The sequence below is a fragment of the Quercus lobata genome, chromosome 7 (genome assembly GCF_001633185.2).
Source record: "Quercus lobata isolate SW786 chromosome 7, ValleyOak3.0 Primary Assembly, whole genome shotgun sequence".
Taxonomy (NCBI): Eukaryota; Viridiplantae; Streptophyta; class Magnoliopsida; order Fagales; family Fagaceae; genus Quercus; species Quercus lobata.
Window position 1 is genome coordinate 1,721,275 of NC_044910.1, and position 56,406 is coordinate 1,777,680.

At 32.6% G+C, this 56,406-nt stretch overlaps 1 protein-coding gene and 1 long non-coding RNA gene across 4 annotated transcripts; one reads left to right on the forward strand and one right to left on the reverse strand.

Annotated features, from left to right (window-relative positions):
• The first annotated feature begins 23,923 nt into the window (after nt 1-23,923).
• On the forward strand, nt 23,924-31,983 carry LOC115953706. Of its 2 annotated transcripts, none has more exons than XR_004083775.1 (5): nt 23,924-24,085; nt 25,681-25,862; nt 26,049-26,106; nt 26,264-26,338; nt 31,896-31,983. It is a non-coding gene; the product is annotated as an uncharacterized LOC115953706 (long non-coding RNA). The 2 variants fall into 2 exon arrangements; XR_004083774.1 differs by having other exon boundaries at nt 23,925-24,085; nt 25,681-25,911.
• On the reverse strand, nt 31,753-37,718 carry LOC115953703 (serine carboxypeptidase-like 42). 2 transcript variants are annotated; one of them, XM_031071465.1, is made up of 8 exons: nt 37,620-37,718; nt 37,148-37,453; nt 36,190-36,297; nt 35,954-36,046; nt 35,685-35,777; nt 33,393-33,478; nt 32,937-33,215; nt 31,753-32,343 (listed from the first exon to the last, which is right to left on the reverse strand). In XM_031071465.1, exons 2-8 carry the CDS (start codon nt 37,434-37,436, stop codon nt 31,876-31,878), a joined length of 1,416 nt encoding a protein of 471 aa, XP_030927325.1. In that variant the 5' UTR covers nt 37,437-37,453; nt 37,620-37,718; the 3' UTR covers nt 31,753-31,875. The 2 variants fall into 2 exon arrangements, with proteins under 2 accessions (XP_030927325.1, XP_030927326.1); XM_031071466.1 differs by lacking the exon at nt 37,620-37,718 and adding an exon at nt 37,582-37,601.
• Between the last annotated feature and the right edge of the window lie 18,688 nt (nt 37,719-56,406).

Sequence of the window (56,406 nt, forward strand, 5' to 3'; positions counted from 1 at the left end):
AAGAAACATCCAAACTGAAACATAAAACCTTGACTCCTATTGATACAACTATTCTTAATTAAATTCAAAAAAATCATTATTTGCTTTGCCTTTATATGTTTGTATCATTTTTGTTTATGAAGTTATTCAAAATTAGGTTACAACTAATTTTGTAATTAAACTTTATCTCATATTTAATAGTTTTCCCGTGCATCGCACGGGTTGGCGACTAGTTATTATTATTACTGTAGGGATAAGGGTCTAAAATCATATATTGGGCCTTGAGTTTTGTCCAAGGATGTTGAATGGTTCGAGAAGTGACAAATAGTTATGAAGGGTTCCAATTTAAAGTCTCATGAGTAAGGAATAAATGGAAGGTGGTCCAAGAAGGAACTTCTACTCGGATATGATGAATGCAGCTCAAGTATATATTCCAGCAATTAAAGTAACCCTCCAAGAAGCTCCAGTGATAGGAACGTGCCTCATAAACATACGAGAAGAAAGAAAACCCAAAAATAACTAAGGGAAAGCTGTTACCATCGCATTTAATGCACGACAGCTCCTTTTCTGGCCGTATTTATATGGAGAAGACTCCTGAACAGTGCTATATTGGCTATCACAACTCACAGAAAGCCAAAGAGGGTATTTGATGGGACAGACACTCAAGTAAGGACTCAAATGATCAACAAGAGTAGGATCAAGATGGTCCAAAGGGAGTTATATAATGTGAGAGACCCTCCATGAGATAAGGATGAGAAAAATAAAGAAAGAATACTGTAGCAATCAAAATTATACTTGTACCTAAATGTTATTGATTTGTATGGAAAAATACTTCCTCGAACAGTGAATTCATTCAGCTTTATTTTCTTTGTTATTCCTTGATTATCTTTTAAATCCATACTAGCCGTTGTCAAATTTATTAGAGCCTAGTTCTTCAACCCACTTTTTACAAATTTATTATACTGGGTTCATTGGGTCAAGATCTCATACATCTTAGACTTGGGCTGCAAACCGTGTCCCTACAACTACTACTACTACTATTATTAAGTGTTTTTAATGGCTATAATTCAAAATAGAGTTTTAGAAAAAATCCTAATAGAGTGATTGGATTAATTATTAAGAAAAAGCAAGTTTGGCTATTCCGTAAATAAAGATATATGTTGGGGGCATTTATAAACGACGAACCGTCCAAGAAATTTCCAATTGGTCATGTTTGGTTTAATGTGAATTTCTATGGCAACCTTTTTCTATGCTGAGAATTGAGAAAATATAAGACATTTTAATGAAAACATCTTCAATTTGTTTGCTCCACCTATAGCTCTACTCAGCACCGATTATAGTCACAGACTCACAATCCGATCTACTTTAGAAGGTACTGAAAATAAAAGTGTTGAAATAAAAATTTCTACTTTTTGCAAGTGAGTATTTGGAAAAATCTAATTCACCATCTAAGAATATATATATATATATATATATACATATATATAAATTTCGCTCTAGTCTAATCTAAGTGTGTGTATATATATATATATGTATATAAATCTCCCACAAAAAACCAAAAGAAGAAAGAAGAACCGTGCCTGATATTTGATCTCTGGTGTCAAATTGAATGTAACCTTGTTTGTCTGGAAACACAACAGAAGAATGAAAAATAATAATTAGTCCCCATGCATGAAACCACAAGCAAAATGTAACCTGCAAAGGAAAATACCATTAACTCTTGGCAATAAAGAAAATGCAATAATCGTAACACACCAATGTATGGAATAAATTTGTCTAGATCTATAAGATCTTCGCATTGTAACGCAAGCACACACATTCACGCCCAAGTGCCATCACAAACATTAGAGAGAGACAGAGAGAGAGAGATCCGATGTACCTGGCCATCGCAGGTTTGATGTCTAGAATATATCATTGAACTTTTAAAACCGATCCGTTGTTTGGACTTTATGCCACGTCTCCATCAAGCAACTTCTGTATTTTTTTTTTTGCTGAGCAACTTCTGTATTAAACGCTTTTAATTCAAACTCTTCCATTGAATGTTACGAATTCCAACAAATAGTCAAATACTGGCTGTACCTGATACTTATGTTGCATTGGACTGCTTTCCCTTACCACCCTGCGTGAAATACTGGCTGTACCTGGTACATTTGTTGCATTGGACTGCTTTCCCTTACCACCCTGTGTGAATGTTACAAATTCTTTTCAACAACTAATCAACAGGTTCTAATAAAGATCTTCCACTGGAAATTTAGTAAATTACAGAAAGGTCTAATCCAATTGAGCTCAAAGTTCAAATATTAAACATAAAGCAAAAGGCAGCATAATTAAATTTAAATACATACTCAAAAAGAAAACTTACCTTCTTTGCAGCCCAGAACTCAGATTCTGTCAAGATATTACCAAGCACAGATTTCTTATAAAGGTTCTGCAGCTCACTGTGAAAGTTAAAAGATTAGGGACATCAAACAATAACTAAGAATCTGAAAGTAAGAAAACTATAAGGTGTAGGAAAATCACCACATTTAACAGCAAGCATCCTGTAAAGAACAATACCGATTTATAGAATTATTCCTAAAACATGTAAATCAAACTTTCTTAGGAACAAAAATTAACCAATGCTTATCATACACCTTGTTTCTTGAGCATCATATTTATCATAAACCAATGAAACCCGGCCCTTGCTTCTCGTTTGGAATGACTATCGCGCTAAGAGTGGGCGGTAAAAATGGAGAATAAATGCTTCACCTAGCATATTCTCATAGATTGATATTAAAAAATACTCCTAAAAAAATGCGGATTGATATACATTTTGAATTTAAGACCCTCCTCGATTCACAAAATCAAAACCCTAAAAATAACAAGAATCACTAAAAACGTGAAAAAAAAAAAAAAAAAAAAAAATCCTCTGATTAGATCATTATACGACTACATTATTGACTTTGTTATATGTATACTCTTAACATAATAATATTTTTGTTATTAGTGATAGTTGTTCCATTTTTCTCAATCCCATCTCTTCCATATGAAATTATCCCTAACAACTGTTGTCTTTTTACTACAATTTCTTTTTCATTTTTTTTTTTCAATATTATTGTAGAAATCCAAATTTAGATGGGAGGCCAATGAGAGATATCTCTCATTGGCCTCCCATCTAAATTTGGATTTCTACAATAATTGTAAGGCGTAATTGTGAGATTTAAAAGTTTGAGAGGTTAAAAAAATAAAGACGAAGTAAGAGGTTGAAAGTTTAACAAGTTTTCTAATTCAAAAATTGAAATTGAAAATCAATTTTTAACTTTGGGTAGCACCATATCCGCATTTATTATTTCCTACTAATAAATAATAGTATTACTATAGAATTTTTTTAGATACTATGCACTGAAATTCAAACCTCAAGCGAGCCACATTAGTAAAATTTGCGGGCTTCAATTCAGCTGGCCTAACCCTTGTCTTTCGTACACAAAACGACTAAACGAGATATTCTCTTGTAGCAAAAATACCGCATCATTTACTCAATAGAAAATGAGCAAATATGTCTACCACCGGAAGTTTCTCCTCCCTTTTTTCTCCTCGTGGCCATAAATTAACACTTCTTAGCATGCATCCTTCAGATGTTTGACCTTTATGTCCCGAGTCATCATGATATGTTTGAGGTATATATATTCTTTTAATTTTTTTTTAGAAAGTTTCAACCTATGGCGTTCGCTCTTCTTAATGATAGCTTTTTATCATCAGACTAAGGCATCAATCAGTTTTTTATGTAGGTGTGGTGTGGAGTGAACCCCAGATCTCTTATACAATCTTCAAAGATTTTACCAATTGAACTAACTAAAATTAATATCACAAGATATAGGAGTTAGTTAAAGAGTCACCATCTTTTTTTTTTTTTTTATCACGTCTATTTTAGAGTTTTACCAAGGTGATAATTAGAAATGCTTGGGTCTTCCTTTGTTTCCAGGCCAGGAAAGAGATGGAGTATTTATTATGTGCTCTTTTATATTATGTTGATTTTTATCTTATTCGGAAAAGATGCCACTATCTCTGTGGTTTAGAAATATTCGTAGTCATCATTTGCGTCATTAATAAAATTTGAAAGATTTTAGTTATAAATGATATTTGAAATTTTGTACACTATTTTTATACTATCATTTTACCTCACATGATTTTTACATGATAAAGTTTACAATAAATCTTATCGTGTACCAATTTTCTGTGTTAATCTATTTGAAAATGGTTGGACTTGAGGATTTGGTGGGATGTATCATATTATAGGTACCTAACTAGTAAGTAGTAACTAGTCCACCCCATTTGTGGCACCAAAGAGAGTAAAATACTAAAATAATAAAATGACAAAATATGTTAAACCATGCACGTTCGGTCAAAGAGATGACCAAGAAAGATAGAAAAGATTTTAGAACAACTAGGTTGATTTTCTAAATAAATTAACATTATCAATAATTTTTTGGATGGACGTCATTTCACAATGAGATGGAATAAATACAACTCTTAGTAAAGTTAAAGAAAAAAGATTTCTATCCATCTCTTAATTAATTAATTACAGTTACATTAATTTACCAAATACCAGCAAGTACTTCACGGCCAACTTGAAGGACCTACTTTATTTTTTAGCAGGTTTTCAAAGCTCTCTATTCAAATCAGTAGTGATGTAGAGCTGAGCAAGTTAAACTAAGTGGCACTTTCTTATCTGGTGAGAGGAGCTGGGAGGACCACATTGAGGTTCCAATAATTTCTCCTGTTTTACACACTCAGATTTGTTTTTTTCCAAGTTGTTTTACATCAATTTGAAGGACCGACTTTTTTTTTTTATCCGATGTCGAACGATACTTTATTTTTAAGCAGGCTATACGCCATGCGTGGGCCACCTACAAAATTCTGTTGGCTGTTTTAGGTACACTAGGATTTTTTTCTTAGCCAAGTATGCTAGAGTTATTGATACAGATGTCTTTCGGATAGAGGAAACCCCAATTAATTGTGTTCAGCAATTTATTGATCCTATTTTTGGTAATTATTTAAATAGTTTTTTTTTTCTTTGAATATCTGCCGTTAAAACAATCTTGAAATTAATTGATTTGGTCGAAGTAGAGCAAAGGAGCTGTACTAGACACACATAATCTAATTTTAGATTAAATTGTTATATTCACAACATTTTTATAATATTTTCACAATAAATTTTAAGTGGTAAATTGTTATTAGTTTTAATTTAAACCCATTACTGTAATTTATTTTTACCAACTGCTAACAGCTAATAACAACATATCAATTAGGGTTTATTGTGAAAGTGTATGACGATAGCACTTCTCAATATGACTACCATTATTATTATGGGTCTGAATTTAATAAAGATGAAATGTAAAACTTATATTTTACACTATTGAATAAGAGATTGTAACATATAAGATGTGATATAGATTTATAATTTTAACTAATTTTAACAAATTACATGAATTTTGACTAATTAACATATACATATATATATATAAGTAAATATTTATATTTATCAGTAAGAGTAATTTTGAAATAATATTTAGTTATTAATCAGTATCAAAATATTCCGACCAAATCAAAACTGTTTCTAGTACATTATTAACTCCTTTCATCTGACCCCAGCCCATTCACAAAGTTAACAGGTATGGATATAGACATTTATAGTTTAAGTCTAGTCTATTGACAATTCTATTGGACCCAAACGCATATAGGGTCCACTCAAACAACACATCCAATCGGTGATTTTCGAACAAATGATTTTGAAAAGGACACAAAGTAGCTTGGAACTTTGTTGGGGCACCACTGCACTCTTAAAGTAGCTTGGAACTTTGTTGGGAGTTGGTCGAATTCCGTTTTCAGGAATCTTTCCCAAATTTAGGATTGTGAAAAGTTTGTACTATGTACGTGTACAAATTTGGAGTATACTTTATTTTCAACCGACTTTTCTAAATTCTAAAAGCATTTATTAAAAGGCCAACAACCTTTTGTCAAAAAGTATTAATAAAGCTGCGCAACCTTCCTTTCATTTCTATATCTCTTCTCTGTATATAAAAAGTGCCAATGCGCTAAAGCAACAGTATTTTTTTTTACAGTAATTTGGTTTATTCAATCCTTAGGCTGCATTTGTTTTGCTTTCAAATGATTTTAGGAAATCATTTTACACCAACTTTTGTGTTTGGTAGCTATAGAAAATTGAGTCATACGGAATTCATTATTTGCGTTGACTATACAATATATTGCCTGGGGCATAAAACCATTTCAGATTTTATTTTACCTTCAAATGATTTCCACCCCAAGAAAATAGAAGAGAGAGAGAGAAAAACGGCAAGGAGAGATCGCGTCGATCGCACCAGATCACATCGGTCTCACCAGATCGCACCGCGCCGATCGTATCGGTCTAGTCGCACCCCAACACCGGCGAGATTGCGCCGCCTGAAGCACCATTAAGATCGCACCTCAGCATCGGCTCGTAGCACCCCAATACCGTCGAGATTGCACCCACTTCAACCTCACCGCCATGCTCCACCATTGCATGTCTCCGATCCACCATCGCCATCACCACCCTCGCCATCATCCAAGCTACCCTCCTCCATGAGCTCCGATTCGCATCCAAGCTACCCATCTACCCACATAACCCAATCCCTATTTCAGCAAACCCACACCCACCTTGCTTGATCCACACCCACCCGATCTAGCTACCGCTGTCCTCCATTTATATTGATCTCTCTCTTTCCTGATCTGGCCGCCTCCGTCCTCCATTGGTATCGATCTCTCCCTTTCCCGATCTATCTCTCACTCTTTCTTCCTCCTCTCACCAGTATATTATGTATAAATTGTGAATAAATGATTTAATTTTGATTTTTGGTTGTGTTAAGTGTATATTTTGAAATTTTCTGTTGTAAAATTTGTTTGGAAGTTGAGAAAATGGCTAAGAAAATGTGAAGCATTTGTAGGAAAATAGCATTTTCAAAATGTTACCAAACACCGAAAATCGTTTTCCGGACTATTTTCAATTGCAGAACCAAACACCTGGATTTCATTTTCCTTACGAGAATTTATTTTCTCCTGCATTCATTTTACACTTGGAATTCGATTTACATCGAACCAAACGCAGCCTTAAGCATGGTTTTGCTGCGTCTTTTTTTCTTTTCTTTTTTTCCTTCGGATAATGTCGTCCGGTCTAATTTATATATATATATATATATATATATATATATAAGTTAACACAATAAGTTGTCATAATATTTTCACAATTATTGAAGTGTTAATTTTTTATAGGTCAAAATAAAATATCATGCTAGAACTTCTAGAATGATATTTTATTTTGACCTATAAGAAATTAACACTGGAATGATATTTTATTTTGACTTATAAGAAATTAACACCTTAATAATTGTGAAGATATTGTGACAAACCAACCACAACTAAAAATAAAGGTATTGTAAAAAAAAAGTGTTACATCCACAATATTTCTCACAATACTTTCATAATAAAAGTGTGAATGCGTAAAGCTATAGTAGTAGCTACAATTTTTTTTTTTTTTTTTTTGGGTTCAATTTGCACTGTTCAATGGCCTTTTTGTTTGGATATATGTATAGAGCTGTTAGTTAACACAATAAATTGTCACAATATTTTCACAATTGTTGAGATGTTAATTCCTTATAAGTAAAAATAAAATATCATACTGGAACTAGCCACAATTAAAAATAAAGGTATTGTTATACTGACACAACAAAATTCACAATATTTTCACAATTATTGAGGTGTCAATTTCGTATAAGTCGAAATAAAATATGAGACTATGACCAACCACAACTGAAAATAAATATTTTGTGAAAATGTTGTAACACTTGTTGTGTGAATATGTAAAAGCTACTATTGTAGCTACAGTACTTTTTGATTTATTCAATAGATACTGTACATCACTTCATTAGCCCTTTCTCTTCTTCTTCTTCTTCTTTTCTTTTTTTTTTTTTCTAGTCATCGGGTTGTGCCCTTTTTAAAAAAAAAAATATTTATACGAGCTGAAACTAACCACATTTAAAAATAAATGTATTGTTATACTGACACAACAAATTTCACAACAATACACAATTATTGTGGTGCCAATTTTTTATAGGTTGAAATAAAATAATAAAATATGATATTATGATCAACTACAACTAAAAATAAATGTTTTGTGAAAATATTGTAACACTTGTTGTTATCACAATATTTTCACAATTGTTAAGATCTCAATTTCTTATCAATCAAATAAAAATTTGCTAAGTTCACAACATTGTCACATTAATTTCACAACAAATCATAAGTGGTAAGCTAATATTGATGGGTAAAAAAGTAATATCAGTCGTGGGTCCATTTTAAAATCAATAACAACTTGTCATTTAGAATTTGTTATGGAAATATTTTGGAGATAACATTTCTATAAAATAAATAATAATATATCAAATCGAAACTTACCATGGCTGAAATTAAAGGTATTGTGAAAATATTGTGACATTTTGTTGTATTCCTAAACTTCTTTTTTTTGTTTAGTCAGTTTGGCGAGCAAAAATTCACTATTTCACGCACAATTTTCTTCTGTTGGTTTTTTTTTTTAATGCATAGTTTAAAGTGGTTGTCCCAATTAAAAATCAATAACAATTTACCATTTATGATTTATGATTTGTTGTGAAAATGTTGTATATATAACATTACTTTAAAATAAAATTATAAAATATCATACCAGGGCCCACCATAGCTAAAATAAAGGTATTGAGAAAATATCATGACATTTATTGTGTTCCTGACTTTTTTTTTAGCCATTTTGTTGAGTTAAAATTCATAATTTTACATACAGTTTTCTTGGGTTATTTTAACACATTGTTTAAAGTAAAAAAACACATAGTTTTACCAACAAACAAAATTATAGAAAAAAGTATTTTCCCCCTTTATGTTTGGAATAGTTTCTTCCCCAATTTTAAAGTTGAATAATTTCCTCCTTTATATTTTGCAAACAAGCTTATAATCCCCGTTGTTACTCTTTTAGTTAAATCCTAACAAAATCTTATGATTCCTAGAATATTTCATTGTGCAATATCTAAAATGCCTCACTAAATTTTAATGTCCCAAAAATTTTCTTTATGTATTTGAGTTTTATGTGTTTGCCATATTTAAAAAGTAAAAATGGTGATCCATGGTATTCTATTTGTTACCTAGAGAACACTAATTTATTAGAGGTTTAAATCTTTTAGATTTATAATTTTATCTAATAAAAACTTTAATGACATATGTCTTTTGTTATTTTTTTTTCTTTTCTTTCTTAAAAAGGTGCTCATTAAAAATTAAGTAAGCTAATCGTCGTAGTTAGGCTCATAAAATAAAATGTTAAAAAAGGAAATATGAATAACAAAATATTCATTACAAATGGTTGTAGGTATTTAATTTGATAAAGAGTTTCAATTGTAGCATAGGTCATCATTTATTACGAAAATTTAAATATTGTGATATTGTTTTATCAAAACTTAGGCTCCGCTTAGGAGTTCATAAGGGAATGGAATGTAATGGAATGAGATGGTCATAAGAGAATGGAAATGAATGGAATGGAATGGAATGGAATGTATTTAAGTAAGGGAAAAGAATGGAATGGAATGAAATGGAATTAAGTAACCTTGATTGGATGTTTTAAAATAAAGGAATGGAATTAAGTAACCTTGATTAGAATTTTTCACTCAGAGGGCAGCAAGCCTTGCACGTGCAACCCTTATTAGTCTATATATAAAAGCGTCAATGCGCTAAAGCTACAGTAAACACTACAACCATTTGGTTTATTTAATACTTTGCACTATTTTGCTTTTTTTTTTTTTCCTTTTCTTCCTGATAATATCGTCCTATCTACTCCTTTATATATATATATATATATATATATATATATAGAGCTATTAGTTAACACAATAGATTGTCACAATATTTTCACAATTGTTGAGATGTTAATTCGTTATAGGTCAAAATAAAATATCACGTTAGAACCAACCACAACAAAAAATAAAGGTATTGTGAAAAAAGAAGTGCTACATCCACAACATTTTTCACAACACTTTCATAACAAAAGTGTAAATGCGTAAAACTATAGTAGTAACTACTTTTTTTTTTTTTTTTTGGTTTGTTTTTTTGCACTGTTCACTGGCCTTTTTTTTTTTTTTTGGGTAATTCGCTCGGTTAACTCTTTATATATATAAATAGTTAACACAATAAATTATAATTTTCATGAAATGTTAATTATAAGTCAAAATAAAATATCATACTAAAACTAACGACAACTAAAAACAAAGATATTGTTATACTGATACAACAAATTTCACAATATTTTCACAATTATTGAGGTGTCAATTTCTTATAAGTCGAAATAAAATAATAAAATATGATACTGTGACCAACCACAACTGAAAATAAATATTTTGTGAAAATGTTGTAATACTTGTTGTGTGAATGTGTAAAGCTATTGTAGTAGCTACTATACTTTTTGATTTATTCAGTATGTACATGTGTTGTTTATCACTTCATTAGCCCTTTCTTTTTTCTTTTTTTCTTTTTTTTTCCAGCCATCAATTTGTGATCTTTTTTTTTAATATTTATATGAGTTGGCATATATATTGTTATACTAACACAACAAATTTTACAATACACAATGATGAAGCATGAATTCGTCAGTCAAAGTGGGTAGATGGAACTCTTTGTCAGCGCAAATGCATCCTCTATGAAGGTCACCGGTGTGGTGCCTGCCACAACGCCTCCGATGCCAAAGTTAGAATAGAAAAGCACCTAGTGAAATGAAAATGGAAGAACAAGATAATCAAGAGTGCTTTCTCAAAGTGTGAATGTATGTACCTTCTGTTGACAATGTGAAAGCCTTATATATGTGGCTTTGGGTGCTAGCCGTTGTGATTGTTAATGCCTTTCCTAGTAACGTCTCTTGCCCAATAATGGGGCTTTTAATAGGTTCCCAACGGTTTACCTGGCTGATTTTATAACTGCTCAGGTCATTGATTGACTACATTGAATGACTTCCCTATCTTCGCCCGTGATGACTGGTTTCTTCGTCACTCAAGACGACTTCGTCATGAGTGTTAGCTTCGTCTAGGGGATGTAACCTCGTCATTCCCATCACACAATTATTGAGGTGTCAATTTTTTATAGGTCGAAATAAAATAAAAAAATATGAGACTGTGATCATCTACAACTAAAAATAAATGTTTTATGAAAATGTTGTAACACTTATTATCACAATAAATTCACAATTTTTGAGATCTCAGTTGCTTATAGATCAAATAAAAAATTACTAAGTCCACAACATTTTTACATCAATTTCACAACAAATTATAGGTAGTAAGCTACTATTGATGGATAAAAAAGTGATATTAGTCGTATGTCCATTTTAAAATCAGTAATAGCTTGCCATTTAGAATTTGTTATAAAAATATTATGGAGATAGCATTTCTATAAAATAAATAATAATATATCAAACCAAAACTTACCACGGCTGAAAATAAAGTGTAAAGTTGTGATTTACAACTATTTTGTATTGGCTTTAATTCTATGCTAAATTTGATTGTAATTTTGATCAATCTTATGTACCCTGTATTTATTGTGGGATTTCATTGTAAGAGTTGTGTATGAGAGAGAGTGTGAACACTCAAGATATCATTGAAGATTAAAGAAGTTTTTGCAGGTAGCTCGCAAGAAGACTTCCCACGAAGTGAAGCCATGTGCTCAGCACATGACTAGAATGCGAAGAGTCATGACAGATGGTGACAATTGGTTTTCGCAAGTATTTCGCGAGTAAAGCCTTCCCGCGAGATACCCACGAAATATTCTGTTTTGCCATTTTGTCGTATTTGATACACCAGGTCTCTACTCACACTATATATACCCACATTACCCACATATTGAATGTAGTGCTTTTCAGAGAGAAAAAACTTAGCCATAACCCTTGAGAGTTAGAGATTGTCATACCCACAATTCTCTACACAATCCATTGTGGTTTTTCTCAACTCCTACCTCTCCATATCCAAATCCATGAGAGGTTGATAGCCCAAACATTTACCACACCTATCTTGAGTGTAAAGTGAGGTTTCAATGCTATTGGGAAGCATTGGAAGATGCCATTTGTTTGGTGGATGCAATCGGGCTGAATTGCGTAATCCGGAGAGTTAGAGAAGACAAGGCTTCGTCAAGTCAGTTTGTACTAGGAGCTTGAAGGGGTCAAGTACATGGGGTAGACTAGGCTTGGAGGGTCTTTTGTTATTCGTATACTCCAACTCATTATCTAGTGGATCGAATTACCGCTTGGAGGGCGATAGAGAGGTTTTTCGCCGAGTTCTTTGGTTTCCTCTTCAATAACACGTCTCAATGTTATCTGTGTTTGCATTCTTCTTCCCTACTTGTTTAGCTTTCATTTTACTATTGTTAAATGATGAAAATGGTTAGAGTAGTTTATTGTTTTATTTGCTCACATTTACTCTATTCCGCACTTAGTTTAAGTTAGAGTAAAATCACCCGAACCATAATTTTAATTTGAGGGTCTAAACAACTCTTGTGTTTTCACATAAATTCGAGCTTTTATAAAGGTATTGTGAAAATGTTTTAACATTTTGTTATGTTTCTAGACTTCTTTTTTTGTTTAGTAAAATTTGGTGAGAAAAAATTCACCGTTTTACGCACAATTTTCTTTTGTTGGTTTTTTTATTTATTTTAATGCATGGTTTAAAGTGGTTATTCCAATTAAAAATCAATAACAATTTACCGTTTAAGATTTGTTGTGAAAATGTTGTAGATGTAGCATTACTCAAAAATAAAATTATAAAATATCATACCAGGGCCCACCATAACCAAAACAAAGGTATTGAGAAAATATCGTGACATTTATTGTGTTCCTGACTTTTTTTTTTTAGCTAATTTGTTGAGTCAAAATTCATAGTTTTACGGACAGTTTTCTTGGGATTTTTTAACACATTGTTTAAAGTAAAAATCAAATAGTTTTACCCAAAAAAATTGTGGAAAAAAGTACTTTCCCCCTTTATGTTGGGTAATTATTAGGTACTCTCGGAGTACCATAAATGCGTATTTCTCCCTCTCACATAATTGTGGGTCTCACTAATTCAATTTATGGTGGGATCCCCAATTCATGTGAGAGGGAGGAGTACGCATTTATGATACTCTCAGAGTATTCAATAATTTTCCCTTCATGTTTGGAGTAGTTTGATCCCCCAACTTAAAAGTTGAATAATTTCCTTCTTTATATTTTGTACACAAGCATATAGTTCATGTTGTTACTCTCTTAGTTAAATCCTAACATAATCTTATGATTCTTAGAATATTTCATTATGCAATATCTAAAATGCCTCACTAAATTTTAATGTCCCAAAAATTTTCTTTGTGTACTTTGAGTTTTATGTGTTAGTTATACTTAAAAAGTAAAAAGTGTGATCTATGGTATTCTATTTGTTACCTAGAGAGGTTTAAATCTTCTAGATTCATAATTCTATCTTGGCAAAAATGCAAAACTGATCCTCTAACTTTTACCTTTTTTTCATTTCAGTCCTCTAACTTTCAGTTTTGTCAATTCAATCCTCTAATTTTTAATTTTTTTCAATGCAAGATTTCGTTACAACTCAGTTAGTGGCTGCTGTTAATGTCACTAAAACGATGTCGTTTTGCATTTTTTTTTTAAATTCGGAATTAAAAGAAAATAAGAAAAATCTGGAAAAAAAAAAAAGAGAGAAAACATTAAGGGGAACAACGATGCCTGACCGAGGAATCAATAACCACATTCTAATTGAATCGAACCCAATACTCAAAATAACACATTTCAGTTCAAAATTACAGCATTGAACACAATGCACATAGCAAAGCAATGAAATCAACACAAAACCTGAGACAAGCTGGCAACGACGGGCAAGAACGAAGCTTTGTTGAGGAAGTTAGGATGATTATGAAACCTACAGATCCTAGGGCAAAGCTTCTGGAATGTGGAGACAGGCGGCTTGGCAACACACTCCACCATCTTCGCCATACACATTGCTGCACCGAACTGCACCACCTTGTTTTGCTCCCCCATCGCCTTGAATAGCGGCCTTACAAACAACCCCACCATGCTTTCGTTATTACCATTAACACTACCAACGGGGGGCTTGAGGTAGAGGTTGGAGAGCGAGCCAATGGCGTTGCGATGGGCATCGCAGACGGCGAAGTCAGAGTCCTTGAGGCGCTTGATGACGTGGCCAATGATTTTGGTGAGGTGGGAGGAGGAGTGGGGGTGGGCAGCACAGGTGAAGGCGAGGAAGCGGAGGGAGTCCTTGCAGGCGGAGGGTTTTGGGTTGGAGGACACGACGTCATAGAGGGAGTTAAGGAGCATTAGGAGAGCTTCAGGGGAGAGATTTTGGATTGTGGTTTGGAGATCTTCGATGGCGATTTGGGTCGTTCCCATTAATTTTTTTTCTTTCAATTTTTCTTATTTTCTTTTAATTCCAAATTAATAAAAAAATGCAAAACGGCATTGTTTCAGTGACATTAATGACAACCACTAATTGGGTTGTAACGGAGTCCTGCACTTACAAAAATTGAAAGTTAGAAGACTGAATTGACAAAACTAAAAGTTAGAGGACTAAAATTGAAAAATGTGAAAGTTAGACGGCCAGTTATGCATTTTTGCCTTTTATCTAATAAAAACTTTAATGACATATGTCTTTTGTTATTTTTTTCTTTGATATTTCTTTTTTCTTTCTTAAAAAGGTGTTCATTAAAATTTTTAATTAAACTAAACATCATAGTTAGGCTCATAAAATAAAATGATAAAGAAGAAAGTATAAATAACAAAATATTCATTGCAAATGGTTGTAGGTATTTAATTTGATGAAGAGTTTGAATTGTAGCATATATCATCATTTATTGCGAAAATTTAAATATTGTGACAATATTTTATCAAAACTTAGTTGTTTATTGTTGGAAGATAACGACATTTGTTATCATTCTTAGTAGTTTTTTTTTTTTTTAGTAGATACTGTCTTTAGTAAATAGGTTCTAAGAAATTATTATACTAAATAGATAGTCATATATTAAATAACTATTCTAAATTTAAATACATGATTTGATACTGCTTCATAAAAAAATTCTATCTAAAATATTTTCACTCAAGGGGCAGCACGTGCAACCCTTACTAGTATATATAAAAAGTGCCAATGCGCTATAGCTACATTAAAACTACAGTAACTTGGTTTATTTAGTCCTTTGCACTGTTTCATTGCTTTTTTTTTGTTGCTTTTTTTTTTTTTTTTTCCTTTGGGTAATATCGTCCTGTCCACTCCTTTTTTTTTTTCTTTTATATATATATATATATATATATAGCTCTTAGTTAACAGAATAAATTTTCACAATATTTTCATAATTTTTGAGATGATAATTCCTTATAGGTCAAAATAAAATATCATACAAGAACCAATCACAACTAAAAATAAAGGTATTGTGAAAAAAGAAGTGCTACATCCACAACAATTTTCACAACAATTTCGTAATAAAAATGTGAATGTGTAAAGCTACAGGGCTAGCTACATTTTTTTTTTTTGGTTGGTTCTATTTGCACTGTTCATTGGCCTTTTTTTTTTGGTAATATCGCCCATTCAACTCTTTTTTTTTTAATAATTTTTTTTATATATAGCAGTTAGTTAACACAATAAATTGTCACAATATTTTCACAATTGTTGAGATGTTAATTCTTTATAAGTCAAAATAAAATATTATACTGGAACTAACCACAACTAAAAATAAAGGTATTGTTATACTGATTCAACGAATTTCATAATATTTTCACAATTATGGAGGTATCAATTTCTTATAATTCAAAATAAAATAATAAAATATGATACTGTGACCAACCACAACTAAATTATTTTCATGAAAATGTTGTAACACTTGTTGTTATTACAATATTTTCACAATTGTTGAGATCTCAATTTCTTATAGATCAAATAAAAAACGGCAAAGTCCACAACATTTTCACATTAATTTCACAATAAATCATAAGTAGTAAGCTACTTTGATGGATAAAAAAGTGATATTAATCGTAGGTCCATTTTAAATTCAGTAATAACTTGCCATTTAAAATTTGAAATGAAAATATTTTGAAGATAGCATTTCTATAAAATAAATAATGTATCAAACCTAAATTTATCACGGCTGAAAATAAAGGTATTGCGAAAATATTATGACATTTTGTTATGTTCATAGACTTCTTTTTTGGTTTAGTCAAATTTGGTAAGCAAAAATTCATTGTTTCACGCACAATTTTATTATGTTGGTTTTCTTTTAATGCATAGTTTGAAGTGGTTGTCCCAATTTAAAGTCAATAACAATTTACTATCTAAAATTTGTTGTGAAAATATTGTGGATGTAGCATTACTCTAAAATAAAATTATAAAATATCATACCAGGGCCCACCATAGCTAAAATAAAGGTATTGAGAAAATATCATGACATTTATTATGTTCCTGACTTTTTTTAAGCCAATTTGTTGAGTCAAAATTCATAGTTTTATGGATAATTTTCTTAGGATTTTTTAACACATTGTTTAAAGTAAAAACCAAATAGTTTTACCAACAAAAAAAAATTATAGAAAAAAGTACTTTCCCCTTTATGTTGGATAATTATTCGGTACTCCCGAAGTACCATAAATACGTACTCCCTCCACTAATTTAATTTATGGTGGGACTCATAATTCATATGAGAGTGGGAGTACGCACTTATGATACTCCCAGAGTATTCAATAATTTTCCCTTTATATATGGAGTAGTTTCATCCTCCAACTTTAAAGTTGAATGATTTCCTCCTTTATATTTTGTACATAAGCATATAGTCCTTGCTGTTACTCTCTTAGTTAAATCTTAACAAAATGTTATGATTTTTAGAATATTTCATTATGCAATATATAAAATGCCTCACTAAATTTTAATGTCCCAAAAATTTTCTTTGTGTATTTTAAGTTTTTTGTGTTAGTCATACTTAAAAAGTAAAAAAGGTGATCTATGGTTTTCTATTTGTTACCTAGAGAACACTAATTTATTACAGGTTTAAATCTTCAAGATTCATAATTTTATCTAATAGAAACTTTAATGACATATGTCTTTTGTTATTTTGTTTTTTTTTTTTTTTCTTTTTTTCTTTTTTTCTTTCTTAAAAAGGTGTTCATTAAAAATTTTAAGTAAACTAAGCATCGTAGTTAGGCTCATAAAATAAAATGATAAAGAAGGAAGTATAAATAACAAAATATTCATTGCAAATGGTTGTACATATTTAATTTGATGAAGAGTTTGAATTTATTGTGTTCCTGACTTTTTTTTTTTAGCCAATTTGTTGAGTCAGAATTCATAGTTTTACGGACAATTTTCTTAGGATTTTTTAACACATTGTTTAAAGTAAAAACCAAATAGTTTTACCAACAAAAAAAATTATAGAAAAAGTACTTTCCCCCTTTATGTTGGGTAATTATTGGGTACTTCCAGAATACCATAAATGCGTAATCCTCTCTCCACTAATATAATTGTGGGTCCCACTAATTCAATTTATGGTGGGACCCATAATTCATATAAGAGGGAAAATACGTATTTATGATATTCTCGGGGTATTCAATAATTTTCCCTTTATATTTGGAGTAGTTTCATTCTCCAACTTTAAAGTTGAATGATTTCCTCCTTTATATTTTGTACATAAGCATATAGTCCCTGCTGTTACTCTCTTAGTTAAATCCTAACAAAATCTTATGATTTTTAGAATATTTCATTGTGCAATATCTAAAATGCCTCACTAAATTTTAATGTCCCAAAAATTTTCTTTGTGTATTTTGAGTTTTATGTGTTAGTCAAACTTAAAAAGTAAAAAAGGTGATCTATGGTGTTTTATTTGTTACCTAAAGAACACTAATTTATTACAGGTTTAAATCTTCTAGATTCATAATTTTATTTAATAGAAACTTTAATAACATATGTCTATTGTTATTTTGTTTTTTTTTTTTTCCCCTTTCTTAAAAAGGTGTTCATTAAAAATTTTAAGTAAACTAAGCATCGTAGTTAGGCTCATAAAATAAAATGATAAAGAAGGAAGTATAAATAACAAAATATTCATTGCAAATGGTTGTAGGTATTTAATTTGATGAAGAGTTTGAATTTATTGTGCTCTTGACTTTTTTTTTTTAGCCAATTTGTTGAGTCAAAATTCATAGTTTTACGGACAGTTTTCTTAGGATTTTTCAACACATTGTTTAAAGTAAAAACCAAATAGTTTTATCAACCAAAAAAATTATAGAAAAAAGTACTTTCCCCTTTTATGTTGGGTAATTATTGGGTACTCCCGGAGTACTATAAATGCGTATTTTCCCCACTAATATAACTGTGGGTTACACTAATTCAATTTATGGTGGGACCCACAATTCATATGAGAGAAGGAGTACGCATTTATGACACTCTCAGAGTATTCAATAACTTTCCCTTTATATTTGGAGTAGTTTCATCCTCCAACTTTAAAGTTGAATGATTTCCTCATTTATATTTTGTACATAAGCATATAGTCCCTGCTGTTACTCTCTTAGTTAAATCCTAACAAAATCTTATGATTTTTAGAATATTTCATTGTGCAATATCTAAAATGCCTCACTAAATTTTAATGTCCCAAAAACTTTCTTTGTGTATTTTGAGTTTTATGTGTTAGTCATACTTAAAAAGTAAAAAAGGTAATCTATGGTATTCTATTTGTTACCTAGAGAACACTAATTTATCACATGTTTAAATCTTCTAGATTCATAATTTTATCTAATAGAAACTTTAATGACATATGTCTTTTGTTATTTTGTTATTTCTTTTTTCTTTTTTCTTTCTTAAAAAGGTGTTCATTAAAAATTTTAAGTAAACTAAGCATCGTAGTTAGGCTCATAAAATAAAATGATAAAGAAGGAAGTATAAATAACAAAATATTCACTGCAAATGGTTGTAGGTATTTAATTTGATGAAGAGTTTGAATTTATTGTGTTCCTGGCTTTTTTTTTTTTAGCCAATTTGTTGAGTCAAAATTCATAGTTTTACGGACTGTTTTCTTAGGATTTTTTAACACATTGTTTAAAGTAAAAACCAAATAGTTTTACCAACAAAAAAAATTATAGAAAAAGGTACTTCCCTCCTTTATGTTGAGTAATTATTGGGTACCCCCGGAGTACCGTAAATGCGTACTCCCCCCACTAATATAATTGTAGGTCCTACTAATTCAATTTATGGTGGGACCTATAATTCATACTAGAGGGGGAGTACGCATTTATGATACTCCCGGAGTATTCAATAATTTTCCCTTTATATTTGGAGTAGTTTCATCCTCCAACTTTAAAGTTGAATGATTTCCTCTTCTATATTTTGTACATAAGCATATAGTCCCTACTGTTACTCTCTTAATTAAATCCTAACAAAATCTTATGTTTTATAGAATATTTCATTGTGCAATATCTAAAATGCCTCACTAAATTTTAATGTTCCAAAAATTTTCTTTGTGTATTTTGAATTTTATGTGTTAGTCATACTTAAAAAGTAGAAAAAGTGATCTATGGTATTCTATTTGTTACCTAGAGAACACTAATTTATTACAGGTTTAAATCTTTTAGATTCATAATTTTATCTAATAGAAATTTTAATGACATATGTCTTTTGTTATTTTGTTATTTTTTTCTTTTTTCTTTCTTAAAAAGGTGTTCATTAAAAATTTTAAGTAAACTAAGTATCGTAGTTAGGCTCATAAAATAAAATGATAAAGAAGGAAGTGTAAATAACAAAATATTCATTGCAAATGGTTGTACGTATTTAATTTGATGAAGAGTTTGAATTGTAGAATATATCATCATTTATTGCAAATGGAAGTGGAGACTTTTAATTTAATACGTACAACCATACATCATGGAAGTGGAGATTTTTAATTGATGTGTTGATATGTCTTAAGTGTGTAAGACATATTGAATTGGACTGCTGTGAGATTAATTGTTCAATTAACAACTGGTACTTGAATAATTAATCTCATGACTTCTAATTTCATAAACTCTCAATCCTGAGAGGATAGTGAACCAATCATGAAATGAATGTTACTTTGATATATTAGGAGTGAGATCTAGTTTAATGGTCAAAATCTCAGTATGTTAGGTAACTACACGTAATGTTGAAGGAACACATATTCTCAAGATAGAATTCATAATCTCTTTCTAAAGAGACACAAAATATCCCCTTAAGATAAGTTTAATGAGAACTGATTATTCAGGAATAACTACTTTACTAAAGAGTTACTAAAGTTTATATTTATTGAAATTAGATTTCATAAATATGAATAACTAAAATATTAAACTAGGGTTTCTCCAATATATATATATATATATATATATATTAAACTAGGTATTCAAGGAATAAAATAGTTGTTTACAAAGTGACAGTTTATTATGACTTTGTTCACTATGGATATTTCATGGAGGGATCAAATGATATCATATTAAAGTCTTGAGAAATAATTTATTAATAAGGTCTAGAGTGTAATTATATTTCCATAGTGGTACTTGTTATATAATTAATGGTAACTTTGGGCTTGTCAGGAGTTGATAGATAAGTCTAAAGCCTTATGGAACTAGAGTCTTATTAGTCCCTTTAGTCCCATCCCAAGCCACACACTTAAGTCCAATTGGGTTGGCCCAATAACACTAATCCAATTTGATAATCAGTTATTTATTTAATAAGAGTTATTAAATAAAGTAGCTGTCAAGGCAATTAAAAATATACGTATGATTAAAAGAAGAGAAAACAGTTTTTTTTCTACAAAATTTTGGAACACACTTTTCCAAAGAAAAATCAACGTATAAAAGAACTGATAAAAGAACTGATTGAGAGACCACTCATCTTGGGCATCTTGTGGAATTAGGATGAAAATTAAAGGTATTCTCAAGTCTTGTTTTTGAATTTTATTGCATCAAGGTACGCTTTCTATTCTCTAAAACTTAGAAATTCCATGTTATCTCACATAAATGAAGTAGATCTTTGTGTTGCTTTCACTGTGGGTTTTGTATGAGATGCAAAACTAATTTTTCCAACATAAACCAATTATTCCAACATATACATGCCAGTAAATGCTCATCCAAAAATACAACTCAATCCAATAAACGTAATTAAAGAATAAATTCAATTAAGTTCCAATATTTTAAAGTTACCGTTTAGCTGATTTTCTGCAGATCAGCCTTCTTATGAAATGATTTGACCCCAATAACTTGAAATTTTACAAGGATGTAATCTTACAAGTCTAAAACGTATTCTGAATATTCCAGCTCTAAATAACTTCTACAGAATTTATTAAAACTCACGTAATTTAGAAAACTCAAATCTGTCCTTACAGATTTAAGATCATTGTAGGGGTAAGGGCCCAAGATCGCATATTGGGTCTTGGACTTTATCTGAAGGGATAAACGGGTCCGAGGAGAAGCTATTAATTATGAGACATTCTCAGATCAAGTCCTATAATTGGAGAGCAAATGAATGGTTGTCCGAGGAGTACATACTCCTCGGATTTAGTGAATATGGTTCGAGATATATGACCCAGCAACTAAAGTGACCCACTAAGAGGGTTCAACGATAGAGATGTGCTTCATGGGCATGAGAGAAGGAAGAGAACTTAAAAATATCTAAGAGAAGGCTGACACCACCGCATTAAATTCCCAACAGCTACTTTACTAGCCGCATTTATGTGGAGAAGACCTTTAAACAGTGCTACCTTGGCTACCGCAACTCACAGAAAGTTAGAAAAGGTGGCTGATGGGACAAGTACTCAAGTGGGGGTTCAGATGATCAACAAGTGGAGGGTGAAGATGACACCAAAGAAGATATATAAGGTAGAAAACTCTCCATGGAGAGGGGGGGAAAAAGAAAAAGAGAAGAATATAGCAATCTAAACTCTCTTAGTATCCTATTGCGATTAACATACAGTAATTCTGTCATTCTCGGACTGAAAGTCCATTGATATCAATGTCTATTATTTGTGCTTGATTGTTATTCTAGTTCAATACTAGCCGTTGTTCAATTCACTAGGATCTAATTCTTTGACCAATTCTTTACAAATTCATTGTATTAGGCTCATTGGACCAAGGCTCATACACATTTGGGCTTGGGCCTCAAATCTTGACCCTACAATCATAATATAAAAATCATTATGATCTTAATATTAAACCACATGCATTGAAACTTGATTCAAAATAAAGCTACATGTCTTAGCTTTCATTCTAATAATCTCAGGCTTCCCAATTCAATCTATAGAATTTACGATAGATTTTTAAGTATCACATGCATACAAAATTTTTCTGTTGACAATATTAAATAGTTTTCCTGTAAATTCACAAAGTATGGTGAAATAGTCTTATTTGAACACGAAATTCAATATGCAAATAGTAGACATGTCAAACACCAACCTCAAAGCCTTCAATTCAGGCACTAGAATTTTTGGCAAACACATATAACAACAAATTAGGAAAACCCCCCAAATTAAGGCATGGTAAAACCATTCCAACAACAAACATCAAAACAGAAAAATCATCAAAATACTCTAAAAAAGTCAGCCCTTCATTCCCCAAATTCATACCTGTACAAAATCAAAATCCTAAATCTCAAAATTGTTACTTTCAACATAACCAAAGCCCAGATAAAAATTCAGTTAACCGAATCTTAAACTCACCAAAATTTCCCATTCAGCCATAGTAAAAACAATACCACTAGGCCTACTACCAAAGAAATAGAGTTCTATTTTCTTACCTTTAGAGCAACTTCATCAAAGGTTGCAAAATTGTAGAAAATACAAAAAGTGGTTAATTTTACACATTTTAACTAAAAAACACCTATATCAGTGCTTGCAAAATTGTACATATATACAAAAGTGATAAAGTAACTGTGCATATATGCATGGTTACTGTAGCTTTGCATTTAATATTTTACCATTTGTTTCTCTTTCCTTCACCTCACTCTCTCTTTTGCATCATTGAAGGAAATAGTAAAAAAAATGTAAAAGAATAAATATTTTATTGAATAAATGTTTAGAATAGATAAATTGATGTGGGTGTTTTATAAAAGTGGATATATAAAATAGAAAAAAGTATATTTTTTTTGCAAAATAGACAGAAATTTTACACCCTCTGATGCGGTTGCTCCCCAACCCACTGAAATGAAATTTGACCTTCATTGGCATGGTGTTCTATTCTTGCTGGAAAGAAAGCGAGGTGGTTCAAGAACTGAATAGGAGAACTTATATGTTGTTTTACCACTTAGACCTTATATTCCTTCCATATTACACTTAACAATTTTACTTAAAAGACCCCATTGTTTTCTTTATTTATGGAAATACTAGAAACTTCATTAAACACTAGAAAAAGAAATTACATTATGGAAAAGAGTTTGTTCAACGAAATAAGAACCCTTTTCAATCCAAACAGAAAAATCATCAATTAACCAAAATACAAAATTGCACATAAAACCTTTTATGTTTAATATATTCCAAAAGTCACCATAATTTATCCATGGGTTCTATAGAAATACGCTACATTTCAAAGGGATTGTGTAGTTTTAATGTAAAAAATTAAATAATAAGATTTTAGATTCAAAATTTGCTGACCGGATTGTGTAGTTTTAATGTAAAAAATTAAATAATAAGATTTTATAGTCAAAATTTCTTGCCAGCATCTTGAGTCCACTTAATAAAATTCTCAATATAATAACTTAGTGTGTATACAATTTAAAAAATATTCAAATATTCAAAGAGACGTAAATGCACTCGTTTCTTAAAAAAATGTTAAATTAAATCATATTGTAACAGGAAGTGGTCAGGCACGTGTTTCTATTTACGTTTGCAACAACTAACAAGCGCGCCCGGAGTTCGAAATGAAAACTTCCTCGAAAGTTGTGTCTAAAACGTGGCATAAACTACAGCCATATAGTTTAGTCCTTCGGGGATACAACCAAGAACCACTCCAACCACAACAGAGCTTGAAGAGGAAATCAGAAACCGCGATTGCTGATGGCAAGTAATTTTCTATACCATAACATTTTTTATATTTATAATTTTCTGATCTGGGTATTTCATAACGTTTATTGAAAAATTATCGTAGTTTTTGTGTTCGGATAAAGCTGTTTCTTGTATAGTGTTCGGGATTTTCAGTTATGTGTTAATTTTGTTTTTGAAGGTGTCAAAAGCTATTTCTTGATTATCTATAACATGCCAAGAAAGTGTCGAAATCTGGAAACTGGGTTCCTAGTTTTCTTTTGGTAGTTGTTGACTTGTTGTGTTGGGTTTTTAGGAAGTGGGTCCTAGTTTTTAAGCACATGAATGTTAGACACCATTGTGTAAAGAGATTGAATTCAATAAGGAAGGGGGAGCAAGAAGGAAACATTTGAGGCTCTTCCTTTTGCTGAGAAAACTTTGCTAGCTCTCAATTTGGAAAGAAATACATTCAAGGCTTAACATGTGTTGCCTAAGATCATCTAGCAATAGTTTCTCTTCAACAAAATAGCTTGCTACATTGGAGGATTCAGAGAGAAGTTTGCCTGATTTAAAATTATTTTTCTTTAGAACTTTATTGGATTGGATGTTAGTTTTGCTTAATCATTCCATATTTTCAGTTAGTGATTTGATAGATTTATGTTATGTGAGTGATTGATTGTATGGTCCCCAGTGACATTGACAAAACTTCATTATTTTTAACAAAAAAAGAACCTTGCTACATTTGTAAGTGCATTAAACAGCCCCGTGTCTTTACATTCCACAACCACTCTGCTAAATCCTGTGACGTGATTTGCATTGCGTGCGAAAGAGTAGTAATTTACATTCTTATAATCAAAGATGAATCACAAACTCTCTCAGACAACGCAGCAAAAACGTCACCTGCACTATCATGAATCACAGCTCCCACACTTAACATTTAGCTTAAACCAAATAACTTTCCACCATTCTACTTTAGGGTAATGCTGCCTAATTTGATCCCAAGCACTAGCAACAATGAAGGACCCTATTTCTTGATTTCTGCTTCATGTATGATTCCTCAGCATTGCTATTGGTTGAAGAACATGTGCTGAATGAACAACCAACAGGATTGGAGCAAGTCCCTGTATAAATACCCAACTTGTAACTCTAATCTCACTAGTAAATAGTGATGCATTTTCTTGGATCTTTCTCTCTAGAATTCTCTATAATTCTCTCCCCAATTCCCTCTCAATTTTGGCTCTCTCTCTCTCTCTCTCTCTATCTCTCTCTCTCTCACACACACACACACACACACACACACACTTCTTCAATAATTCCTTGTTTGATCTCATTATCCCATTATCTCCCTAGTCTAGTTTCTTCTTCAATCCTATTTCTCTAATCTCTAAACACTCAAACACCTAAACAATAACTGTGATCTTTAAATAACCCTCTTGGACCTAACAGATGCTTAAATAAAAGATATTGTAACCCATTGCTTTCCTGAACAAATTGTAAAAGCAATTGTAGATTTGTGAGGAAAGTGCTACGGGTTCTGGATTGAATATTACCTCGAGTCTTGACTATTGCCTTATCACAACAAATGGTCTTAAAAGTTCATTTTATAAGTGCCTTTTTTCTTCTTGTTAATCATTTTAGGAGACAAAGTTGTTGGAAAGCTTGGAAAACCTCTCCATTACAAAAGTGGCACATTCCACAGGATTATTCTCAACTTCATGATCCAGGGAGGTAATATTACATTTGGTGATGGAAGAGGTGAGGATCGGTCTATGGATAGAAGTTTGCTGACAAGAACATTAAGATGAAGCATACTGGACCTGGTAGGACTGGTTTGATTTGTTCCTCAACCCACTGATTTCATTAGTCCTGGTAGTAACATTATTCTTTTTATTTATTAATCTTTTGTACAGGCTCCTGTCAATTGCAAATGCTTGCCCTGAAACAAACAGGGCTTCTGTCAATCATTTTTGCTTATTTTGTGTTGATTATTTTCGTTATCATTGCAGTATGGTTGGTTGTTGTTTTGTTCAAGACTATTGGGAGATTTCCGTTTCCTCTTTGTTGGTAATAATTCCTTAACTGTAGCTTTGACTTTATTTTCTAAAAGTAAGTTACTTATTAGTTATTTAATATCAAAAAGTTACTTATTAGTTATTATATACTTCATTTGGAAATTATTTACTCATTTTACCCAAAATTTCCATTTTGCTGTTCATTGCAGTTTTGTAGTACCAATTTTTCACTGCCTGTCCTAATAGCAGAGAAGTTAGTTTAAATGAAGTATATCTCTGAACTGGTAAGTGATCCAACTCCAATTATTTCTACTTGCTGGGCATGTGAGTGTAATTTTGGAGGAACGCCTCCCATCTCCTCCATCCCACTCTCTACATTGGGAGTTTTGGTTCCTCTTTTGTGAAATAAAGTTTCTAATTAAAAAAAAAAAAATATATATATATATATATATATAATCAGTGAATTTTCACAAAAATGAAGTCCAATTATTTCTAAGTGATAAGTTTTCTTACTTTCCAATTGAAATGAATGCTAGGAATAGATATTTTATTATATTGTGATACTTGTTAGTACTATAATCATCAATAATGTTGGAATTTTATATAATTTCTCCTATATCGAGTCATTGGATTTAATGAAAAACTAAGTTTCTACTTTACTACCGTATTTAGTCATTTTACTCCATTTAATCAAAATTACAGTCTTATCCATCTTTTATTGGTCTAAGGTATTTTTGTCTTGTGTAAATTTCTTGTAGTGTCCTACTTCATTCCAGAGTTTTAGAAGTTTTGTTAGCCTACCAATACTCTAACAGTCATTGGGGATTAATTTTTAATTACTAAACAATGTCCTGTTCAATTGGAATCTAAGCTTATATGTGCTTATGTGGATTGCTTGTTAGTAATTCAGTAGAAAATGATTCATAGTTTATTTAAACCACAATTCTATGTTCTACATGAAAATTATTTGTATGAGAAAGATATTGCTGCCAAACATGGTCTAAGTTTTTAGTTCTAAATATCGTTGATATCTTTTTGCATTAATTTTTCTAGCATTATTATTATTTCACAATCTTGGTATTCATCCATCTCAAAATGCTGATCTTGACAATGAAATTAATTGTGCCTTTTGGGAAGAGCTCATAGTATATTGGTGCATTGTAAACTTGTATGGCTTAGAAAAGGAGCACATGGTAGTGGCACACACATCATTGCAATGCTACATACAAATCTCTCAATATCATTTGGTAATCCCTAGAGCCTTTGTGTGTGTGTGTGTTTTTCAGAGAGCTTATTTTAAGGAAGGTAAATGAACAAGTGGAACTTTGGGCATTTGGCACATGGTTTAAATAATGGAGGGATTTTTATTTATTTGCTGAATCGTAAAATAACATTGAAACAAACTAGAAACAGAACTACAACCAGTAAACAACTACACAAACTATCTACCCAAAGCAGAAAGCAAAAAGGAAAAAAGGAAAAGATAAAAAAACACCACCCAGAATTACTTAAGGTCTCTCTGTGAGCACTAAACTAGAAACACAATGAGGAAGATTCCTTGGACTTAAGAAGCCAAAAAAAGACTGAGATTCACCCCAGTTAGCAAGCATGTGAGCAGCCATATTCCCCTGCCTATTCACCCATAGAAAGCCAAACTTTGAACTCGCCATATTCTTTATCAAGGCTTTGATATCATGAATTAGCTGAGAATATTCCCAGTTTAGAGTTGTGGTTTTGCATGTAACCGCTTCAATGATTTCTTTGGCATCCCCTTCAATGATCACCTTATGCATTTTATGCAGCACATAAATTTCTACTGCCCTTCTTATGCTAGAGCTTCTGCTACTAAAGGTGAACATGCTACTGTCTTTCCCACCCATGCCTCTAAACACTCCCTTTTTGAATTTCTCTCTACCCGAGCATAAGTGGCTTTCCCATCTCTCCATGATGCATCCACATTGATCTTTATCCAATATGGGGGAGGAGACTAGACAACTCTATTGTTTATGCTCTTATTAAGTTTTCCTTTGTCTCTCACTTTAATAAAGCTTTGAGAAAGCAAGTGGATTTTAGTGGGAATCATTTCAACACTTAGTTTTCCTTTTCAGAAAATCACCTCATTTCTACATCTCCATAGTACTTTGCAAACCACTGCAACTCTCACAATTCTTCTTTACTTAGTTGATTGCCAAGTAGTTTAGCAGGAGGATCTAGTAAAAGAGAAACAAAATCAACAGGTGACTCTGCTCTAAAATCTTCCCATTTTAATCCCCATATAGCACCAAACCATACCATTCTAGCAACTGGACATGTTTGGAACAAATGAATTTCTGTCTTATCCTCCCCACATAAACAACATGTTGAATTGAGTAAGTTAAGCCTGGCTGCAAGGCTTGCTCTAACTGGCAAAGCCCCCACAGCAATTCTCCACAACAGTATTCTCCACCCCTCATGTATCTTAGCTTTCCATAATTTCTTCCAGACTTCATCTCTATTTTGTTGGAATCTTCCTGATTGGTCCAGTCAGTATGCTGATTTCACAGAGAATGCCCCAGTTTATCCACCAACCCAAACTACCCTATCCTCCAAAGGTGATCTAGGTATCGGGATATTTTGTATTGCAACGACTGATTCCTCATCAAACAGATCTCTAATCTACTCTAAATCCCATCTACCCAAGTTCCAATCAGTTAGTTCAGCAACAACCATATCTCCCTGTGTAGTTTCGTTATTTTTTGGTTTTGGTTTAAAGCCATCGGCCCAAGGGATCCAAGAGTCCTTCCACGCATCTAAAATTACTCCTCGACCCACTATAAAACATAATCCTTTGCTCACAACATCTCGACAACTCTCTCCAAACCCATGAGGCATTCTTCACATGTCTTTCTCTCAACCAATCCTCCACTCTTCCATACTTGGCTCTAAGAAGTTTAACATATAATTTATCTGGGCAAGACACAAACTGCCATCCAATTTTTGAAAGAAGGGCTGTATTCAAATCCTTGAACCTCCCAAAACCGAGACCACCACATTGTTTTGGTTGGCAAATGTGATCCCAAGCCTTTAAAGCAAGGAATCTTGATTTATTTTCTCGAGGCTTCCACCAAAATTTTCTTACTTTAGCATCAAGCTCCTCACAGATTTTGTGAGGGACTCTAAAAGCAGACATGACATACACTTTTTACTCCACCCATTTAGCTTTGCTTGAAGCTTATCTTTCAGGAAATTGAAATCTTCAGATCTTCGATCTTTTTATAAGGAAAAGAGGACTACCCAGATATTTAGAATCCAAATTAATTGTCCTGCAGCCCCAATTTCTTGATAAGCTTTGGAGTGAAGCTCCAGAAACATTCTTTGATGTGAATATGCCAGATTTTGCAAGATTCACTGTTTGGCCAGACCATCTGCAATATTTTTCTACACAATCAGCCATAACCTCCACTTCATTTCTTCTAGTTACTTTGACGCCTTTCAAGGAGCCCAACTGCTCCTCTTAGCAACAATCTAGACAATACTTCTGCACAAATAATAAAAAGGTAGGGTGAAAGTGGGTCACTTCTTGAAGGGTCTATTCTACTACATGGGCTACCATTTAATAACAATGTGAAACTCACAACACTGTCTCATTAGGGTGATAAATTTCTCCCCAAACCCGAAACCCTTCAAAACTGTCAATATGAAACTCCATTCAACCTTATCATAGGCCTTTTGCATGTCTAAATAGCTTTATTCTCGCCTGGCCTATCCCTTGACTTTTCCTCCTGAAGTTGTGAACAATTTCCTGCACTACAATCAAGTTTTCTGCTATCTATTTGGAATTCTTTTACTTTGTAGAGGGTGTGCAAATTGTACACTAGAATCTCGAATGAGAATGAAGTCCCATTTCACTGTCCCACGTTAGCTTTGATTTTAGTTCACAGAAACAGAAGCACCACTAATCGTCAGCTCTTTGGTCCCATCTCCTCTCCTGCGTTGTCTCCCTCTTCCTGATCTCAGTCGAGACTCCAGTCTAATTAGTTTAGTTTATTTTTCAAAAAATTTATTAAGGCCAAGGAAGTAAAAATATATTTTTATGTCACATTTAAGATGGATTTTTAAATGGGTATTAGAATTTTTTTTTTTTTTTTTAAATGGGTGTAGTGATGTTTATTTTTTAATATATATTATGATGATATGACATATTAAATTGAAGTGATAAAACTTATATTTTATACTACAATATAAAATTTAATCTCTTTAAAATATTAGAGAACATTTTGACAAGGATAAATACTAGGAATCAAAATAGTAGTGAAATCAATATTAATGTTACAGGTCAAAATAAAAATTTTGAGAAAATTTCCAAAAGAAACCCCAAAGGTTATTTCTTGTAACAAACTAAACCATAACATTTTAATTTTGTCTTTTTAAATCCTAGACTTTATAAATCATGATGTTCTAGACATTATGTTTATATATATAAAAAAACTATAAATGGATTACTTTTCTTAGTAGCTAGTCATTACTTCAATTATTCTTTCTTAAAAATATTGTTCCCTATTTATTATTATGTTTGATATATATATATATATATATATATTTATTGGTGTTATCCTCTTGTGTTTTGTACTCTCTATTCTCTAATATGAGAAAAAGGCAACTTCTCATGGCAAGTAACAGTGCCGTTTGGGTATAATGCAAGAAAATATTTTATTTTATTTTCACCAAATGAGTTACTCTATTAATGAATTTTACTAAATATAGATATTGTTCGGAGCCTTAGAGGTAAAATTTTTCTCTTTTCATAAAAAAGAGGTGTTGCTAAAAATAAAAAATTAAAGGTAAAATGTCACGATTTCATATATTTATTTATTTTTGAGATTATATATATATATATATATATTTTTTTTTTTTTTTGTGGTGTGGGCTTTTTACTTTTTAGGCTTTCCATTGTCAAAATTCAAGGAAAATTCAAAACAAATGAATGGGCCCACCATTCCACTAAGTTTTGCCAGGCTGCGCCAGCCACTCCTCCATTACCTTCCATCAACTTTCACCTCTCTCAACTGGTCAAATTATGGACAAATCCATCAGTTTTCACCTCTCAAGGCTGTGTCAAATTCTGGAGAGAGTATCTTGAGAGATCCACCGAACATGCACATATATTAACATGAAAATGGAGAGAGGTTACTGAAGCACTTCGAGGTAGAGCACTCACAATAACCCATCGGAAAAGTCTTCCAGACGAGTCTCCATCGTCAAGAATCCCCCGCAGGCGCTTCCTCTAGCACTGTTGTCGATCTCGACAAGCTTTTTAATCTATCGCTTAGATTTTAGCTGATCTGTTTGTTGTTTCTAAAAAACCAAAAATGCTAAATTGTTTTCTACGTCTCAACCTGTTGAAACAACCAACTCTATATAGCTAACTCAAATCACACGTAAATTGCACTGAACTATTTTTCTGAGAGAGAGATGATAAACTGTACTTGTTCTATTAGATTTGTTAACATGGGGCTTGTTTGTCTGCTGAGAAAAGATTGGGAAATGAGCTTTACGGAAGATAATAAATCAATTTATTACTCTAACGCTGCTGTCTGGCCTACAATTTAATTTCCCTATATTTTCTGCCAAGACAAACAGATTTGCTTGGCCTTTGAAAGGTGAAGCGGCTAACCAAACACACACAGTCTCAAAGCACATACATGATACACCCATCAACTGAAAGTCCAAGACAAACCCAAATTCATATTATTATATAATCCATACAATATATTAGTTTAACCAACTCAACCAGGGTAACAAAATTCTTAACTATATATCAGCTAGCTAGCCTTTGCTGTACTTAGTTTCGAGATGGTGCAGGTGTTGTTTTGTGATTGGCTAAAGTGCTCGCTGAAGCTGGAATATATGTGTCTGGACTCGGAGCAGATGGCGGAGTATAATCCCTAAGAAGCTTTCGGCGTAGCAAAGAAAATTCCGGCAAGGGTGGTGGTGCAGCTTTGTGATTGGTTGAAGCTGGGATATAGGTGGCTGGATTCGGAGTAGATGCCCGAGTATAACCCTTAAGAAGCTTTCGGCGTTGGAAAGGAAACTCCGGCGATGGTGCAGGTGCCGTTTTGTGATTGGTTGAAGAGCTTGTTGAAGCTGGGATATAGGTGTCTGGATTCGGAGCAGCTGGCTGAGAATAACCCTTAAGAAGCTCTCGATGTAGCGAAGGAATATCACTAGCCAAGGCTTTTCTGCTGAACCAGGTGTCGCCGGTCGTCGGAGAATTGGACACAGGCAGAGAGGTTGGAAGGACTTGAGCTTGCTGTAGTGCAGGCATACTTATCAGTACGAAAAGCATATTCCGAGATGGTAGCATCTTAATTTAGAGTATGAGATGGTTTCAAAAAAAAATTCTGTGAATAAAGTGGGGGTGCAATTTTCCTTTTTATTTATTTTTTCTTTTTTTAATTTATTTGCAATTTCTTTAAAATCGTTTTCTTTAATGAAATATATACACTTGTATGCACTAGCCAAATATTTGACTGTTGGACATCAAACTAACCTCCATTGAAAGCATGGTGAAATTATTTCGCCCTTTCCAATTACTCATATGTCTAAACCGGACTTAAAATGAATATAATATCAAGAAATGAGAAATTAGTAAAAGAAATTAAAACATTTAAACATAGTTTTAATTTGTGATTTTAGGATTATGTATGCAACTTCCCAACCATTTATAAAAAGTATATAAATGTGGGTCTCGTTAGAAATCATGGGTTGCAAGCTTTGTATCACCTAAAGCGGAGGTCGGGAAGACCGTCATTGGGGCAACATAAAAAGCAACTTAGAACAAAAACTTAAGACGGATAACAATAATAATAATAACAGAAAAAAGAAAGAAAGAAAGGAGGATACCACTTTCCGAAGTCTCAGCTCTTGCTCGGCTATAGAAGGATAACAAATATCAAGGATCACATCGTAATTGTCTATATATGCGCCAACAATGTTGTTTGCTTCATTTATGGCGTTGTTACAAGTGTCCGTCTGATTGTGAGGACTTGCGAAGACATAATCATCAAAATCACATTTGTTCATGATGGTAAGGCCAACTTCATCAGAAATCATTCCATGTGACCAGAAGAATTCGTAGGTTGCTGGAACATCCCGATCAAGTCTTAGAAGTTGATTTCCAATCTAACCAGAGAAAAAAGGTGAACAGATTAGATGGATTGTACAACAATTGCATGATTCCAAAGAAAATATTTTGAAAATTTATATATATATATATATATATATATATAAAAATCAAAGTGAAGAGCTTTGATTATGAAGAAATTCAGAGATATCAATTAAAATGCTCATTTTTCTTACAGCAACCCCTTTGATATTGAACTTGAAACCCGTTGAGTGTGCATTATAGTCCAGTAGAGCAATAGCCAATTGTGGTATGTAATGCCCTACACAACGACATATAACCATGTAAGGAACTTATAGAAACTAATGAAGCAGTAGGAGGAAAGAAACAAAAATAGGGAAACAGAAAGATCTTAATTGAAATACTCACATTCAGAGCTGTCAATAAGTTCAATTATATTATTAAAAAATAAAAACAAAATAAAAAACTTATATTTTTCAGGAAAATATAATACAACTTTTAAGTCCCTTCAAGAAAAAAGCAACAAATTTGTCCATGTGCTCCATGTTTTATAAAAGACAATCAAAAGCTCTTGAAGTGGTAAATCCTGTTGTTTTCCTCTCCTTTCTCATTTTCGAATTAATAGAAAGAAAAAAAAATTCTATAGGAGTATCCAAAATTAAATAATAATAATAATAATAATAATCTGGTTGTAGAATGAAACTTTAAGATGATTCACGTTAGGAATGCTATATGCCTTAGAGCATCCACAGCAGGTGTGGCATAATTTATGTCATTTTGCTACACTAAAAACCTATTTTATTATTTTACCATATCATTTTACAACATCTCATTTATCAGATGTCTTATCATTCAATTCTATACATTAAAATAATATTTACTACGTATTGAAATAATATATTTCCTCCTCCCTATCATCACCATCAACAACAACAACTCACACCAGCAGATTAACCGCCACAGCCCACAACCACCGGCCACCCCCACATATCAACCACCGACAATATCAGCCACTGCTACCACACACACACACACACACACACACACACAAATCTCACACCTACAACCCGATCAACCTACCACCATTAACCAAAATCAACTAACCAACAACAATCAAAACAACCAACCACCAAAAGAGAGAGAGAGAGAGATCGGAGAGATCAGAGAGCGATGAAGATGATGATGGCCCTTCTCGTCTTGGACGTCGGCGATGATGATGGCTCGTGCGCCATGAGCGGCAAACTCGCAAGGCTTGGCTCGGCAAACTCGATGGCTTGCGCCTCCAGTGATAATGGCCACCGTCAAACTGATCTTAAATTAAAGGGAAAAGAGAGAACGAAGGGAATCGGTGGCTGAGAAGAGAAGGAATCGGTGAGAGAGAACAGAGGTGAGAGAGAAGAGAGAAGAGAGAGAAAAGAGAATAAAAAAGGATTAAAACTTATACCATCTGATTCCGTACCGTTGCAAATTTACAATAGTACTGTAGCTGTGTGTTATAATTTTTGGAATTTAGCACATCTAATAAAACTCTATTTTTATGTTTAGTGTGACAAATATACCAAATATTTGACATTTGACACATTTGTCACACTTGCTGTGAATACTCTTATGTTTGTTTAATTTATCGAAAAGGCCCAAAATAACCGCTGCATCCGGAATTGTAACAATATTTTATTCCTTTTTTTACTGTTTGCTTTAGCTGATTGATATTTTGTCTCATTTCTCTCTCTCACCGGTCACTTATCTCTTCTCTCTCTCTTTTTTCTTTTTCTTCTTTTCAGTTCTGATTCTCATTCAATCCCTCCCCCTCTCTCGTCCCTTTCTGTGTGGATCGGTGCCCTTTCTATCTCTCTCGCACCCTCACTCTCTCGACCTCCCACAATGACATAACCCCGTGGCCGAAGCTCTAAGCCGTAGCGCTCTCTCTCTAAACCAAAAATTACGACCACCGCGAGCCACCACCAGTGGCCCTCTTGGGTTCCCTCTCTATTTTCTATTTTCTTTTCTCTTATTTTCTTTTTATTTTTCCGTTGCTCTTTGATTTATGAAAGTTCCCCGTTTTATTGCTTGCCTGTTTGTGGGTTTAGGGATCTAATTTTCTTTTTGGGTTTTAGGATTTGGAAAAAAAAAAATTGATTTGGGTTTGGGTTTGGGGGTTTGAAAAGGGGATTTGGATTTTACTGTGGTTGTTGGTGCGTCTGAGTTGTGGGTGCAATTTGATTTGGGGTGATGGGGTTATGGGTTTTGCTGTGGTTGTTTGTATGTGTGTTTGAAAATGTGTTTGTGCAAGCATGCTCTGTTTCTATGGAATCGGTGTTCGCTGTGTGTGAGAGCAGGAATAGGTGCTGCCGTGTGTCTGTGTGTGAGAATGAAATATATTTTATTGTATAATTATATTATTGTAAAATAAAAGTTGATACGTTGAAAGTTTTGTAAAATAATATAAAATAATTGATAAAGTAACTTTCTGATATGATAAAATAATGGGACGCGAATGCTCTAGTTACCTGCGTAGCTTTCTCCTATGAGAAACAGTTCTCTGGATTTGAAGTCTGGAAACTTCTCGTACCATTTCAACATAAATACAAGCACATCCTTAGCTGCCACAAATAAGAGAATGAGCTTGGAACATGTTATAGTGGAACAAATTTTTGGGAAGCCAAAATAATCTGAATATTTATATGACATACTTTTTTCATTCTTGCAGTCAATCCTATGAAATTAGCACACACTAGATCAATTTAAAAGGAAAAAGAATGCGAGCTATTCTCATTACCAGTGGAGGCATCTCCACAAGTATGATCTGAACCTGTGTTCGAGTATGACCATCCTACTCCAGCAGGTGACTCAACAAAAAGGAGATTTGATGCTACAGAACAGAAAGAATAGGAACAATTTGATGGATGCATTAGTATCACAATTTAAAAATTTTAAACAAAGGGAACTTTAGTCCATACTTCATGAGCCAGCCAAATGAAAACAAAGTTCAACATAATATGCTAAGTGACTTACCTCTACTCCATGACATTGAATTTTTTCGAAGGCTTCGACCATCACCTCTAGGATAAAATGGACCCAACTCTGCAAAGGCACCTCCTCCAATAGAGGAACAACCTGGACCTGAACACAGAAAGTTACATCAATAATTGTGTATAAAAGTCTCACACTTAAAAAATAGTTTCACAGTTCCCTGTCACTGTAAACGAATGAATTTTATTTAGTACTAATAAAATTTACTTCCTTTCCCATCCTTATTAATCAAGCCCATAACTCTTCAATTGGAAGCTCATGGGACAACAAAATTAGTACTCTCCCCATCTCACTTCTAAAACTAACGAGGGAACCAGCAAATAGTAATTTAGTAGAGTTTCATTCCCTAGGATCAATCAAAATTGAGTTGCTAAATGTCTGAATCTAAAACAAAGATTTTACATTTAAAAAGGTTTAAATGTAATGTATTCACCAAAAGATTAGAGATGAAGTGCCTGTTGTAGAATTCCAAGTTTTGCATTTGCCAAGGAAATATTCTGATTCGCTTTTTTGACAGACAATTGGACCACTGTATCATACTTAAAGAAGCTAAATTGAATTCTAAATTCTAAACAGGATATCTTTTTTTTTTTTATGCTTTAAGAGTCCTCAAATTTGGGCACCTAATTATTTGGAAAAGGCAAAAAAAAAAAAAAAGCACAGATGAGGGAGCAAAATTTAATTTGGCATAGGGAAAAAACAGAAAACTTGAAAAGAGTTAAAAAAAGAGAAGAATAACTTTCTACATAGGAAGGGAAACTAAGTAAGCACAAGATCCAGAAGTACAATGAAGTAACAGGTTCAAGATTATGAAAAGAGACAAAGTAGAAGGAACAGTCTCACTTAAATACTTAAGTTACAAACATCATATGATGACGAAGTGCAAGAACAATTGAACAGAACATACAATAATATATAAGAAGTTAAGAACAAAACCAACCTCCATTGAGCCACAGAGCTAGGGGCTTCTTGTCCGTTTGGCTCTCTGCCTCAACAAAATAGTAAAACAGACTCCTTCCTGCCTTGACATCCACATCAACATACCCAGCATACTGTCTAAACTCAACCTTAGGCTGTCCAGGCAGTTTCACAACCAGATCCTCAACTGGGTACCCCTTCACACTAACCCCCAACAACACCAACAACACAACCAAAACCCAACTAAACCAAAAATGACCCATCTCAGGAATTCTCAAGATACTCTCAAAAAACCCCACTCTTTTATTCATTCCCTAGAGAATTCCCTCTGTTACAGCAAAAAAGTAGCATAAGTATGAATAACCCAAAAAAAAAAGAGTTAATACAGTAATAATTAATGAATATAATGCATTTTTTAAGACAAATTCGGAGAGATTATTTGGTTATAACAGGCACCTGAATTCTAAGAAATAGCAGAGAGATTAAAAGCTCACCCCTAACCGAAAACTCTGAGGATTTTGGTGCTGAGAGAGAGAATGGGAATCGAATTGGATCAGAAAAAAATGAGACGGAAATTAAAGAGCGAAAGAGTGGGAATATTTATAGTGGGTGGTGGGAGCGTGGAAACGACGACGTAATGGGAGGAAGAAACAGCTAAGCAGATTACAAAAACAGGAAAAACAAGAATGTGATGGGCGTTTGGTATTTTTTTTTTATATATTGGTTTTTTGGTTTGTAACTGAAATTGGAAGAGAGAGCAGAGAGAGTATTGATTTTTAGTGACAAAGGAGAGTCGGTTTGTTGTTGCTACTTGCAACTGATTTTGTTACGCGGGTTTCGTGCAAGAGGTGTGGGGTCCGGGGATAAAGTTTCCCTGATTAACTCTTTCCAAACTATGACGTGTCAGCATCAAAATTGACACCTGTCCAACTCATTTAAAGCTGAAATTCAAGAGCACCCGTCAGTTCAAACGTTAGACCACTTTTCCATATCTTCCTTTATTAAAAAAAAAATTTCTCACATCATCACCTAAACCTAAATATAATGCAGTTTTTAAGACAAATTCAGATTCTGTTATACTATATCTCAATGGAATTTATTTGGTTATAACAGGCACCTGAATTCTGCCGTGCTGCGTTGCTTTAACGAAAAAGACGCAATATATTTCTGAAGTTAAAAGGACTGGTTTTTATAGAAGTTGCTGTGTGCTACATTGTCCAGCACATAGTGCCAGGTTAACAAGTTTTTTTTTTTTTTTTTAATTTTAAGATTTATTTGGGATCCGATTATTTTGCTGAAATTGAAATTTTTTACTGAAAGTACTATACGTAAAGGTAAAAATTAACTGAAATAGTATCTTGAAACTCATGCATAGTACTAAAAAGTGTAATGAGACCCATAAATAATAAAAATAAGTTAAATAATAAAATAAATTAGAAAAAAAAAAAATATATATATATATATATATTTTTTTTTTGTCAAATACACCCTAAAAGGACTGATATTATTATTTTTTTTAAATTATTATTATATAGCACTGCACTTCCTGGAAAGACACTGAAAACAAAGCTTTTATTTTGTCTCACACGCTGCCGATTTTGAGGCCACCATCCCACACGTTAGGCTTGCTCCGCACGGTACACTTTTTAATTTTTATACAAAGTAGTTTTTACTTTTAGATCAAACACTTTCAATATTCCTTGGCTGTAACTTGTAGTTTCTTCTTTCTTGTTCTTGTTTTCTAATTTGTCAATCCTTGTGTTAACGGGCACCTTCTAATTTTTTTTTCTTTTAGCTTTTTGTCTATTTTTTGTAATTTTTTTTTTTATCTTTTTTGACAAATTTTTAGCAGTTTTTTTTTTTTTTTTTATCCTTTTTAACAAAATTTTAAATACTTTTTTATCCTTTTTATTAAGTGGAACCCATATAGGGAAATTTTAATAAGTATCCCACGGTGCTTGTTAACATTTCTCTCTCTCTCTCTCTCTCTCTCTCTCTCTCTCTCTCTCTCTATATATATATATATATATAAAAGGTTGAATTCAAGTTATTCCTAGTATAATTCAATAACTTGTTATAAAATTTATATTTTGAAAATTTTATTGTTGAATTTTATGTTCTATATGTTCTTAACATACATATCAATTTTCATGGCAATCCAATGTTATTGATTATTCGATTTATAAACTCATCTTTTATGCATTATTTTAAACTATAAAAACTTGAATTTAAACAATTAATTAATAACATGACTATTGATCTTCGAACACCTTGAAATTTTGCAAGCATGAAGAATATACGAAGATAATATAATCTAACGGTAAATTTATCAAAATTCGTATCCAATTAAAAAATATTGAGTGATACAATATTGCTTAAAGTTACACTATAAATATATGATGAGGTTTGGGTCTAGTATCTAGTTGCACTGAACCCGTTGAGATTATAACACGTGTCTCCTTTTAAATACATGACACTATCTTAACGAGTCTAGTGGATTACATACACTAGACTTAAACCTCACATATATATATAATATGGAGTAATTGTTAACTTAGATTGGCTTACATTGAAAATGGTGCCAATAAGCCATATAAAAGTGATGCATCAATCCCAATTGTTACTGATTTTATCTATATTTATTATAATAATATCAAGTGTGAGTTTGGTAAAAATTATTTTTGCCAACTTATTTTAATATTCAGTTTATTTCTGCTACTATTCATAAATTCCACTACACTTTTTGATACTATTCATGGGTTTCACTGTACTATTTCAGTTAACTTTTACCTTTATTTACAATACTTTCAGTAAAAAATTTTCTGTTTCAGTAAAAATAAACGGATTACAAACAGACATGGAACGCTTTTAATTTTTGTTGGTTTTTTCTAATCTTGTCACACAACGTTTGAAAACCTATATATTTGTATGTCATCATTTTAAAATTTTAATATGAGAAGGGTCTTGTTAACATAGTTTTTGGTAAGTTGATTTGCAAACTATGTTAGTTTAAATTAATTAGGAGCCACCATCTTTTTAGAAATCCTTCTCAAAAAAATCTTTTTAGAAATCAATCTAATATTAAAATAAATTATGTATGTTATTTTCTGCAAATTCTCTAATATGCTTTTTATTTATTAATAATTTTTAATTAAATATGTAGTAGATATTACTCTTGTATAACTTGCATTTGTATTATGTGTTATCAACTAGTAATATATTGAAATGAAAGAGTCAATTTTGTAAAAATATTGTGACAATATTGTGGACATATCATTTCTCATTCTAATATTGCAACCAAATCTCACGTTCATTTTTACAATATTGCATTATAATTGATCCAATCAAAAAAGAAATTGATATAATTAATAGTAAGTGATACAACTAATTTCACACTTATTTTAACAATATTTTAATGTAATTGATTGAATCAAAAAAGAAATTGATATAATTAATGGTAAGTGATTAAAAAAGTGATGAGTCCATATGAATCTAACAACTTTTGTTTTGTTTTGTCTAATAAAACTAAAGAAATTAATATAATTGATAGTAAGTGATTGAAAAAAAAAATGTGATGAGTTCATGTCAATTGGACAAGTTTTGTTTTGTTTCGTCCAATAAAACTATAAAAAAAATGATATAATTGATGGTAAGTGACTGAAAAATAAAATCAACAATTCTACCAAGTGAACCTAACGGCTCTTATTTTATTTTATTTTATTTTTTGATAGGAACTCTTATTTTATTTTGGTCGTAGTAATGGAGAAAAAATAGTGAAGATAAAATAATGGAATAATGTGAAAGTGAGGTGGAAATTTTGAGTTCCTAAAAAAGATTTAAGGGTCCGTTTGGTACGTGTGTTTAAGCAACAGTTTTCAGTTTTTTTTTTTTTTAGAATAAGTGTGAGTGAAAAAGTATATAAAAATACGTATAATATTGTTTAAAAACTGAAAATATATGTTTAAACACATGTACCAAACCGGCTTATTGGCACATTTTCTTGTAAGAGAAGCATCTGAGTGCAACTTTTGAATTAAAAAACATTTATTTATTTATAATGTTTTTTAGATTGGGTCAAATTTGATGTAGTGCCATTTTGATGGCCTTTCCAACCTCATCAGGTGATCGTATCAGTGCCATTAGAAAGCTTGTGACGCATGGTTTCTAATAGGGTGTCCAACTCAACCGATGGCCTGACCCACCCGGTAAATCTGACCGGACCCGGACCGCCGACCGGTCGACCCGACTACTCCGACGGTCGGTGGCGGGTTATCTTCTCTAGAATCCGATCTGGGCGGTTCGGTCTCAGATCTTCTCCCCAAAACCTGAAGAAACTCAAACCGACCGAGCTCTATAGCATTTGTTGGCGAGATTTTTTAGATTCGACGAGATTTCAGCTAGATCCATGAAATCTCCACCGGATTTGGCGAGATCTCGTCGTTTACGCTTAGATCCAGCTACAATCTAATGGATTTTGCTCAAATAAGGCGCAGATCCGTTGAAAATATGATGGGTTTTGCTCAAATCCGGCGAAACTCCGATGGTATTAGCTCAAATCCAGCGACGATTTGGTGTATTTTTGCTCAGATCTCGTGAGTTTTGCAAAAATCAAGTGACGATTTGATGTTTTTTTGCTTAGATCTGGTGATTTTTGCACAAATCCGGCGAAGATCCGGTGAAAAATACAATCGCCGTCAAAATGGAATCTCCGGCAGCATCATCGTCGGCTTCGACCAATCCGACCACCGATCAAACAACTCCGATCCGACCTGACCTGTTGGTGTTTGCGGTCGGCGACGGGTTTTCTTGCCGGAAACCTGATGTCATCGGGTCGGTTTCGGGTTGGGCACAAACCCGACCCGAATCGACCCGTGGACACCCCTAGTTTCTAATTTCTTAATGGATGGTTGAGAAGCTATGCGTGTGGTCTTTAAAATCCTCCTCTCTCTTTTTTTTTTTTTTTTTTTTTTTTTTTTTTAATCATAAAAAAATTTTCCAGTTAAGTTAACTAAAACTCATTTTAAAATCCTAAACTTGATCTGTCTTTAAATATTTTTTGTATTATTAATTTTTTTATATCTTGCTTATTTTTTAAATCTAATTTAGATTTCTAGAATCTAGTTCTAGTCCATGTTTTGGCAGTTCAATAAGATTAAATTTGTTCCATTTCCAATAATATATCTCTGGTGTATTTTCAATCATTGTAATTCACGTTGTCCTGTGGTTGAGAATTGAAATTTTTGAAAAGTCAGTGTTCTTTTTTTATTTTGTATTAAATTACCTTTTTTTTTTTATAACATTGTTGTAGTAAATTACCTTGAATGATATATAACTATACTGTTATATAAAAGCACTTACAATCTAGGAGTATAATAAATAGTTACACTGCTTATTGCTTAATCCCTTGAAAAAACATATTCAGTGGCAGTTTATAGTCATCATTATATTTTTTTTTGAAATAAGTGTTGAATGTCGTTACTATTCTTCCTAATATATTTTCAATAATCATTTGTGAAAAAAAAAAAAAAAGAGCTCACAAATATTTTTACTGAAAACACTATCTGAGCAATACTTAAATGTGAGGGCATAAAGGCCCGGTTTTTTTTTTTTTTTTTTTTTTTTTTTTTTTTTTTTTTGTGAATCAAATAAAGGCCGTGGTTGAATCAAACATAACCAATAGATGGATAAATTAATCTCACAAACAACCGAAAATTATTTTATCAAACGCTGGTCTCCCACCTATATTCTACATTTGCTAATAATGGACCGATCTCTCGAGCGAAATTGGCATCTAAGATCACATAACAAGGCTATTATGCGTGCTTTCACACCAAATCTTAAGGTCATAAAGAAAGTTGATACATATTAGTAAGGCATAAATAGCTATAAACATAACCTAAAATCTTGCACAATAATTTCCACTTTCACATCCCATATGCATTTCCAAACAACTTCAATCAATTAGTGTGTTACTTTTAAAAGTCCGCAAAGGGGAATCGAGTCAATCGACATCCATCGTTTTACTCTAGACTCTAGAGTCTTCTAACCCAAATCCCCATTGTAGGTTTTTTTTTTTTTTTTTTTGGTTAAACTCACACGTCATTACCAAAATTGCATGCAAGCAGGGACGGAACTAGGATTCGAAGTCGAGGGGGGCAAATATAATTTTTCATGGACTTATTTTCTAAAATCTTAAATATATACCTATTATTTAATATTTTAAAAAATTTTAGGGGGGCCACAACCCCCTCTTCTTGAACATAGTTCCGTCCCTGCATGCAAGAGTTGGTAAAGTAGAGCAAGTTATAAACCCAAACACACACACTCCACTGATTTGGGACAAGCTCTTGATTTTTTTTTATTATTAAACTTACACACTATTACTAAAACTGCATGTAATAGATGGTAACGCGGAACAAGTTATAAATAACGTGGTCGTTGAGTGGATGAGATAAGCACGAAAACGATTATGGAATTTTTTTTATGACTTAACGATTATGGAATTCAGTGACAAAGGATGATTGATGAATAAGAGGTTGTTTGGATGCAGTGAGTTTTGAGTGATATGATCCTGTTTTCATCACTCATCATCCAAAACTGGTGGGACCCACGGAAAACATTTTGTTTGGACTCCATCACTCATGTTTGGTGATCCTGTTTTGGTGATTCTATTACTCAAAAAAACGAGTGATGAAGAGAGAAAATGAAAACACATTTCACTTGTTTTTAAAACTCATCATCCATGATTCAGTGGCAGTCCCGTAAATAAGCTGTCTCAGTGGGCCCCTTCACCAGTGCATTGTCACATCACCAACGACACTTTTTTTTTCCTTCTTCTTTCTTTTTCTTTCTTTCCTTCTTCTTTAGACTTCTTCAGACCCACTCCAACATTTTTTTTTTCTTCTTCTTTCTTTTTCTTTCTTTCCTTCTTCTTCAGACGAAATCCAACGTTTTTTTTTTGTTGGTTCTTCTTCTTCTTTCTTTCTTTCTTTCTTTCTTCTTTAGACCCACTCCACCAGACCCACTCCAACAGTTTTTTTTTCTTCTTCTTTCTTTCCTTCTTCTTCAGACGAAATCCAACGTTTTTTTTTTTTTGGTTCTTCTTCTTCTTTCTTTCTTTTTCTTTCTTTCTTTCTTTCTTCTTTAGACCCACTCCACCATTTTCATACATGCATAAATTTATACTCAGAAACAAAAACCCATAAATTTCCATTTGTTGATCGAACTCCCGGCGAAGACCGAAACCCAAGCGAACAACAATACCCAGGCGATCAAATTTTTTTTTTTCTCTCTATCTTGTGGGTGCAGAGTTCGGATTTGAGATGTGGTTATAGGGTTTTGATTTTTGAGACATGGGTGTTGGTGTGTGTGTGGTTCAGATTTGTGGTGTGGCTGTGGTGGGTTTAGATTTGAGATGTGGATGGTTGTTATGGGTTCAGATTTGTGTGGGTTCGGATTTGATTTGGGCATAAGGTCTGTATTTGTGATTTTTGATTTGGGTATTTGTGGGTTTTGATTTGAACATTTGTGGGTACCTATGAGTTGATGTTTGTATTCATTTGTGTTTGTATGTTTATGATGGTTTGGCCGTAGGTTTGGGATAGGATTGTTCTTGTTGATGTGTGTGTACATGAGAAATGAAAGAGAAAGAGGATAGCTTCAGTGAGAGTAATAGGGAAATGGTGACTGAAGGGGAAGAGAATGAAATGAAGAGAGTGAGGGGGAGGCGGGTAGGCTAACAGAACTTAAGACATAGTGCTCAGGTATGGGTCCCACAAAAAGTATAAAAAATTAAGTGATGAGAAACTGAAAATATGTGCCAAACAGGTGGGGTAGAAAATTAGAGTATTTTAAATGATGAGTGATGAGTGATGGATGATGAAAACTGAATGATGAGTGATGAGTGATGAGTGAGCATTTTTTTAAAACCAAACAAGGCCTAATAATCCCATCGTCGTTGTCGTGCTCTCGCATAGTGTTTCAAACAACTAGTTGGAAAGGAGAGTCTGCATTGGTCCCTTCCTGTCCTTGTTTTGGCGGTTGCTTAGACTTTTCGGCTCATGCATTTCAAATCATATTTAATGGGAAACTTTGTCGCACTTGCGCTGTTGGACTTCTGACATCAGTGATTTACTGATATATGGGACAGTTCCAATCACTTTGAAGCATTTTAATATTAACTAATTAAAATTTGAAATAGAAAGACTATTTTGTCCTTTTTATTTTATTATTTTTAATTGTGGTAGTTAATGGATTAACAAAAATTGTTTTAGATATTAAGTTAAATATGTGTACAAAGAGTAGTGAATATAAGACTTAATTATTATATTGATCCATGACTTAAATATAAGGCTTAATTAGTAATTTTGATTTTTAATATTTGTTCTATGTGTAAGTGGAGCTCAGAGAGTCTGACCCCACACAAGCCCATTAGTTTTTAATCCACACGTTGAAATTGTGTAACCCACGGACATTGAGTGTCCAACCTGGGCACCTGATGGGGACACAGCAGCCACTTACCACTTTGGGAGCTTGTGGTAAGTGGTAAAAGAAATTTAACGAGATACCATAAATGAAGCGGCAAAAGCAAGCCAAAAGAAGACACTTTGAGTATTGCCTTTATTGACTGTCCTGTTGTTTTCTTTATTAAATATCAAGACAGCGTTTGGCCCTCATAATTTAATTATGATGGCCCATAGTTCTGTACTATTTCCGTATCCATCACAACATTTTCCTTATTTTTAGTGGGCAGTGACGGCAGTCCCCACCAAAACATGAAATTGCAAGTACGGAGTCTTGCAACAATTTTTTTTTTTTTGTTAGAAGAGTCTTGCGACTTGATTAGAAATAATTGGAATAATTAATTCATTGCTTGTAGACAGTTTTCCATTTTTCATGCTTGAGGATAAAAAAGTGGCATAGACACAATACTACAAAGACCAAAAAAAAAAAGGCATATTTTAAACTCCAACCTGTACTTCTGATTCAAACGGCCAATTTGTGTCTGTTTTGCCCAAAAAAAAAAAAAACAAACAAACAAACTGCTTTTGCTTTGAAAAACAAATAAATTCGTTTTTGAATAAATTTTATTGGGAATTGAAAAAATTGTTAGAATTTTTGATAAAATTTTTTTTCAAAAATAGTATACTATTTTGTAACTTTAAGGTACACGTTAGTAAAATCCTTGAATTAATTGTCAATGTTTAACGAAGCACAAGGTCACAGTTACAAGTCTCAGGCAAGTAGGCAACACTAATGTATCTAGAAGATTAGTCTCAAAAAATAAAATAAAATAAAAAACTATCTAGAAGATACTAACTTGAGTACAAAGTTACAACTTACTTAACTTACAACAAAAAAAGTTACAACTCACAAACTTTATCGGATTTGGCTTACGTATTTATGTTATCGGGGACATTTAGGGTTTGTTTGGTAAGGAGGATGAAAAAGTGAGAGGATAGAAAATAGAGAGAGGGTGGAAAAGTGGGAGGATAGAAAAGTTTTTAGTTTTCCTCATTTATGTTTAGTTGAGACGGTGGAAAAGTAGAGGGATGGAAAACTTTTTGGTTTGGTTGAAAATAAGGTCGGTATAAATTTACTATCATGTCCCTCTTAAATAAAACAAAAAGTAATACATTATACTTAAAAAAAAAAAAAAAATTGTGTATAGATGAAAGTGGACATTTCATAAACAGTATAAGTGATGAGGATAAAAGAAGAGCCTAACCACACGGACATAAAACCGACGGTTTAATACATTGCCTTTAAGCTTAACAGACGATGCTTATGCTGACGGTCATATTGTCAGCTGACTCCGTGGTTGACGGCTCCAAGGCTGACGGCATAACAAAAGTAAGGGAGGTAACTTGAAGCTGACGGACCAGGCACAAGTTCACTTGCTTCCCACGCTAGATAATATTCAAAGGATCCCCATAAGGAAAAGATCCCGTAAATTACGCTCAAAGGGACTCCTATAAGGAAAAGACTCCTATAAGGAAAGGACTCCTATAAGGAAAGGACTTCTACTCCAAGGTAAAGAGGTCAACCTTCTACTAGTATAAAAACCCAAGCACCCTCACAAACTAAGGTACGCATAATTTACCCTCTCTAGCACTCTAGAGCAGTGAGAATAGTTCTAACTTGACCTTCGGAGGGTGTTTGGCCGGTACCACACCGGTACTCTCTGCTAGGTTATTCCTCTTCGTTGTGCAGGTGCCATTCGCGATCGTACGAGGAACGTGTGACTCACTGGTGGTACTATTTTCGGCATCATCAATAAGAAATCATCCAAAAGTGTTTTCTTACAAAAATAATAAAAATAAAAATTAAGAAAAAAAAAAGAGAAAAAGAAGAAGAACCCACCACCTGACAAGACCAAAGAAAGGGGAAAAAAAAAAGTTAAAACAGGTGGGGGCAGTTTTGTCCAATATTTTTCTCACTTTTCACTCTAATTTGGAGAGATTGTATTTTGAAGGGGGAGGAGAGAAAACTTGTGGGCCCTACCACTTTTCTCTCCCCCTCCCCCTCTCAACCAAACAATGAAAAATGTCATTTTCCACCCTATTTTTCTTTCCCTATTTTCCATCCTCTCTGTTTTCACCTCAAGGTCCTCAACCAAACATACCCTTAGATAATTGTCAATAAATTATATTATAAAAGTTTTGATATTATTTTTATAAAAATTACTAAAAAAATTAAGTACTTTATTATTTTCATCCGTTAACATTGAAAATAAATAAATAAATATGTTAAGAAGCTGTCATTGCAATCTGGTGCATTAATTGAATAGTTACCAAAAGTAGATAAATACTATTTTCAAGTGAATGTTGTGCAAATTCTCAAAGATTGCTGATTGATTACAATAAAATATATGACTTTAATTAATTTATTTTGACACTCAAATGCTTAAGTATCAACTTGTAATTAAGTGTATAGTACCTTTGGTAACCAATTCTTTTAGGATCACACAATTTACAACTCTTATTACAACTTGCACATGTGTCAACTTGTGATTGGATTACCATCACTTACACATTGGTCAATTATTAGTATGGGGGCCAGTTAGTCAAGAGGTGCTATTAAGGCTATACTAATTGGGCCTATGACTCAATCCGATGACATTAGCTAATCCAAGGATGGCCAAATGAGGTTATAAGGGAAACGATATAAAGAGAAAAGTAAAGATAGTATGAGATAAGTCCAACGAATGTCCGAGGAGAAAAGTCACCTCGGAAACAAGGATCCGAGGTCAGTAAGAATGTCCTATTATCCTAGACCATCTTCAAAGTTGCATCACAATTAGGAGTTGGACGTTGAGCAAGGGGTGAGTAAAGGGAGGCAACAAATATCTTCAAAAGCTACTACCTCCACATTAAATGACTCTCAACTAACTCTCTGATCGCATTAATGTGGAGGTGATACCTGAACAGTGGCCAAGCAGCCTTACAGCTACTATTTGATAATTCTGGAGGTGTTGGATGGGACAAGAAGGAGCTCTTCAAATCTAACCTACAAGTGTATGATGGAGATGACACCAAAATTGTAGTATATAGTATGGGAAAGTGGCCTAAAGAAGGGCATCGAAATCAAGAAATCTTTGGAAGAAAATAGTGAACTCTTGTAGCTTTGTCCAAGCACTAGATATTATAACATAAGCTCCTCAGGCCGTGCCGAGGATTGATTTTCTTACTTACTTGTGTTCAGTAATCTTAATTCAGCAGCTTTTATTATCCATCTTTTGGAATAGAACTTGTTCTTTCATCCACGCTCTATAAATTCATTGTTTGGGCTTATTGGCCTTCAACCCAATCCTACACTGGGTCCAATCTAAATTCAGTCCTTACAATTAGTATTTGATAAAAAGTAACCGCAATTTTGATGTCGTAGACTGTGAGTGGTTGTCTATAACTTTCATATAAACCCACAATTTATTTTCTGCCACTCACAATTGTAGCAAAATTGTGGTAAAAAAATTTTGGTCCTAGATTTTTTTTCCTTTGCTTTGCCATCAGCGTTTAACTGACTTTTTAGCTGATTTTTGGAGTCCTGTAGTGGGAAAAAAAAAGAAGCATTTTTATTTTTATGTTCACGTTGTGTCCAATAAACGCTATTGGTTGGGATATTGAGATATTACAAAATTTACAAGTTTTTTTTTTTTTTGTTTTTTCGAAAACAAAATTTACAAGGATGAAACAATGTTCCCCTCCAAACACACACACACAAAAAGAAAAAAGAAAAAAAAAAAAAAGGATGAAACGATGTTGTTTTATAACAGTAATTATAGCTTAAAGTGCCCTAATTAATATCCTGGCCATCATCATATATTTGTTCATTTGTTCATTAAGGGCACGTTTTTGTTTTTGTTTTGTTTTTTTGTTATTTTTTTATAAGGGCACATTTATTATATTGTAATGGTTATTATAATGTAATAGGGATAAGTATTACAAGAAATGCAAGAAGCACTAATGAAATAATGATCCTTATTCATAGGAGTATTATATTTTAGTCATATTTCCAAAAATATCCTTTCTTTTTATGAGGTTTTTTAAGCATTTTATTATGACTAAATTAACAAATTATATGATTATTATGCTGTTCAAAATTAATATATTGGTACTTCAATTAAATTTATTTGAAGCTTATAAAAAAAAAGGTTAAAATAAATGAATTAAATGTTTTTTTTTTAAATGAAGATGTACACAGTATACGATTTCTTATTTTTAAAAATATAAAAAACTAAAATTAAAAAAAGAAAAAGAAAAAGAACACCATCAAGCATTATTTTAGATCATTTTGTATCTTGAAATAAAGAACTAACTTCATTTTTGCAGTTGTGTTAAAACAAAAGATCTAAAGGAGAATAAACAAGAAAACCTAACATAGAGGATAACTGAAGAAACGAAGAAAAAAAATGTTGTAGAGAGAGAGAGAGAGAGAGTTGTTTTGCTTGAACATTTTAGGAATTTATATTTTTTAGTTATTACCTAAGTTAAGGAATAACTATAAGGACCATTTTAATAAGGATTAAGGAACAACTATTAGAAAGCCAAAGAAAAATATAAGTCAAACATGTTATATACCTGCAATACTTGAAAGTTGAAATACCCCCATGAATACAGTAACAAAGTTCCAGTTTTTGATCCGCAAACGACTTTCTGACCATTCTGACCACCATTAAAAAGCCAAAGATAAATATAAAGTCAACCATATCAAAATATGCTCTAAGCATATGAATTGGCATAGCCAAGCCTTGAATGATTTCTTTCTTTTGAGTTTTGAATCATCCCACTATATGACGAGTAAGATGATAATTCATTAATATGGTTGGATGATCATATGGTTGTATGTGTTATGAAGTTTGTATGAATATGACCAGACAATGGATTAAGGCCATTAGATATTTCATATTTGGACTCCAAGATATAATTTTCGCAAGGTGGGGGCAGTTTCTTGCATCAGTATTTTTTGGAAAGAGAAGGCAATTTCTTTAGATTATCAAGGTGCACTGGTTGTACGAGTTTGCATCTGCCTTCATGGTAAACTGTGTTGTCATGTATTGTGCAGTTGTTTTTGAATTAGTTTTTTATTCAAAATTTTTATTTTTATGTTTATGTCATTGCAATCTTTGCCACATTTTATTGCAAACTTCCATCTTTAAGCTTATGTAAATATATATTTAAAAGTTCATGGTAAAGGCTAAGGCCTAAGATAGTGGGTTCATATTCCACCAGATGGGTAATTATTAGGTATTTTCGGAATACCATAAATACGTATTCACTCCTCTCACATAACTGTGGGTTCCATTAATTAAATTTATGGCAGGACCCACAATTCATGTAAGAGAAGAGAATACGTATTTATAGTACTCCCAGAGTATTTAATAATTTTCCCCACCAGATGGGTGTGTAACTTATCAATAAATATATAAATGAAAGTTATCACAGTATCTTCTTTTTATTATGAACATCATATAAACTATCTACATTTCTTTAATGCAGCTATGGGATTTAAATGATTTATTGTAAGATTCTCGAAAACTCTAAGGGGATGTTTGGTTTGTTGTGAAGTGTCTTTGATGTAATGTACATTATGATGATGTAACATTAAGGTTTTTGGATTTCTTTTTTTTAACATTATCATAATTTAAAATTATAAAATATATCACACCATCTTAATCTCATCATCTTCCTAAACAATGTAATATTGTATTCTTGTGTTAGGATTTCATTAATATAAGATTAGAATAATGTAATATTACGGCGAATCAAACACCCTCTAATAAGCCAAGCTACTGTGGCAAACAGTGGTAGTGATGAGATGGATTTGGAAATTAGTCATCCAAAGATTAACAAAGCTATACCCGTTCTTTCGCATGATAAAAAATATCTGACTTCTTTCTTCTATTGAGTGATCAGCAAATATTGCTAAATGAGTGAAGCTTCAATGATCATTATGTATCTTCATTAATTTTATTATTATTAATTAGGAAGTTTATTCATATTTGTATAAATAGTATTATCTTATTGATTGAGAAGACCAAATCAGCCGTCCTTCGATAAACCTAATAATTTCTCATATTTGTCCCAAATATGGCGGTTGGATTGGCAATATTAAATATGGTTGGAAAGCTGCATGAGCCGAAAAGTTCAAAGAGCTGCTTGAGCCGAAAACATTGCCCACCAATTCTAGATCACAATATAAACGAGCATTAAACGTAAAACAAGCACGCGCGTCATGTTGTACTAACCAACACGTGTCAAGTCTCACCTAAAAATTAAAAAAAGATTATGTTGTAGGATGCGGACCATTGTTGATGGTGAGGAAAATTTTAATACTATTTTAATGAGAAATATAAAAGGTTGTCAATAATATTTATTTTTTATCATTCTCTCAATAAAATATTTCTAAAAATAATTTTTCAATTAAAAAAACTGTTAAAAAAATTACTCCTTTTGTCATATTTTCACACAAAATTTTCTCAAATGAGATTACTAATACGTACCTAAGACATATGTTTAGGGTGAGTTTGGTTCAGCTTTTTGAAAAAGTGCATAATAAAAAAGTTGAGTTTTCAAAAAGTGCATAATGAAAAAGTGCTTTTTCAAAAAGCTGAATGTTTGGTAAAAGCTGTTAAAAAGTGTTTTTTGAAAAAACTGAGTGTTTGGCTAGCACTTATAAAAGTGGCAGTTTGAAATGTAAATTACCAAAAAGGACAATGTATATATAAGAGAGTTTATTTCATACTTAAATCAATATTGTGAAATTATTTTTTTCACCAATATTAGCTAATAATAACCTACCACTTAAAATTTATTGTGAAAATATTGTGATAAAAATTGATACTAATTTTAATTTTAACATGCTATTAAAATTATATTTTTCTCTTTCTAAAAAATTTATTTTTTTCTCACCAATATTAGCTAATAATAACCTACCACTTAAGATTTATTGTAAAAATATTGTGAAAATATTGTGATAAAAATTAATACTAATTTTAATTTTAACATACTATTAAAATTATTTTTTCTCTTTCTAAAAAAATTATTATTTTTCACCAATATTAACTAATAATAACCGACCCCTTAAAATTTATTGTGAAAAAATTATGAAAAAATTGTGATAATATTTCATTATTCTTTTTTTCCTTTTTTTTCCACTCTTTTTTTATCCTCACACGGCATTTCTTTCTTCTCTTTTTTTTTTCCTTTTTTTTCCCACTAAATTTCTCCTCCACACACGTACCCATTCTGTTTTCCTTTTTAATCCTTCTTTTCCTCCTTTCTTTATTCCTTCCCTGCCATTCCTCCAGACACCAGAACGTTCTCCTTCTTCGTCTCTCTTTTTTTTTCTTTTTCTTTTTTTCCTTTCTTCCTTTTTCAATCCTTCTTTCCTTCTTTCTTTATTCCTTCCTTGCCATTTCTCCAAAACACCAGAACATCTTCTTCGTCTTTTTTTTTTTTTCTTTCTTCCTTTTTTAATCCTTCTTTCCTCCTTTCTTTATTCCTTCCCTGCCATTTCTCCAAACACCAAAACATTCTCCTTCTTCGTGGCTGAGAGGGAAGGACTTGGAGATCGAAAATGGGGTCGGAGTCAGAGTCATCCGGGTTTGATTGGGTGGTGTTTGCCGATTTGATCGAACCCAGAGCTCGGTGTTTTTGACGCTTCGACTTTGATTTTGTCCTGTAATTCTCTATGCTATATTCTGATTTTTTTTTTTTTTTTTTTTTTTTTTTTTTTTTTTTTTGCATTTTGAGGAATCCTAATTTGCAAGGGATTGATTTTTTTTTTTTTTCCTTAGCTGATTTGGGAATTTGTTATAGATTTTTTTGTGTTTGGATTTGGGAATTTGTTATAGATTTTTTTGTGTTTGGATATGGAAATTTGTTGGGAGAGCAGAGAGATGAGATGAGAGCTGATGATTTATCAAGGGTAATTTGGTTATTTTTGGAAGAGCCCAACGGATCAATTTGAAAATGCGCATGAGCTTTTTGTTTATGGACCTCCAGAGCTCCATAAACTCAAACGTGCGTTTCTTCACAAATCTAAAACGCAACTTTTTCCAAAAAGTTGCGTTTATTACTTACCAAACACTATTTTTGGGTTGGGTTTTTTGAAAACGCACGTTTTGGGCTTCAAACGCTGAACCAAACGGGCACTTAGTAAAACTTGTTTCATTTTACTAAGCATATATTCAATGGATTTGGATTACTTGCAATACCCTAGGTTTTGCACTAGGTGCAATAACACTAATTTATCTTACATTAATTTTTACCATCTTATTTTTTAACTTTAACTTTCTAACTCTTTAACATTTTTTTTTTAATTTTTTAAATTCAATGGTTGAGATTGAAAGTTGAAAAATTTTCAACTTTCATTCTCAGCCATCCAATACTATTATTGCACCTAATCTCAATCCATATTCAATGTATTAGCTAGTACACCAACCTACTTTCCCATACTTTCCAGGGTCTAACAACTTATCGTCCAGACATACATGTATATTACAGATCATGATGATGTCTGGCGACTTAAATGGGGGATTGGGGGTAAGAATATTTGGGTTGTTTGAGATTTATATGTCCATCCATGAGTTATGTTTGGTAATACCAGGGCCTTCATGCCCTCACATTTAGTTATTGCCTAGATAGTGGCGTCATTAAAAATTACTTGTAAGCGCTTTTCTACCATTGCAAATAATTCGATTATTGACAATAGTCACAACATATTATCAACAATGACGCAGATGTGTCAATACGGCATGTTATCCGTCCCTAATCTTATTACTATACATGAGAAAGGTTAACCACGACCGTCGACCGTAAAGTGGCTATTAATGATGAATTATTGTGGGGTCAGAAGTAAAATTCAAAAATTTAAAATTTATTAGCTTCATTCTCTTTTTTGGTAAAAAAAAAATTGATATAAAGCAAAATAATTTGATATAAAGCAATTTTTTAACTAACACCTTACAAAACCTGTTAACATTATTTTTGGATGGCAGTTTTGTGAAGCCTTTTGGCTTTGTTAGAGCATTCTCATCAACACTCTCAAATGCTATAAATGCTATTTTTTAGCATTTGAAACCCAAAAAACCCACTCCATCAAAACTTGTATATGCTATAAAATTTACAATCTTGCTACAGTGCACTCTCATTTTTTAGAGCGCACTATAGCTGGATTATAAAATAAAAAATTGTTTTTTATTTACCCAACGGCTCTTTCTCATTTCTCATTCTCTTTCCTCTCTCACTTCTTTCATCTCTGTTCTTTCTTCTCTCTCCGTGGTTCATGGTCTATTGTGCTCGTCGCTCCAATTTGCCCTCCCACTCGCCCTCACCAGTTCAGATCTATGATTATCTCTCTCTCACACCTTGGGTTCCAATTTGCAGGTTGTGGGTTTGTACAGGGGTTCCGATTTGGGCATATTTTGGTGGGTTTGTGATTTGGTTTTGGGTGGTGGGTTTGTGGTGGGCCGGTGGTGGTAAGTATTTGTTTGATGGTTTTTTGCGGTGGACTGATGGTGGGTGAGTATGAGTTTTATGGTTTGGTTTTGGGTTTGGGTTTGTGATTTGATTTTGGATTTGTTTTTGTTTGTGGTTTTAGTGGTTGGGGATTGAGGTTGTGGGCGGTGGTGTTTGACCGTGGGTATGGTTTTGGTAATGGGTTTTTGGCTGTGGATGGTGATGGGTCATGGGCTTGGTTGGGTTAAGTTGGGTATGGGTGGTGGTGGGTTTTGTGGTGGCTGTTGGTATTGGGGTGAGGTTGGGCTGCGGTGGTGGCTAGTAGTGGCTAGTCGTGGGTGTAGGTTGTATCGTGGGTTGAGAAAGATGGAGAGACAGTGGGAGAGAGATATAGAGGGAGAGTGAGAAATAATAATAAAAATATTAAAGAAAGAATATTTAAATGAAGTTGTAAAAAAAAATAGAATGTTTGATATATGGTATATTGAAAAATGAGGTGCTAAAATTGTAAAAGTAGTGTTTTGAGATTGTAAATGATGTGCATGAAATATATACAATAAAGTACTCACATATCTACATATTTAGCCTTACTTTTATGTTATTTTGTGACTGATTATATAATATCTTTGTGTTGTAGGTAATAAGGGCTTTACATGCAAAGTGGGGCTAGGCCAATTGAATCAAGCCAACTTACATTCAGCCAGGCATGAATTCAAGAAAAGACCAACCCAATTAAATTTAAGTCCAATTGGAGTAAGGAATCAAAGGAAATTTGCACCAAATCCAAGTCCAATTCGGATTAGGATTCCAGATTGCACATCAGTTAGTATTTTTGGCATAACTTTCGGCTCAGATGTCCAATCGAGATGATTCAAGTTGGGCTGGAACGATAACTTAAAGGGCTACAACTTTGTAGTTTACCAAAAGTCCAAATTCTGACGTTAAATGGGCCAAAATAGTCAATTAAGTGAAGCCTAAAAATCTGGGATTTTCTCCAAACGAGAATTCAACTTGTAATAGGATTCCTTGACCTATTTAAGGGCTCTTTAGGGCAAAATTCAGGGAGGCGGAGGCTATTGCTAGGGCTGAGGGCTGAATGTATAGAGAGTGCGGCTACTTCTTTGGTTTTCTTCCATGATAGTTAGTTTTATTTTATTTGTCTAGTTTAATGTTTAGTATTTTATTTTTGTGCTTTTTTTCAATTACTATGAGTAGCTAAATTTATAATTAGGGTTAAGGATGAAACCTTGTTAAGGATTATCAATAATATTTATGTGATTTGATTTTTCCCACAATAGTTGTTCTTTAATGATTTAAATTG

Excerpts from the sequence above, each read along its gene's own strand:
- LOC115953703 (XM_031071465.1), bottom strand. The coding sequence starts at position 37,436 with ATGAATAAAAGAGTGGGGTTTTTTGAGAGTATCTTGAGAATTCCTGAG. Across the intron at positions 36,298-37,147 it reads AGCTCTGTGGCTCAATGGAG|GTCCAGGTTGTTCCTCTATT; the intron begins GTTGGTTTTGTT and ends TTCTGTGTTCAG. Across the intron at positions 33,216-33,392 it reads TCAATATCAAAGGGGTTGCT|ATTGGAAATCAACTTCTAAG; the intron begins GTAAGAAAAATG and ends TTCTCTGGTTAG.